This window comes from Malania oleifera, chromosome 12 (genome assembly GCF_029873635.1).
Source record: "Malania oleifera isolate guangnan ecotype guangnan chromosome 12, ASM2987363v1, whole genome shotgun sequence".
In the NCBI taxonomy this organism is placed as follows: domain Eukaryota; kingdom Viridiplantae; phylum Streptophyta; class Magnoliopsida; order Santalales; family Ximeniaceae; genus Malania; species Malania oleifera.
Window position 1 is genome coordinate 8174414 of NC_080428.1, and position 72089 is coordinate 8246502.

The 72089-nt window shown below is 33.6% G+C and overlaps 1 protein-coding gene across 1 annotated transcript; it reads right to left on the minus strand.

The window, feature by feature from the left end:
• Positions 1 to 19080: 19080 nt before the first annotated feature.
• LOC131143823 (nuclear polyadenylated RNA-binding protein 3-like) lies at positions 19081 to 56623 on the minus strand. Its single transcript, XM_058092192.1, has 4 exons — positions 56476 to 56623; positions 51988 to 52160; positions 19292 to 19545; positions 19081 to 19213 (listed from the first exon to the last, which is right to left on the minus strand). Exons 1-4 carry the CDS (start codon positions 56621 to 56623, stop codon positions 19081 to 19083), a joined length of 708 nt encoding a protein of 235 aa, XP_057948175.1.
• Between the last annotated feature and the right edge of the window lie 15466 nt (positions 56624 to 72089).

The following is a 72089-nucleotide window of genomic DNA, read 5'->3' on the forward strand; positions in this document are numbered from 1 at the left end:
AGATACTTATTTGATATCAATATTTGAATTTTGGAAGCTTGGTTGAATTTCTATTTTATTTCATATTGTGATATCAAGCTCACCTCATTGATTGGATTGATATTGAAAAGTTAGAATTTGAATATTGAAGTTTTGATCATCATCATTATTAATCAATAAATACTAAATCTTGGATTGAGTGTTGGTTATGACAAATCAATTGTACTTGTGAAGTTGTTGTGTTGTAGAGTGTGATTGCAAATTAACTCAAATTGAAAAAAAAGGTTAATGCTCAACTAAAATAATTTGTAAAACAAGAATTTATAAAGAAATTAAAAAAAAAAAAAAAAACCCAATTCACCCCCCTCTTGGGAGTACACCTTACTTCTCAATTAGTATCAGAGAGCGGTTATAGCAAATCTTAAATTAGAAGCTATATAAAGATCTTTATGGCACACCTAGGTGTATCTCCCTTTGTTGAGAGTTAATCCTCAACTAGACCTTCCATCTTTTGTGGTATTAATTATACCTTTTTGAAACAAAGAATGAGAATTTACTTACAAACTATGGATTGGAAAGCATGGAAAGTTGTCACACAAGGTAAAGAAATACCTAAAGAAGAAAAAGAGATGACTGACAATGATCTTAAAATGTTACAAGTAAATTCAAGTGCTATGAATGCTTTATATTGTGCTCTTGATGTAAATGAATTCAATAGGGTCATGACATGTAAATCAACCAAGGAAATATGGGATAAACTAGAAGTAACCTATGAAGGAACGATTGATGTTAGAGATAGTAGAATCGACATGCTCACAAGCAAGTTTGATGCCTTTAGGATGAACCCAGATGAGACTATCACTAGTATGTATGCTAGGTTTACCCATATAATAAACTTTCTCAATGCTTTAAGGAAAAATGACTCAACTTATGAAATGATTCGGAAAATCCTTATAGGACTTCCTCTGATATGGGAACCTAAGGCCACAACAATCACGGAAGGAATAAATCTGAAAAATACTTCCCTTGATGTGTTGATCGGATCTCTTCTCACATATGAGATGGCTATGAATGAAAGAAATTCTGAAAATAACAAACACAAGAAATCAATATCCCTTAAAGTTGCAAAAGAAAACTCTAGTAAAGAAGAAGATGAAAACGAATTAGATGATGATGAAATAGTATTACTCACTAGGAGACTTGGAAAGTTCTTTAAGAGAAATAAGAAATTTTCTAGAAAATTCAGAGGCTCAAAATCTGAAAAAGGAAAAACAAGAAAAAAGGAAACTAATAATGAACCTCCTACATGTTACAATTGTAAAAAGATTGGACATTTTAAATCTGATTGTCCATAGTTCAAGAAAGACAAAAAGAAGAAGAAGAAGAAGAAGAACAACGCAATGAAAGCTACTACATGGGATAACACAAGCTCAAGTGAATCGGAGAGTGAATCAAGTGAAGAAGAAGTGGCAAACATCTACTTCATGGCAAAAGATGATGAGGTAAACTCCTATTCTAACTCATCTGAAGAGTCTAGTGATGAATCGTGTAGTGACTAATGTGAAAGTATGCCTTCATATAGAGAAATTCAGGTTAAATTATTTGTATTACATAATAGGTTCATAAAAGTATCTAAAAGAAACATAGCTTTGAAAGAACAAAATGAAACACTCAAAAATCAACTAGAAACTTCAAAATTAGCTGAAAAAGAAAAGGAATCACACATTGACGAACTCATGAAGAACATAAACAAGATGTCTCAAGACTTGGAAAAACTTCAAGTAAATGGTGAAAGTAAGAAAGAGTTAGAAATAAAAACCTTAAAAATAAAATTGAGGATAAGGAGAAAATCATCTACAACTTTACAAAAGGAAAGGAGAATTTTGAAAAGTTGATTGGAACCCAAAGAATGTCATTAAAAAAAGAAGGAATTGGATATAATGGAATTGAGAACAAAAAGAAAAAGAATCTCTCTATGAGATACTTTGTAAAGGAATCAAAGTATTATGCAAGCACATCTTCCACAAATATCTATGAACACACTACGTGCTTCTTGTGTAAGGAAAAGGGACACATAAAATTTGAATGTCCATTTTAAAAGAAAAAATAAAGTCAAGAAAGTATGGAAAGTCAAAGAAAATAAATCTGAAATAAAAGACCTAGAAAGGTTTGGGTATCTAATAGTAACACATTAAACCCTTATTGTAGGTTTGCTTTAGGACCATCCCATCAAAAGACAAGTGGCACATTGACAACGGGGGTCCAAGAAACATGACCAGAGACAAATCTAAATTCACCACATTAATGCAAAAAGATAGTGGATGCGTCACCTTCGGCGACAATGCTAAAGGTAAAATTATTGGGATCGGAAAAATAGGTAGCGAACCTTCCTTATCCATTGATAATGTTTTGCTAGTAAATGGGTTGAAACATAATCTATTAAGCATAAGTCAATTAAGTGATAAATGATTTAACATAGTAATTAAACAAGACAAATGCGTAGTTGAACATAGAGAAAAGCATGATATCTTATTCACTACAAATAGGGTTGACAATGTATATTACATAAATTTTGAAAAACTAAAATCTCAAGAAGTTACATGCTTAACAACTATGGATGAAGCCAGCTGGTTGTAGCATAGAAGATTAGGACATGCTAGTATGGACTTATTGTCCAAATTAGCTAAAAAGAACTTAGTCAAAGGACTACCCAGCACTAGGATTGTAAAATACAAAATTTGTGATGCTTGTCAACTTGGAAAGCAAACTAAGACTAGCTTTAAAAAGAAGAAACATATCTCTACTAGCAGGCCCTTAGAACTTATCCACTTAGATTTATTCGGCCCTACTAAGACATACTCAAGGAGGAAAGCAATATGCTTTCATCATTATTGATGACTACTCCCAGTTTACCCGGGTACTCTTCTTAGCCTCCAAAGATGAAGCTTGTAAGATGTTAATAAACTTGTGCAAGATACTTAAAAATGAAAAATGATGTGATGTTTTAAATATTAGGAGAAATCAAGGAAGAGAATTCAACAATAAAGAAGTTGATAAATTCTACAATAAACATGGAATAAAACAAAACTTTTCAACACCTCGAACTCCAAAAAAAAAATGGCGTTGTTAAAGAAACAATAGATCTCTTCAAGAAATGGATAGGACCATGCTGAATGAGCATAAGATACCTAAGTATTTTTAGGCTGAAGCAATTAACACCGCATGTTATGAGATGAATAGAGTTTCCATAAGATCAAGCCTAAATAAGACCTTCTATGAACTATGGAAAGGAAGAAGACCTAACATATCTTACTTTCATGTATTCCGATGCAAATGCTTTGTACTAAATGATAAAGATGACTTATGAAAATTAGATGCAAAATCAGACAAAGGAATCTTCCTTGGGTATGCATTAAATAGTAAAGAATTCAGAATATACAATAAAAGAACACTCACAATTATAGAATCAATTCATGTAGCCTTTGATGAAACAAATCCATTTACAAAATCAATTAATATTGAGGAAGCTGAAGTAATACAAAAATTAGAAGATTTAGAAATTACTGAAGTAAAAGAAGAGAAAAATAAATCAACTCCAAATGATGATCCTACAGAAAAGTCTAAACTACCTAAAGAATGAAAATTGGTAAGAAATCATCCAAAAGACCAAATCATTGGTGAACCTTCACGAGGAGTATCTACTAGATCCTCATTGAAAAATTTTTGTAGCTACTATGCATTTCTATCTCAAGAAGAACCCAAGAACATAGATGAAGCATTAAGTGATGACTCTCTAATAATGGCAATGCAAGAAGAATTAAATCAATTTGAAAGAAAAAAAGTATGGAAATTAGTTCCTAGGCTAGATGATCTATAATTGGAAAAAAGAAAAAAGGTATTTAGGAATAAAAAGGATGAAAATGGTATAGTAGTAAGAAATAAGGCTAGACTTGTAGCTCAAGGATATAATCAAGAAGAAGGAATAGACTAAGACGAGACCTTTGCTCCCACAGCACGAATGGAATCCATCAGAATGCTATTAGCCTATGCTTCTCACAAAGACTTTAGACTTTATCAAATGGATGTGAAAAGTGCATTCTTAAATGGATTTATTAATGAAGAAGTGTATGTAGCACAACCTCCAGGATTTGAGGACTTCCATTACCTTGATCACGCGTTTAGATTAACAAAAACATTGTATGGATTGAAACAAGCGCCTAGAGCTTGGTATGAACGCTTAAGTAAATTCTTGATAGGAAATGGTTTTTCTAGAGGAAAAATGGATAGTACATTGTTTATTCAGTCTAAAGACGAAGACATGTTCATTATACAAATATATGTGGATGATAACATCTTTGGTGCCACAAATGAAGATCTATGAAAAGATTTTACAAAATGTATGCAGGATGAGTTTGAGATGAGTATGATGGGAGAATTAACATACTTTCTGGGACTACAAATTAAGCAAGCCGAAAATGGAACCTTTATAAATTAGTCAAAATACATAAGAGACTTACTTAAGAAATTTGATATGAAAGATAGCAAACCTTTAGGGACCCCTATGAGTACTTTGATAAATCTCAATAAAGATGAAAAAGGAAAACATGTAGATATGAAGTATTACCGAGGTATGATAGGAAGTTCACTGTATTTGACTGCAAGTAGACTAGATATTATGTTTAGCGTATGTATGTGCACTCTTTTTCAAGCATCACCTAAGGAATCTCATCAAATAGCAGTCAAAAGAATATTAAGATATTTATTAGGAATTATTGACTTAGGCCTATGGTATCCAAAGAATACTGACTTTGAGATGATCAGCTATTCAGATGTGGATTATGCAGGATGCAAAATTGATCGGAAAAGCACAAGTGGTACTTGTCACTTTTTAGGAAGATCTCTTGTGTTTTGGTTCTCCAAGAAAAAAAATTCCATAGTATTATCTACTGCAGAAGCTGAGTATGTTGCAGCAGACAACTGTTGTGCACAAACTCTTTACATGAAACAACAGTTAAAGGATTACAATTTGGAGTATTCGGTTGTACTTATAAAATGCGATAACACAAGTGCCACAAATATTTCCAAAAATCCAATATTTCATTCAAGAACTAAGAATATTGATATTAGACATCATTTTTTGAGAGATCATGTACAAAAAGAGGATATAATTCTTAAATTTGTAAATACAAGTGATCAATGGGTAGACATCTTTACTAAACAACTTTCAGAGGATCGATTTATCTATATTAGATGTGAACTAGGATTATTACATATTAGAGAAGTAGTTTGAAAAAGAAAATAGGAATTCTAAAGGTCAGGCGACTGACCCTGCTTCTCCACTCCTCTAAACTCCCCCTCCTCTAAATCCAAAAAGCTTTCAAAGATCAATTTGTGTTATTCTGTGTCTACAGTGACTTTGCTTTGTTTACTTTTCTCTTTTTGATTGATGTCAAAAGGGAGAGAAAGATTCGAGTCAAAAAATTAAGTATAACATATTGGTATCCATGAGCATGATAATGATATGATATTGCTATGATATTGATCTTTGAGCATAAAAGCAACTTTGATCTTAATTAACCTGATAAACATTGTTAAGATTGTGCTTATTATAAGGGAGAGCCTTCCTATGGCTTACTCCATTTTGCTTTTTGTTTGTCATCATAAAAAAAGGGGGAGATTGTTGGCCTAATAAGGTTTAAAACCTTATTTTGATGATAACAAACCAAATGAACTTAACATGTTTTGCAAAGATCAGTTTCAAGGCTTAAAAGATTTGTTGAAGAGATCAAGCTCAAAAGTTCTTATATAAGATCAAGCTCCTAAAAGATCAAGCTCAAGTGTCATTAAAAATTCTCACATGAAGAATATGATGAAGCAAAAGACAATTGAAGAAAGAAAGCTCAAAAGAGAGACAAAGAATGGAGGTCAATACATGAAGACTTAGTGTTTAGATAGTTCAATATATTAAAAGTCTCATGTAAGTACTTCAAATTTTCAATATAAACGTTTGAAGCTCTTAGGAATGATTATTGACTTAGAGACCCATTTTTAAAATACATGGAAAATATTTTTATAAGGTCAAAAGTTATTTCAAAAAGGTTAAAATTATTTTTGAAATGAAAAGCACCAAAAAAGTTTTTTTTTTTTTTTAATTCCCTTATTTTTTTTACATATGCATTGATGAGAAATTTAATCTATCAAAAACTCCTTATCCTAAAAGGTGTCCAACATGAAAGTTGTGGGATTTTCTATTATCTTTCTGTTGATATAAAAAACGTTCAAATTGGAGTTGTATAGTGAAAGTTATACCCAAAATACTTTTGAGTAGTTGAAGCTAACATCACCTCTTTTTGAAAGGCGAGTGACTTTCCAAATTTAAGATAAAGTAGCATGGGAATGTTTCCAAAAATGATTTTTTGGGCTCCAAACTTTATAAAAACTTGCGAAATACTCCAAGCAACTTGGGCAATAGGAAAATATGCTTTTTAACTCTATAAATACATACTAAACCTAAGGATTTTACACACCAACAATTAAGAAAATCATCTATTGTTCAAATTCTTCCACATTCAAAAAGAGAACTTGCTGAGCATACTTTACTAAAAGCTATTGCAGCAAATTTTCTGATTTAAAGCTTGAGGTTCTTGTGCATAAACTGAAAATTTTCAGATCTAAAGAACCTTGGTGATAAAATTCTTGAGCTTCATCTGTTTATTTTGATTATATTGCTGAAGTAATATAGTTTTCAATTGTACTAATTAGCTCTTGTTGAGAGCATTACTTGTACACAAGGCTCTTGTTCTTTTTGTTATTTTTTGATGGTTAATGAATTTTGAATCGTTGGATTACCGTGCGTGCGGTATCGCTTGGAGAGGAGAGCTTCATCCTGCTTGAAGGAGTGTGTAACAAGTTTGCTCTGCCCGATCAAGGGAGTGCTATAGTGAAATCATTGGGTGAATTGCCTAAGGCAAGAATTTATGCGGGTATAACCGAACCTCGTTAAATCTTGGTGTCTTGCTCTTCCCTATTCTCTTTAATTTTTCTGCATATATAAACTACGTGGATGCTTATTTAAATTGTTGGAAATTAATTTATATTTTGGAATTGCAGAAACCGTAAGGGAGTACATTGATTGATCAATATTATAGTACGAAAACCACAAGGGAGTACGTTGATTGATTAATATCAAAGCTCATTAATATATTGGTTGGTTACATACTTAAATTCAAGATACTTATTTGACATCAATATTTGAATTTTGGAAGCTTGGTTGTTTTTCTATTTTATTTCATATTGTGACATCAAGCTCACCTCATTGATTGGATTGATATTGAAAAGCTAGAATTTGAATATTAAAGTTTTGATGATAGTCATTATTCATCAATAAATACTAAATCTTGGATTTAGTATAGGTTATTACAAATCAATTGTACTTGTGAAGTTGTTGTGTTGTTGAGTATGATTGTAAATTAACTAAAATTGAAAATGGGGTTAGTACTTAACTAAAAGAATTTGTAAAATGAGAATTTACAAAGAAATTAAAAAAAAAAAAAAAAAAACCCCAATTTACCCTCCTCTTGGGAGTACACCTTACTTCTCAAGGAAAAAGTGGCTAAGGTATAAGATATAAACATTTTAAATGAACCTTAGCAAGAGAAGTTGATCCTGATAACTGTTTTGAAAGATAAGTCAATATTGTTTATAAAACAATATGACAAGTTTGTACACAAACCCGTATGACTAGCATTAAGACATCAGTTACTTAGGCAGCATGTATGTCCAAAAGTTTGTCATTCAATACAACATGAAATAACCTAGTCCACTACTAGCATCCATACACAAGTTCTGCAACTGTCATGAAGATGGCATTGCATACAAGCATGCAAGTATCTTAAATGATTATCTATCATGCAAATCATAAGGTTTTGCAACAACCTTGTTGATGGTGTTCCATGCAATCCAGTATCTATAATCATAATAATCAATAATAGTTCACAATACCAGATATTACACATCCATTAATTAAAATTAATTAATAAATATGTAATGGATAGCAATTTCATTTCTCACAAGTCGTAAAACATAGAAAAAAAAATACGATTATGAGAAAGATTAATTTTCAGAGTTGTAGTTATTCTAAGTTAAGTTGTTCCCCCTCAGTTTATGCACTTCATCATATCTCTATGCAACTTCCCGAGTCTGTATCAAGCCTAATTCACGTCTAATCTATATGAATCTGTCCTCCTGAAGAGGTTTCATGAATATATCGGCCCATTGCATGCTCATTAGTGCACACGAATTCAAGTGCCACATCCCTCATTTGCACATGGTCATGAATAAAATGATGTCTTATTTCAATATGATTAGTTCATGAGTGTGATATGAGTTTCTTTGAGATATTAAATGCACTAATGTTTTCAAATTTTATAGGAACTGTATCGTAGTGCAATCCATAGTTTATGAGTTCGTTTCATATAAAGCGTTTGAGCACAACAACTCCAAGCCGCTATGTATTCAACCTCAGCTGTGGATAGTGCAACTGAGTTCTATTTCTTGGAGAACCAAGAAACCAGAGATTGTCCTAAATAATGACAAGTGCCCCTCGTGCTTTTTTGATCTACTTTACTACTGTCAAAGTCACCATCTGAATAACTTACAATCTCAAATGAGGTATACTTAGGATACCATAATCCAAATTCAATGGTTCCAATAAGGTATCTAAGTATCCTCTTGACTGCTAATAAATAAGACTCTTTAGGCGCAACCTGAATTCTAGTACACATAAAAATACTAAACATAGTATCAGGTTCGCTCGCAGTTAGGTATAACATGCTACCAGTCATACCACAGTAGAGCTTAACATCTACCGGTATGCCTTGTTCATCTTTATCTAATTTCGTGAAAGTGCTCATAGGTGTTGCTAAAATTTTACCATCTTCCATATTAAATTTATCGAGCTCTAACATATTTTGATTGGCATAAAAATGTTCCATGTTTGGCCTATTTAATCTAAATTCCTAGAAAGAAGTTAAGTTCACTAATCATGCTCATTTCAAATTCATTTTGCATGCATGTGGCAAAATCATTACACAACTCATCATTTGTAGCTCAAAAAATGATGTCATCTACATATATCTGTACTAGGAGCATGTGATCATTTTTAGCCTTTATAAAGAGTATTGTGTCTATCTTCCCTCTAGTAAACCCATTATCTAATAGAAAACCACTAAGCTTCTCATACCAAGCTCTAGGAGGTTGCTTCAATCCATACAAGGTTTTAGTCAATCGATAAACATGATTAGGGACTTTTTGGTTTTTGAATCCTAGAGGTTGTTCTATGTATACCTTCTCATTGATGTAGCCATTTAGAAATGTGTTTTTAACATCCATTTGATATAATTTGAAGCTCTTAAAAGCAGCATATACTAATAACATACGAGTGGCTTCCATCCTGGCCACATGAGCATATGTTTCCTCAATCTATACATTTTTCCTGGTTATACCTTTGGGCTGCTAGTTTGGATTTGTTTCTAATTAATATTCCATTTACATCATTCTTGTTCCTATAGGCTCATTTAGTTCCAATAATAGTGAAAGTCAATGTGTAGCCCCAAAAGGGGGGGAGGGGTGAATTGGGTTATTAAAATTTTCTTCAAATTCTTTTTATGAATTCTCAACCTCTTGTTAATTTAGCAATCACACAACCACAACTTAATTAAATAATCAATCCATAAACCAATATTCAATCAATCAAGTAACCAATCAACAACTAAACTAATCAACCACAAAATACCCAATCAAGATATGATATGCAGCTCTTTGGCAATTTTCAGCTTTTGCAAGAACTCAAGGTATTTGTTTGTAGCCTTGTGTATATGAATGAAATTTTCTTGCTCTCTCTCAACTAAGATTTCAGCAAATGATCAAACAACGTACTCCCTTTTGGATTTCTGTAAAAGTTTAATTAAATGTGCTTTCTTAAGTTCAGGGTCTTCTTAATCTCGGTTTTGATTTTTAGCAACCTGTACTTTGCATACACACCACACAATATATATATGCCGAAAGTAAAGAGAAGGGTAAGAGTGAGACTGAGATTTTTTGTGAGGTTCAGCTTATCCCCAACCTATGACCTCGCCTTAGGCCAATACCACCTAAGGTTTCCGCAATAGCACTCCTTTCTAGGTGGAGCAAACCGTTACAATCCCTTCTTTAGGGTGGAGCCCCCCTCTATAAGCGATACCCCATGTTTGTTCAGTCCTTAAATAGGCTAGAGCAACGCCTCTCTAAGCGATATCCCATGCTCGGTACAATGATCCAACAACCTGGACCGTTAAAGAAACTGCAAGACAAGAACAAATTCTTTGTGTACAAGAGATGCTCTCATATAGAGCTGGTTAGTACAATTGAAATTACTAATATACTTCAAAGTAAATATCAATATGGAAAGATGAAGTTCAAGAAGATATCACCAAGGTTCTTTCTTAGTTGCAGAACTTAGTTAAGAACACAAAAACTGTGGCCTTTAAATAAGCAAAACCTCAGTAGTGAAATTTAGAAATTGATTGCACAAGAGAGCTTTGAGAAACTTGGGAGATTTGAGAGCAAGAAAGCTTGATTGCTGTATTTTCTTTGTGTATTTAATCCTTAGCCTTGGGGGGTTATTTATAGATGAGAAAGCAAGTCTATTTTGTGTTCCCCAAGTGACTTGGAGTGTTTCCCAAGTTTATAGAAAGTTTGGAGCACAAGAAATACAAATTTGAATTTTAAAACATTTAAAAGTTATAGCCATTAATAGTGTTCAGTAGACTAAAGTATCAGGTTCAGTCTTCTGAAATTCTTTAAAACACTGAAAAACTAACTGGAAATAGGGTTAGTCGACTAGGCAGACATGGTTCAGTTTTCTGAGCTTCAGGTTTAGTCTACTAAAGTTCGGGTTCAGTCTATTGAGGATACACTGCCTTTTCAAAAATTCATCAAAAAATTCTTCAACGGACTGAACTTAATCTTTAGTCTTCTAAGGAAATTCTTCAGTCATCTGAGATTAAACTTCAGTCGTTTGACATCTTCAAACCCCCTTCAGTATTTTGGTCATAACATTTTCTATACAACTCCAAATTAGACGTTCTTTGTATCAAAAGAAAGCTAAGAGAAAATCTCACAACTGTCATGTTGAACACTATTTAATATAAGGAGTGTTTCATAAAGAAAAATGTACATCAATGTGGATATTATGAAAAAATAACAGAATTTAGAAAATCCCGTTTTAGTGCTTTTCATTCCAAAAATAATTTTAACCTTTTTGAAATAACTTTTAACATCATAAAAATATTTTACAAGTATTTTAAAAGGTATCTAGGTCCAATAAATTTACCTAAGAGTTTCATGCATCCTTATTGAAATTATTTGAAGTACTTACATAAAGATTTCTTAAGACTTTAACATTCTAAGCACTTAAGTCTTCATGCTTGTCTTTCTTTGACTCCATCTTGTCTTCTAGTTTCATGATCTTCAAGCTTTATTAGATCATCTTTGAATCCATTCCTTAATATTCTTTAAGCTTCATTTGATCATCTTTCTTTGGAGTATAAGCTTTCAATGGTCTTTGTAAGCACTTGACCTTGTATTCACTTACTTGAGTCTTGAAATATCATCACTTAACCAAATATGTTAAGTTCCTCTAATTTGTTATCATCAAAACAAGATTTTAAGCCTTGTAAGGCCAACAAATAGTATGATCATCTGGTCTAGGAACCAAGGTCCATACTTTGTTCCGCTTAAATTGATTAAACTTTTCTTGCATGGACATCACCCATAACTCATCCTCAATTGCCTCATTCACATTCCTCGGCTCTTCTTGAGACAAGAATACAAAGTGGCTACACAAGTTTCGAAGGGATTATAGGGTAGCTACATCTCATGATGGTTCACCTATGATTTGATCTTTGGGGTGGTTCTTCACAAATTTCCACTCTCTAGGTAGTTCATGTACCTCACTCTCTACCTGATTATCCTCAGCAGGTGATTCTTTTATTTCTATGCTCCTATCTTCATTATTTTCAATGGATAAATTTTCAAATCCCTTTCTAATTTCAATATCATCCTCATCGGACTTTTTAGAGAATGGATTGGACTCACCAAACACTACATGGATAGAATCTATAACAGTAAATGTTCTCTTATTATACACCCTATAGGCTTTACTATATAATGCATAAATTAGAAAGATTCCCTTATCTGACTTTGAATCAAATTTTCATAAGTTCTCATCATCTCTTAGAACAAAACATTTACAGCCAAAAACGTGGAAGTAGGAAATATTAAGTCTATGGCCATTCCATAATCTATAAGGGGTTTTGTTGAGAGTGGGTCTGATCAAAACTCTGTTCATTACATAGCAAGCAGTGCTTACTACTTCGGTCTAGAAGTATTTGGGTAATTTATATTCATTAAGCATTGTTCTACCCATTTCCTATAAAGACCTATTCTTTTTTTTAACTACACCGTTCTGTTGTGGAGTCCTTGGTGCAGAGAAGTTATGGGAAATACCATGATAATCACAAAATTATTCCATATCCCTATTTTTAAATTCTCCTCCTCTATCACTCTAGATATGTGAGACTTGATACCCTTTATCATTTTGGATTTTTCTACATAACCTAGCGAGATTTTCACATGCTTCATTTTTATGTGCTAGGAATAATACCCATATGAATCTAGAATAGTCATCAACAATTACAAAAGCATATGATTTTCCCCCTAGACTTTGAATCTGGCTAAGACCAAATAAATATAAGCACAACATCTGAAGTGGCCTAGTGGTGGAAATGACTTTCTTCTTATTAAAACTGGATTTAGTTTGTTTATCTAGTTGACATGCATCACATATCTTATCTTTCACAAATTAAGTATTAGGTAAACCATTAACTAATTCATTTTTAACTAGTTTTGACAATAAATCCATGCTAGCATGCCCTAATCTTCTATGCCAAAGCCAGCTAGCCTCATTTATAGCAGAGAAACATTTCACATGTTGGGAGGCTAAGTTACAAAAGCTAGTAGTATAGACGTTTTCATTTCTTTTAGTAGAAAATAGTATTTTTGTTCTCGGATATGTTCTCTATAGTGCAATTATCATGTTCAAAGGACACCCTATAACCTCTATCACTTAATTGACTTATGCTCAATAGATTATGCTTCAACCCATAAACAAGTAAAACATTATCAATAACTAGATAAGGTTCCTTACCAACCTTACCTACCCTGATGATCTTGCCTTTTGCATTGTCCTCAAAGGTCACAAATACTCCATCCTTTGGTGTGATGGATGCGAACTTAGCCTTATCGCCTCTTATGTGCCTTAAGCAGCCGCTATCCATGTACCACTTATCTTTAGAGGAGGACGACCTCAAGAACACCTGCAAAAAGCATTCAAGTGACTACTACTGGTACCCAAAATCTTTTAGGTCCATAGGGATTAGTGCCTGATTCTCCTTTGACTCTCTAGACTTTCTTAATTTTCACATATCTATTTTTAAATGGACAATAAAATTGTATATAACCTTTTCTTTTACATTTGAAGCACGTTGTATGCCTATAGGAATCTTTAGATGGGATATGCAGTTTTGATTCTCGTACAAAATATCCCATATAAATATTTTTTTGCCTCCTATTTTCTTTCCATTAAATCCAAGGTCTTCTTTGTCAAGAGAATTCTTTGGGCCCCAAGGAGTCTTTCAGTTATTTTGGCCTTCTGTGAATTTAAAAATGATTTCGGAGTTATCCTCCAATTTTCTCTCAAGACTAGCAATTTTCAAATCTTTTTCTTTTATTAAAGGGGAACAAGATTTCTTTTCTTTTTCAAAAACATTTGACAAATCTTTACATTTGATTTTCAAATCATCTTTTCTCTTAGGTCATTTTATCAAGCAATTTATGAACACGAATATATTCAAGCTGTAGTTCTTTATTTGTAGGCACGCTATCAACATTAGAATCATCACTAGAATAATAAGACGATAGAGAGAAAGATGAATATACCTCATGATCACCGTGTGCCATCAAACATAAGTTTGTGATTTCAGTGTTGCTGGTCTCGGTGTCTGAACTGTTGGTACTATGTCTATCCCAAGACGCGCCTGCTTTCATTGCCCTTTTCTCTTTTTTTTTTAATCCTTTTTTAGTAGTGGGCATTCTGGTCTAATATGGCCAACTTTGTTACAGTTAAAGAAAATGGGAGGATCTGATTTTTCCTTTTTCTTGCTTGACTCTCCCTTTTCAGATTTTGAGCTCCAAAATTTTGTAGATGATTTTCCGTTCTTCTTAAAGAACCTGTTGAATTTCTTATTTAGCAGTGTCATGTCCTCATCAAACTCTTGATCACTGTCTTCATTGGAGCTGCTGGTAGATACTTTCAGAGCAGTCACTTTATTTGCTCTGTTATGCTTACTCAACCTCTTATTTACTGCCATTTCATATGTGATAAGTGATCCAATAAGCTCATCCAGTGACAATGCCTTTAGGTTTCTCCCCTCAGCTAAGGCAGCGACTTTTGCCTCCCAGATTAGCAGTAGACCCCTATGTATTTTCCTAATCATTTCATATGTTGGGTAAATCTTACCGAGTACGTGCAAATAGTTGGTGATATGGGTGAACAAAGTGTACATGCTTTGTATGGATTTACTAGAATTCATCTTAAATGCCTCATATTCACTAGTTAACATGTTAATGCGACTATCCTTAACATCTCTAGTTCTTTCATATGTAACCTCTAGTTTATCTCATATTTCCTTAACAGTTGTGCATGCCATAACCCTATTAAATTCATTAACATCCAATGCACAATATAAGGCATTCATGGCAGTGGCATTTACCTGAATCATTTTCATGTCATCATTAGTGAGTTCATCTTCAGTCTTACGTAATTTCACTTCTGCATTTTTGTTGGAATAGGTGTATTCCCAAGAGGGGGGTGAATTGGGTATTTAAAAATTTATCCTTCCTAGGTTAAGTTTAAATTGCAGCCAGTAATACACAACATAGGGTCTTTCTAAAACAGTCTCAATTCCCCAAGCAATTAACTGAGCAAATATTCAAAGCACACATAGCAGACTCAATAATTCACAATCATACACAATGATAAAACATAATTTTCAAGTGTAGGAATTAAATTGTAGAAATTAAAATCAGGCACAAGAAATGTTATCAGGGTTTGGCCAAACTTACCTACGTCCCCACCTCAAGCTAACGAGTAAAAGGATTCCACTAACTTTGCTCATTTATGGGTGGAGCATCACCGATTACAATACCCTTTCCTTACTAGGCAAGGGAATACTCTAGGTCAGATTTACAAGGCTGGCTCCAACCTTTACAACCACACCTTATAAAGGTGTATCTGGTTTTCCTAACCGGGTCTAAACCATCTAGTGCTTTCTTAACTAGGTCTAAGCAATCCAGTGCTTTCTGAACTGGTTCTAAGCAATTTGGTGCATGTTATAGGCCAGCGCAATCCTTTTCCAATCACACATTGGGAATACAAAAATATTCAACATTTTTGTATACAAATAAATTTGCTTCTTACACTAAGCAGATTTGTATCACAATACTCACAAATGATAAAGATTTATGCTCAATAGAGTTTGTGAAATTCACCTCTCAAAGATATGTTAATTAAATCATGTGTGAGACGATAATATAAATGATCTTTGACTTTGGTATGAAATATTCACTATGTGTATTTCAAAGATCTAAAATCCAAAGAAAATAACATCTCCAAAATTATTTTTCAATAACAAAGAATAAGAGATGATGATGATTAGCCTTGCACAAATAAATATTTTCATGTATGCACAAGAATATCTTCAACAAATATTTGCAAGGTTAAGTTTAGTAGATGTTGAAAATAGCTCACAACAATGAAGATCAAACACTCTTCAAGTTGCAATTGGTTTGCAAATGAAGAGTACGAAAAATAATGTTGTAACGCCTTGAACTCAAAACTGGGGTTCAAAGTGTTATTTAAAATAAATCTCTGATACCATATAACAAAACAATGGAAGATCTCCATAACAATTATCAGAGCACTAAAAATTAACCTTTATTACAATAAAAATCCCAACACAACAATAAGATTTTGAGGTTATCCAAAACATAAATAAAATACTAACAATTCTAACCAAGGACCTTCAATCCCACCCATGCTTCCACCGCGCTACTCTGATTCCTGTCATACTCCATATGGTATCTGAAAATTGTTAGATATAAATAGGGTGAGACACCTCTTAGTAAGGATATAATAAATTATTATCACTGTGTGGCCAAGGAGTTTTAGTGTATCATATATATATATAACATTTAATACTGTAACATTCATGTTTACATATAAAACAACTAAACATTTACATAAACCAATAATTCTATCTCCTCATTCCCTGGATCATGTTTATGTATAAGCAATTCTATCTTTCGGTGACCACATCTGGTGCATACCCAGGCACTCGTTGTGAGGCGTTATACCTCACCGTCCCCCACCAGCAAGCCCTCGGCTAAGTCTCGAGGATCAGGGTCCCATAATCAAGATCGCATCCCTTTTTGCCTTGATATCACCAAAAATATCCCTCACATATACAATTGCACAATACCATCGTACCATATTCATAAAGGTCTACCCACATTACTATCAACAATCTTAAAAGTCCAAGTGTAGTCTCAAGAGGTGGGAGGTGAATTGAGTTATTAAAATTTTCTTTTAATTCTTTTTAAGAATTCTTTAACCTTTAGCAACACTCAAAAAAAAACTTAGTTTGTTTAATTAATCCACAATCATCCTTAATATCAACACAAGTAAACAATAACCAAACAATCCAATCAAACACAATATACTCAATCAAGATATAAGATGTAGCACTTTTCATCTTTAGCAAAAACTCAAGGTAGGGTTCATTTATAGCCCTATGAATATGTGTTTGTTTTAAGCCCTATAATGAATGAAATTTTCTTGTCCTCTCTCAACTAAGATTTCCACAAATGATTAAACAACGTACTCTCTTTTGGATTTCCGCAAAAGTTTAATCAAACGTACTTTCTTAAGTTCAAAGTCTTCTTAATCTCGGTTTTTGATTTTCAGAAACCTTCACTTTGCATACACACCACACAATATAAATATGTTGAAAGAAAATAGAAGAGTAATAGTGAGACCGATATTTTTACGAGGTTCGGCTTATCCCCAGCCTATGTCCTTACCTTAGGCCAATACCACCTAAGGTTTCCACTATAGCACTCTCTTCCGGGCGGAGCAAACCTTTACAAATCCCTCCTTAAGGGTAGAGCCCCCTCTCCAAGTGATACCCCGCTCTTGGTCCAATGATCCAAACAATCCTTGAATCGTCAACAACTACAAGAAAGATAATATAAAATCTGGTGTACGATGACACTCTCAAAAGAACATATTAGTACAATTGAAAGCACTATATACTTCAATATAAAATATCAAAGGAAATAGAATTGAAGCTCAAGAGTGATTTCACCAAATTTTTTCTCAAGATGAGAATCAACGATTTAGAAGTTTAGAACTTAGAGAAAGATGATTTAGTACTTTAGAATTCTTCAGCAATTAAAATTTGCAAGAATGAGCAAGAGATATCTTTGAGAGAGCAAGAGAGCTTTCAGCTTTTGAGCAAATTTTTAATTACTTGGTATGATTTGATTCGATAAAACATGTATTTATAGGCTCGTAAAGGTATTTTCGTGTTTCCCAATATTACTTGGAGTATTTCCCAAGTTTTTATGAAATTTGGGGCATAAGAAACTTAAGTTTGAAAATTAAAACATTTAAAAATTATAGTCGTTAACAATGTTCAGTTGTCTAAAGCATCGAGTTTAGTCTTCTGAAGTTCTTTAAAATACTAAAAATAGAATTGAAAACAGGGTCAATTGACTGAGGTGACACAGTTCAGTCGTCTAAGGCTATACTACCTCTTCAGGAATTCATCAGGAAATTCTTTAGTAGACTGAACGTAATCTTCAGTCGTATGAGAAAATTCTTTAGTCTTCTGAGATTAAACTTCAGTCATCTGGGCAGTTAAAAATTTAGTTTTTTAGTTTAGTTTTCAAAAATTCTTTGCTTTCTTACTTTGATTACTCATAAAACTTTTTTCGGGGTTTTTACAGTAAAGTTTCTAAGACCACAATAACCCCTAAAGAGCTTCAAAATATTTCCATGTGATATTTCAATATGAAGTACTTACATCATTTGTCTTAAAGCCTTAAACATTCTAATCTTCAACTCTTCCATGGTTTTTTTGCTTTGAATCCCCTTTTAACTTGAGCTTGAATCAGCCTTACATACTTTACTCATTTTGGTGTTGCTTGAGCTTCCTTTAGATCACTTTAAATATGAATGTGACTTTTTAGTCCTTAGTGATCTTGAACTTTTATTGCTATTCTTTCTTTTGAAGTTTGTCTTTAAGCATTCCTGAAACATCATCACTTTAACAACACATGTTAAATCAGCCTTCAATTGTTATCATCAAAATGAGATTTGAAAGCAAGTTAGGCCAACGATCCCCCCCTTTTTAATGATGACAAATAAGGAGCAAAAATGAAAGATCCTTTGAAAAGGCTTCCCCTTACAATAAGCATGTCTTTTAACAATTTTGAAAAATGATGATATCAAATATGAATAAGTTCAAAAAAATAAAAATAACATTTGGGCATATGAACACACACAATCAAGTATATTTCATTATAGCATATGTCATCATGTAGTATGCTTTAACTTCTTTAACATATTTGCTCATTGTGCTTTAACATTCATAATTGCTCAAACTTCATACTCATATCACAATCCATATTTGCTCAAAATTCATAATTATATTTCCTCAAGATCTATACTCATATTTGCTCAAAATCTATACTTATATTTGCTTAGAATCTTCTCTCCCCCTTTGACATCATTCAAAAATAATTGAGGGGCATAAGGCAAAAAGTCATTATAAGAGCATAGTCAAGTTATACAAGCATAGGAAATTCAAGCAAATAAAAGCAAGACAACATAAAAACCAAACGTTTACATACAGAGTACTTAATACAGTAAAAGACTAAAATTCAGTTATTAGCATCATCATCATTATCCTTTTCAGCATCTTCATCACCTTCCTCTTCTTCACTTTCCTCAGTATCTTCATCATCACTTCGAGGGGGCGAACTAGTGTACATAGGATCATCACCTCGGGATGAGCTAGCATGATATTTCTTGATATGAGTGAGGCGCTGTTTAACTGAGGAAAAATTCTCCTAGAGGGTTTGAAGGCTAGACCTCATATCCCTATTGAAGGTGGAGAATTCACGATAAAAGGGCATGGGCCAAAAGGGAATTTCTGCAGAAGGTCCTTGGTCTTGAGTTGGAGGAGGAGGAGGAGGTACACCTACTGGTGCTCGTTGAGGTCTTCCTCCTTTTAGGTACCAACCCTGATCACTCTTGTCATACCCCATTTGCTTAAGGGTTGTGGAGTTGAAGAGGTCATAACGAGTATGTTTTATGAACAACTCGGAAGGTTTAGTAACATCAAGCTGAGCAAAAATGAGGTTTAAAGCACCTACATATGAAAGAGTAACTCTAGATGCTTCTAACTTTTCCCACATCCACTTCAAAATAAGACTAGACAGATCAAGTTTCTTTCCTTTAAGTAAACACCAAAAAATAAAGCACTCAACATAGGAAAGATGATCGAAAGAGCCGGTCTTGGGTAAAATGCTATGTGAAATGATTTTGTGGAGGATTTGGGCCTAGAGATTCAATTGTTTGTACAACGGTGTGAAGTCTTGCTCTAAAATCCAGGATTGAGCAAAAGCAGGACATTCAAATTCTCCTAGAGTGATATGTAGAATGGGAGCTAAAATTTGAGGAGTTAAAACAATTTTATTGCCTCTAACCTCTGTAGTTAAAACACCATCTCCATGAATCATGCTAGCATAAAAATTGTTGAAAAGATTTGGGAACATGCCTTTGGCTTGGTAAACCACAAAGTTCTTCTAACCTATATTCCTAAACATGGGTAGTATTTCATGAAATTATGTATCAAAGAAGGTGGCGTCGATCACCTTACCAAGAATAGGATCCGTAGAACGGAGAGTAGAATAATGTCGTCTTAGTGCGAGGCATATTGAAGGTCTGAGAGCAAAATCCATAGGTAAGGAAGTATAATCGTGTTGGGAGGCTTGGATTCAAGAGATATTTGGTGAGGATTGAAGGACACAAAGAGTTGGTACCTCAGATGAGAGATGGAGCAGTGTTCAGAAGTATGAAGTTAGGCTTTTTGCGTGTTAAATATATAGATCTTGTGACTTCAATATACTGAAGATTAAGCTCAGTGGTCTAAAGATTTATAGAATAGGAATCTAAACAGGCAGTAACACCTCAGTCAACTGAGGTGTGATGGCTCAATCGACTGAGCCTTTAGGTTACAGTGCTTAGTCGTCTGAGCTTCCAAGCTCAGTTGTCTAAAGTATATAAGTTTGTACAAATTCTTTTTATGCTTATCCTAAAACTTTTCAAAATTACTTCCCTACTATGTTACAATCCAAGTTCTCTTCTAATGGATATGAATCTTTCTTCGGAGAGAGGTTTTGTAAAGATGTTCGCCCATTGGTGATTTGTGTTTATAAATTCAAGTAGGATGTCTTCTTTTTTAACATGATCTTTTAGAAAATGATGTCTTATGTCAATGTGTTTAGTTCTTGAGTGTGATATAGGATTTTTAGATATATTTATTACACTTGTGTTATCATAGTTGATTAGAATAGTTGTATATTCTAGATTAAAGTCTTTTAATTGTTGTGTCAAGTACAAAGTTTGCACACAACAACTCTCAGCTGCTACATATTCAACTTTTGTGGTTGATAAGGCTACGAAGTTTTGTTTCTTTGAAAACCAAGATACTAATGATCGTCCTAGGAAGTGACATGTACCCCTTGTGATTTTTTTATCAATTTTACATCCTGCATAATCAGCATCCGAGTAACTAATCATTTCGAATCCGTTGTCCTTTGGATACCAAAGTCCTAGATCAATTGTTCCTAACAAGTATCTTAGGATTCTTTTCATAGCTACTTGATGAGATTCTTTAGGTGTTGATTGAAATTGTGCACACATGCACACACTAAACATAATATCGGGCCTACTAGATGTTAAGTACAATAAGCTTCCTATTATACCTCGATAATATTTCATATCAACTGGTTTTCCCTTTTCATATTTATTAAGGCTTATTGAAGTACTCATGGGAGTTCTTATGGGTTTACTTCCTTCCATATCAAACTTTTTAAGCATATCTCTTATGTATTTTGATTGATTAATGAATGTTCCATTTTTAGCTTGCTTAATTTGTAAACCTAGGAAGTAATTTAATTCTTCCATCATACTCATCTCGAACTCATTTTGCATACACTTTGCAAATTCCTTACATAATTCATCATTCATAGCACCAAATATGATATCATCAACATAGATTTGAATTATAAGCATGTCTTCATTTTTGGTTTTAATGAATAAAGTGGTATCTACCTTTCCTCTCGAGAAGCTATTATCTAGTAAGAATCTACTTAATATTTCATACCAAGCTCTAGGAGCTTGTTTTAATCCGTATAATGCTTTAGTTAATCTAAACACATGATCTGGATGCTTTATGTCCTCAAATCCAGGAGGTGGTTCTATATATACTTTTTCATTACTATAACCACTTAGAAATGCACTCTTTACATCCTTTTGATATAATTTAAATTCTTTATAAGATGCATAAGCTAAGAGCATTCTTATTGCTTCCATTCTAGCTACGGGAGCAAATGTTTCATCATAGTCTATCCCTTCTTCTTGGTTATATCCTTTAACTACAAGTCTAACTTCATTTGTAACTACTATTCCACTTTCTTCCTTTTTGTTATAATTGAATGATTTCCCAGTTTGGGGACTAATATCCATACTTTGCTTCTTTCAAATTGATTCAACTCTTCTTGCATGGAAATTATCCATGAATCATCACTTAAGGCTTCTTCTATATTCTTTGGTTCTTATTGAGATAAGAAGGATAGTAATTGAATAAATTCTTCAATAATGATCTAGTAGTTACTCCTCTAGAAGGTTCTCCTATGATTTGATTTTGGGCGTGATTTCTTACATATTTCCATTCCCTTGGTAATTCAGGATTTTCTATAGGATTATCTTTTGGAATTTCTTCATTGTTCTCTTCTTTTTCTTCTTTGATTTCTAGACCTTATTCTTTTTGTGAAATATCATCTTTTTCTTCATTCTTGATTTCTTTTGCAAAGTGATTTGATTCATAAAAGGTTAGATGAATTGATTCAATAGTTGTTAGTGTTCTTTTGCTATAGATTCTAAAAGCCTTACTATTTGCAACATATCCTACGAAGATACCTTCATCTGACTTAGCATCAAATTTCCCTAAGTCATCTTTGTCATTAAGTACAAAATACTGACATCTAAAAACATGAAAGTAAGCTATGTTAGGCCTTCTTCTTTTCCATAATTCGTAAGGAGTTTTATTTAGGCTTGATCTAATGGAAACTCTATTTATTACGTAATAAGCAGTATTAACAGTTTCAGCCCAAAAATACTTAGGTAGTTTATTTTTATTTAACATTGTTCTAACCATTTCTTGAAAGGTTCTATTCTTTCTTTCAATGACTCCATTTTGTTGTGGAGTTCTAGGGGCTAAGAAATTATGACTAATTCCAAGATCATTACAAAACATTTCAACATCTTTATTTTTTAACTCTCTTCCTTGATCACTTTTTATATTTGAGACATTGTATTCTTTCTTATTTTGGAGTTTCTTGCATAGATTTATCAACATATTGCAAGCCTCTTCCTTGGATGCTTAAAACAATACCCAAGTAAACCTAGAATAGTCATCAACTATTATGTTGACCCTATGGGCCATACCGTGTTTTGATTATGACAAATACTTTGGTATTTAATGGTTACCAAGTTTGTGTGCAGGTTCTCATTGACAAGTTCATATAATGGCATACGGCAACCTGAAGAGAAGTGAAGACCCCAATACATTTATTAATTGTTGTAATGTTATTGGGTCTGTAATAGTAATTAGGATATGGTTTGTAATTATCTTTGCATGTCATGCATGTAGGTATTTGTAAGCTCTCAAAAAGACCGTAGCTTGACCATAGGGACCAAATGACTTTAGGGCACCCTTCGTTTGACCAACGCCAAGTTTTTGGGCTTACTTGAAAAGACCTTAGGTACCTACACTTAGTGCATATTTTCCCCAAAATCACTTACATTATCAAGGGAAATAATTAAAGTAAAATTAGACAAAATAGGGTAAGTGTGTGAGAGGTCGCGCGACCGAACCTCAGGAGTTCAAAACTCCTCAGGTGCCCGAACTACTGGAAAGTCAACAGTTTGACCAGGCTTCGGGCGATCGAACCCAAAATGACCTTATCTCCCTCGGGTGCCCGAACCTTTAGAAGGTTACTTTTCACCAACTTGGGCTGCCGAACCTTCGTGTTCAAATTAGACTTCGGGCAACTGAATTGGTTAGTTCGGTTAACCAAACTTAGCACCGGGCACCTGAACCTATGAACAAATGTTTCTGACTTTTGTTCGGGCTACCGAACCTTCACTCGAGCTACCGAACTATTTTTAAAAGTTTCTTTAAATGAGTCTGTTCGGGTGACCGAACCATAGTTCAGCCACCCGAACCTCGCCGGGTTAAAATTATTTTAACCAAGGTAAATACGAGTTAATAAGGGTTAAATGTGCTTAAGCATTTTGGAACTTTTCTAATAATACCGAATAGGTCCCAAACAGTTATATTTTTTACCTTGTCTATAAATATGGGTTCATTTGTAAGGATTAGCATGAGATTAGCCAAAAACAATTAGCAAAAAATCCTCTCTATTTGAAAATCCCACTTTGCTCAAATACTTTCAAATACTCATTCCTTTGATAAATCTTGGTATTGTAAGAGCTTAGTGAGTGTGCTTGTGATTGCTAGTATTGCTAATACTCCCAGTGTGCTTGTGTGATTGAGATAATGTTTTTGGGGAGTTTATCTTAGGTTTATCCCACAGATTTTCATACTATAAATCTTGTGTTGGGATAACCTAGTAGGCTTAGGATATTTGCATTGTTATCGCAAGTGTCCAATAGCTTTGTTTTTGGTTGTGCAAAAATATTTTCAAGCAAGCAAAATATTTTCAAACTAGTAGTGTGCCTATTTCATTGAAGAAAATCTCCTTAAACTAGTTTGAATATATGATTGATATCTCTGGAATACTGATGTGCTATTGATTTGTGCTTTGCTTAAATTCCAAAGTATTACTTGTTTAGAACACTCTTGAATATTATTGTGATCATATCTTGTTGAGTGTTATTTGCACGTATATACACATCACTGAGCTTACATCTACCTACATAGTTGATGTGTATGTGATTGATTAAGCATACTACCCGTACTTGGATACATATCTACTTTACATGAAAGCACAATCACTATACCAACTTGATTGAGAAAAATACTATTGTATTTCCAAGCATGGGTCTAAAGAGGGAGACTAGCCCTGTGAAATAGTCTCAGATTGGCTTAGACCCGATTAAGAAAGTTAGGTGCGTCATCCTGTTAAGGCGTGTTGGTTGAGGTCAGCCCCTTGAATTGACTTTGTTGTATTAGGTACCGCTCCACCCGTTAAGTGAGCCATTAGTGGAATCCTTGGGCTTACGAGCTAGAGGTGGGGACGTAGGTATAGTTGGCCGAACCCCGATAACATATCGTGTGTCTATTTATATTTCTGAACTTTATATTTACCACATGTGTATGTTATTGTTTGAATGATGTGCATGATTTAAATTATGTATATTACACTTATCTGCGCATTTGGGTTGATAGACCTAGGTTGTGAATGCACTGTTGCTCAACTAGTTTAACCTAGGAGAAAAAGTTTTTAATTTCCAATTCACCCCCGTATTGGGAATACACCAAAGCTAACATATTACGAAGGCATATTGCTTACCTCCTAAGCTTTGAATTCTAGTAGGACCAAACAAATCCAAATGTATAAGTTCTAAGGGTTTACTTGTCAATATATGTTTCTTCTTTTTAAAGCTTGTCTTGTTTTGTTTTCCGAGTTGGCAACCATCACAAATTTTATCCTTAATGAACTTTGTATTAGGTAAACCTTTGACTAAATTCTTCTTAGATAGTTTTGATAGAAGATCCATGCTTGCATGTCTTAGTCTTCTATGCCATAGCCAACTAGCTTCACTTATGGCAGCCAAGCATGTTACATTTTGAGAAATTAGACTTTCAAGGTTTATACAATACACATTGTTAATTTTGTATGCTGTGAATAGAATTTCATAATTTCTAGCATTTTGAACTATACACTTATTGTTAGAATTGGTGTATTCCTAAGAGGGGAGGGGGGGTGAATTAGAATTTTAAACTTTTTCTCCTAGGTTAAGTAAGATATCAGTATTATTTCGCAACTTAGGGTCTTTCTAAGCAATCCAAAATGTGCAGATAAGATTAATATGCAGAAAGAAAATCATGCACGACATTCATAATATTACATACACGTGTAGTAAATAAGTTTGCGAAAAAATAAAATGCACACACGATATGTTATCGCAGTTCGGCCAATACTGCCTATGTCCCCGCCTTGGCTCACAAGCACAAGAATTATTACTATTGCTCACTTAACGAGTGGAGTGGAACCAGATACAACCAGGTCAATTAGCAGGGCTGACCTCAACCTAAACACACCTTAATAGGATGGGGCACCTAGCATTCCTGTAATGACTTGAAAAATAATGGTTTTTAAATAATAAAGAGGGAGGGAAATGGAAAAAGAAATAGAAGGAGGAAGCAGGCTACTTGAATGAACGCTTCGCGTTCGTCGACGACATTGAACTTTGGATATAATAACCTAAAATTCTTACATAGGGCCTCATCTACGAACATAGGGAATTCGTCAACGAGCGCATAAGGGGATCTTGTCAACAAAGCCACGCCTCGTCGACGAGAAGATACTGAGAGGGCTTTTAGGATAGTCTGAAATTCATCGATGAGGGAGGAAGTTCGTCGACGAAATTATTAAAGGACTCGTTGATGAGGTGACGTGTCTCGTCGATGAATCCAGCTCTATAAATAGTGAAAACCTGGATTTTTGGTGAAATTTTGGTGCAAGAAACCTCCATTTTCTCTCTTTACGCCCCTTTCCCCTTCTCTCTTCGATTTCGGCTCTGGTTCTCGCTAGATTGAAGATCTAAGGCAACTACGATGCTTTTGGCGAAGTTTTCAGTAAGTCTATGGGAGTTGATCGTGGGGGAAGTCAGTTTTAAAATCAACCCAAATTCAGGGTAAGGCATTTTATTCATATTATGTCTTTCTCATAGTTATAAAAAATGTTTTAGGTAAGAAAATACTGATGTTTTGTTCTGGGGAGTGTGGTTTTCCGGTTGTTGAACTAGGAACCCTGCGGGTATAGGGTCAGAATTTCATAAGGGCTTTTCAGAGTTAAGGTAAGAGAAATATGCTATACTAGGAGTTTTAAGAATGTTAACAAAGATTTGATAGACACATATATATACCAGTTTATTATAAAGTTTTTACAGAATAAGAGTTTTAATGTTTGTGTGGCCTGAGTAGATATTTACTTGATGTAGAATTTATATAGTGTTTCAACATATCATGTTATATGGTATATATATATATACAGATATTCACAGATATTTTAACAGACAGATTTATATAGATTTTATTCAGTTCCGTATATTATAGTATTTTCAGAATGCTATGTTTTCCTAAATGTCATAATGCACAATTTATATAGACAGATTATTATACAGACAGTTTATAAAGACAGATTATATAGTTATAGCATCAAGATGCTACAGTTACTCAGATGTTACAGTATTTACAGTATGGTATTATAGCGTTATAGTTATTTTGGAAACATGATGAAAATAGTAAAGATATATATATATATATATATATATATATAAATGTACTTATATAGTATTAGATCCTTGTGGAAATATTACAGACAAAAACAGTTTACAGAATACGGTACCATTGCTATATATAGATAGAGTGCAACCACATATCTCAGATAGTGTGTGGGTATTATCTAACTGTTCTTGGAGAGGATGCAACTCCCTAGTACGCTGGGTAGAGGGGGCCGGTTAGATGAGGTAGCAGCCAGTCTCGTGCTTAGGAGTGGATGCAGTTTGGCTGGGCTGAGGTAGTGTAAAGTATGATGACTTACCTGGGGGGCTGACCAGGTTAAGTCCCACCTACGAGCCGCACAACACTGTCATGAGGGGTTAAATCATAACATACAGAGTCCCAAGGAAAGAGCACAGTTATTTATATGTATACAGTTTTACAGCTTTTGTTGTATATAGTATGATATAGCAATATAAATGATTTAAAATTTAGATGATATAAATGTTTTAAACTACTATACATGTGTTTTACAGATTGCCAGATCATGCAGTTTTATATATATTAATGTTATAGTTTTATGACTCGGTTGCCACACACTAGTAATAGCATGTTTTCACTTACTAAGCGTCAACTCACCCCATTACTTTAACATTTTTCAGGTGAGCTAGCTAGGTGAGCAGATCAGGCTCGCAAATAGAGATCACTTGGTCACCCTAGTTATAAAGTAAGTTTTTGTGTAGGGTTTTGTATTTTTGGGGTGGTTGACACTGGAGAGAGAGATGTATTATGTAGTTATGGTTGCAAATACTGAATTATGCTATTGTGTATATATATGTATATGTGGTTATGTGATTTATGTTTTTCGTTGCTTAGGGGTACCCATTATATTTAGATATTGGAGTAATCTGTTATTATAAAAATAAAATGGTGAGAACTTTGAGGACGTTACATTTCCTAACCGGATCAAAGCCAATCCGGGACTATTTATCAGGGCTAGTCTCCCTCTTTAGGCCCTTGCTTGGAATACAATAATGAAATAAAAATTTTTGTATACAACCAAATATGCTTTGTAAACTAAGTAGATGTGTACGAATATGCTCAACCAAATCATGCACTCATATATGATAGGATTTCAAGCTAAAGTGAGATTTTGTTAACCAATGTGGTAACTCTCAAACAGGATGTAAATCAATGTGTGTATGTGAGAGTGAGGCTTTTGATGTCAAGCCAACATGCTTGTAATGTGATTAATCATAAGCTTTCTATAACCCTAACAGATATTTCAAACAATATTTTTCAAACATCAAGCATAGTAGATAATAGGGTTTTCAATCTTGCTAAAAATGTTTTCATCAAAGCACAAATCAAGCTTATGAAAACTTGTAATGAGGATGCAAGATCTTAAACCACACAAGGGTTTTTCCTAATCAAATATTTATGAATGAAATATTATGGGAAAAACCTTAGCTAACTCTCCAAAAAATCAACACATAATCAAATATAAAACAAGGGAGAGTTTAGCTTATACAAAGAGTATGAAGAACACTACCTTCTCTCAAGATTAATGACTAGATGAGTATAGGAGGTAGATTTTTGAAATAGGATTGAAGAGATATGTAGATATAGAGATTTTGGACAAAGATATTTTCAAAGAATTTTTACTAATCTCAAATCCTAATCCATGCTTTATTTTGCTAATGAAGGGTTATATATAGAATTTGGAAAGAATATAGCTATTGGGGACACGCTAGGTATTTTTGAAAAAGATTAAGTAAGTTTAATTAAAGTTAATCCAGTTTAACTTTAAGTAAAAATTCAACAACCCGAAAGGCTCGATCGACCGTACTTGAGGTTCGGTTGACCGTAGTGTCCAATTCGGTCAACCATGGAAAAATTGAACTGAAAGTATGGTCGACCATATTGAGGGTTTCAAAGGCGATTTTCCAAATTCGCATGGTTCGGTCGACCAGGTCATTTTGAGCTAGGATGTTCGGTCGACCGGGCAGTTGGAAATTCCCACGTAGGGTTCGGTCGACCAGGGCGTTGCCTATATGTTTCTGGTCAATCAACCAAGGGGTCAACTTGTTGACCCAGTGGGGGTTCAGTTGACCAAGACATTGGAGTACATTTCTGGTCGGTCGACCGAAGGGTCAAAATATTGTCCCGGTGGAGGTTCGGTCGACCGAAGGTCTTTGTGCATTAATGTTTAGTTGACCAAACATGCCAATTTGGGCATTCGGTCATTTTCTTCTTATGAGAATGTCCCTATACATATGATGATTAATTTTAAGACAATAGGGCATATTTTAATGAAGTATAAAGAGTCCTAAGGTCAATCCAGGTCGTTTAAGCATATACCCTAAAAAATCCGACGTCGGTCGACCATCCCTAAGGTTCTGTGGCCCCTTATGATCAGTCAATGGTCATCACTGAGCTTTTATCCATATCATGCATGCAATGTATTATTACAGACCAAATTAAAAATTAAATGTAATACAATGAAATTTAAATGTCTTCTTCTATCTTGCTCTTCAATTCCATGGAATGTGCCAGATTGATGTGAGTTTTAAGTTCCTGTTGGCTTCTATTTTACGGTATCTTATGTCTATGCTGAAATGAAAACCTGTTCACACACTAAATGCACACATAAGACACTGGTGGTTTTTCAGCATCAAAATAGGGATTGGACTCAAAAAGTCAACACTTATCTTTCTTAAATATTATGACCTTTGTCACTAAGTTGACTTATACTTAGAAGATTATGTTTTAGTCCATCAACTAACAAAACATCATCAATAGTAAGTGAGGGTTCTTTACCAATTTTGCCTAAGCTGATAATTTTACCTTTGGCATTGTCACCGAAGGTCACATATCCTCCATCTCTTTGAGCTAGGGTGGTGAACTTTGTTCAATCTCCCATCATATGTCTTGAACACTTGCTGTCCAAGTACAATTTTTCTTTGGATGGAATAAACCTAAAGCATACCTACAAGGAAGGATTTATGGTGTTACTTTTTAAAATCCAAACTTTCTTAATTCTTTTTAAATCATGTCTAGTTTTAGTGTTAAATTTCCACTCATTCTTAACTTTGACATATTTCTTCTTAAGTGGACAATTAAACATTATGTATCCCTTATTCCTACACAAGTAACAAGTAGTATGTTCATGTATGTTTGTAGAGGATGTACTTGCATAGTGTTTTTCTTCTTTCACAAAGTATCCCATGAATAAGTTCTTCTTTCTTTTGTTGGCAATTCCGTTGTAACCTATTCCTTCTTTGTTGTTAGTCATCCTTTGTTGTCCAACCATTTTCTCAAAATTCTTTTTTCCTTTAGTGAAGTTGTAAATGATTTTTTCTTTATCTTCAATTTTACTTTTGAGATCATTTATCCCTATATCTTTCTTGTCATCATCATTCACTTGTGATTTCACTAATTCTCAAGACATATTATGAATTTTCTTCATTAAATCATTAATGTGAGAATCCTTTTCTTTTTCGGCCAATTTATAACTTTCTAGTTGATTCTTATGATTTTCATTTTGTTCTTTTAAGGCTATGTTTCTCTTAGATGCTTTGATGAACCAATTGTGTAAGTTAAATAGTTCAGCTTGAATTTCTTTGTAAGAAGGCAAACTTTAACATGATTCATCACTTGATTTTTCCGAGGAGGAGTAGTAGGAATTTACCTTAGCGTTGGGTGCCATGAAGCACATGGTTGCCATCTCTTGTTCACTGGATTCATTCTCCGACTTGCTTGAGGTTGTATCGTCCCATGTGGCTTTCATTGTTATTTTCTTCTTCTTCTTTTCTTTCTTGAGCTATGGGCAGTCAGGCTTAATGTGTCCAACCTTTTTACAATGATAGCAAGTAGGAGGATCATTTTTATTTTTATTTTCCTTCTTACTTGTTTCACCTTTTTCAGTTTTTGTACCTCTGAATTTTCTAGTGAACTTCTTATTTCTTTTAAAGAATTTTTCAAGTCTTTTAGTGATAAATGCTAGTTCTTCATCATCTAATTCACTCGTTTCATCATCTTCTTCACTTGAGCTTTCTTTAGATGCTTTAAGAGCTATAAATTTCTTATTTTATTTTTCAATGTTCCTTTTTCTCATAGCCATTTCAAAAGTGAGAAGTGATCCTATAAGTTCATCTAGTGAGGTGGTCTTGAGATTTCTACCTTCTGTTATGGTTGTAGCTTTTAGTTCCCAAATGGGTGGAAGTCCTCTAAGGATTTTACGTATCATCTCATAAGTGGAATAAGTTTTCCCTATAGCATTTAATGAGTTTATGATATGTGTAAACATAGTGTACATGTTTGTGAACGATTCATCAGGATTCATCCTAAAGGCTTCGTATTCACTAGTCAACATATTGATTCTATTATCTCTAACATCTACGGTACCTTCGTAGGTTACTTCAAGCTTATCCCAAATTTCTTTTGCTGTTTTACAAGCCATAATTCTATTGAATTCATTGATTTCAAGTGCACAATATAGGGTGTTTATAGCACTAGAGTTAACTTGCAGCCTTTTATAATCCATCTCGGTTATCTCTTTTTCTTCCTTAGGAACCTCTTTTCCGTCTACTAGTTTGGTAGGAATTAAGTCACCATTTGTGATAACCTTCCAAGATTTTCAATCCATAGTTTGAAGATAAATCCTCAATCGTTGTGGTGTAATTAAGTCCATTGAAGACAGGTGGTCAAGTTAAGGATTGACCCTTTCCAAAGGGAACTACTCCTACATGTGCAATGTATATCTTTATATTACTACTTTTCAAGATTTGTTATAACACGGATCTGATACCAATTGAAAGTCAAGGTGTAGTCCAAAGAGGGGGGGTGAATTGGGTTATTAAAATTTTCTTTTAATTCTTTTTAAGAATTTTTTAACTTTTAACAACACTCAATAAAAATTTAGTTCGTTTAATTAATCCACAATCATACTTAATCTCAACACAATTAAACAATAACCAAACAATCCAATCAAACACAATATACTTAATCAAGATATAAGATGTAGCACTTTTCAGCTTTAGCAAAAACTCAAGGTAGAGTTCATTTGTAGCCCTATGAATATGTGTTTGTTTCAAACCCTGTAATGAATGAACTTTGCTTGTCCTCTCTCAACTAAGATTTCTGAAAATGATTAAACAATGTACTCCCTTTTGGGTTACCACAAAAGTTTAATCAAAAGTTCTTTCTTAAGTTAAGAGTTTTCTTAATCTCGGTTTTTGATTTTCAACAGCCTGCACTTTGCATACACACCATATATAGGCTAAAAGTAAAGAGAAGGGTAAGAGTGAGACTAAGATTTTTATGATGCTTATCCCTAGCCTACGTCCTTGCCTTAGGCCAATACCACCTAAGGTTTCCACTATAGCACTCTTTATAGGCGGAGCAAACCTTTACAAATCCCTCCTTAAGGGTAGAGCCCCCTCTCCAAGTGATATCCAGCGCTTGGTCCAACGATCCAAATAATTCTTAAATCGTCAATAACTACAAGAAAGATAATATACAATCTGGTGTACAATGACACTCTCAAAAGAGCAGATTAGTACAATTGAAAGCACTATACACTTCAATATTAAATATCAAAGGAAATAGAATTGAAGCTCAAGAGTGATTTCACCAAATTTCTTCTCTAGATGAGAATCAGCGATTCAGAAGTTTAGAACTCAGAGAAGGACGATTTAGTACTTTAGAATTCTTCAGCAATTAAGATTTGCAAGAGTGAGCAAGAAAGATCTTTGAGAGAGCAAGAGAGCTTTCAGCTTTCGAGCAAATTTTTAATTACTTGGTATGATTTGATTTGATAAAATATGTATTTATAGGCTTATAAAGGTATTTTTGTGTTGCCTAATATTACTTGGAGTATTTCCCAAGTTTTTATGAAATTTATGGCACAAGAAACTTAAGTTTGAAATTTAAAACATTTAAAAATTATTGTCGTTAACAATGTTCAGTTGTCTAAAGCATCAGGTTCAGCCTTCTGAAATTCTTTAAAATACTAAAAATATAACTGAAAATAGGGTCAGTTGACTGAGGTGACACAGTTCAGTCATTTGAGGTTATACTACCTTTTGAGGAATTCATTAGGAAATTCTTCACTAGACTGAACTTAATCTTCATTCATATGAGAAAATTCTTTAGTCTTCTGAGATTAAACTTCAGTTGTCTGGGCAGTTAAAAATCTGATTTTTCAGTTTAGTTTTCAAAAACTCTTTACTTTCTTACTTTGATTACTCATAAAACTTTTTTCAGGGTTTTTAAAATAATGTTTCTAAGGCCACAATAACCCCTAAAGAGCATCAAAATAATTCCATGTGATATTTCAATATGAAGTACTTACATCATTTGTCTTAAAGCCTTAAACATTTTAATCTTCAAGTCTTCTATGGTTTTTTGCTTTGAATCCCCTTTTAACCTGAGCTTGAGTCAGCTTTACATACTTTACTCATTTTGGTATTGCTTGAGCTTCCTTTGGATCATTTTAAATATGAATGTGACTTTTTAGTCCTTAGTGATCTTGAACTTTTATTACTATTCTTTCTTTTGAACTTTGTCTTTAAGCATTCCCGAAACATCATCACTTTAACAACACATATTAAATCAACCTTAAATTGTTATCATCAAAACGAGATCTGAAATAATCTCGTGCCACACATTTAAATAATAAAATCATACTTTAATAATACTCAGAAAATCATATACCTCATAATATAATCATATATTCAAATTTAAAACCAACATATGCTCAGATTAAAATCAACATAATATCCATATAATTATATTCTTTAATTTAATCAATTAAACTTTGAAATTCTTGATATAATTTATTCCTATTACCTCACCCAGAAGTGATGCTTAGGAAGCCCAAACCTAAAATCTGCTCTGATTAACTTGCTAAGGATTGAAGTCGAGACCCTGTGGTGGTGTCCGATCATCAATTTTCCTGAATAGTGGGGAGAAATTGAAGAGAGGTAATGAGTTTACCTTATCCCAGGAGTGGTGCCTATGATGCCCTAATCGTAAATTCACTCTGGTTAAAATGTTGGTGGCCGAGATAAGAACCCAGTGGTATTTTCTGTTCTTCAATCGGCCAAGAATCAAGGAAAAAAATGAGGAGAGGGAGAGAGATAAGTAGAGGAGAGAGAGAGAGAGAGAGAGAGAGAGAGAGAGAGAGAGAGAGAGAGAGAGAGAGAGAGAGAGGCGTGAGAGACTGAGAGAGAGACTCTCTAGAATTCTCAAGATTGAATTTCAATCCTTAACATATATATATATATATATATATATAGAATATTATATTATTATATTATATTAAATATATAATATTATATTATTTAATTAATTAATAATTAATTATTATTATTTTTTTGGATCACTACAAATGCTCTCTACTTTTAAAATATTTTGCAAGAAATAATCAAAGAGAGAGTGTAATATACTTTGAATGGTAAAGAATGTAAGCAATAAAAGAAAAAATATTTTTGAGAGGATTTTTGCTAATCAACTTGCTAATCTCCCTCTAATCTAGAAAAATGAAGGGGTATATATAGAATTCCTGAAATTTTAGACCGTTGGGGATACAGAGGGAGTTTTGGAAAAGTTTGATTAAATTTAACCCTTGTTTAATGTTATAAAAAATTGTGAACCTGAGAGGTTTGGTCGGTTGGTGCATAGCACTGGTCACTCGAACAGACAAAGTTAATTTGAAAAAATTTGAGGGTTTGGTTTTATGGGGAAAAGTTGGTCAGCCGAGCTAAGGATATTTTCCAAACCTTCGTAGAGTGTTTTTTAAACTGAAAGTTTGGTCGGTCGGGCTAGGTAGAAAAAGTCAATTTAAAATTTTGGTCGGCAGTGGAAGTTTAGTTCAAAATATGTTTGGTCGGCCGAGCCAAGTCAAACATTTAACTTCCTAACTGTTCATTCGACTGAGGCGTTTATAATGCCAAGAGGTCGGTCAACCGAGCACCTTGAAAAGTCAAGGTATGCCCTAACTTTGACCTTAAGCTATTTTCAACCCTATGGGAAAGGATGTGATATTTTAATTTGAAGGGTTGGTCAATCTAAGGTTTTGGTTTGAGCATTCATTCCTTATCATACATGAGATGCAATTATTATGGACCATAAAACTTAGTACTATTACAATACATCTTGAAAGAATAAACAAAAAGTTTCATGCTCTACTCCTTTGCAATTTCATGGATTGCATCGAATGGTGTGCGCGTTTAAGTGCTTCTCGGTTTCCATTTCTCATCTGTCATCCGTGCTTAGAAAAATGAACCTATTTAAACACTTAGGTCAAAGATGAGATACTGTGATTTGTCATAATCAAAACAGGGAATCAGACTCAAAAAATCAACAATTTCTCTCTTTTTGATGATGACAAACAGAGGAGCAAAATTTGGGTTCGCTTGACAAGGCTCCACCTAACAAAATGCATAAATAAAAAATGATATTCAATAATGTTCGCATACCATCATGAAGACTTTAGAACTTTTCAAGTTGTGCATTTAAGTACAGTTATCATTTTCCATTTTGAGTAACAAAAGTTCAAGGAGAATGGACTAATTTTGCTCTCATAAAACATCTCCCCCTTTTTTTCATCAGCAAAAGGGCAAAAGCAAAAAAAAACAAAATCTCCCTTTTTGCAAAAGGACCATAAATAGCAGAGCCCCAAAATATTTTTATAAATTTCATGACTAAAATGATATAATTTTTGAACCTAAGTTATGAATGCAAGCAATAGTTTTTCTGGATAAACATTTAAGCACACACACTGAATTATAACTAGAAAAAAAAAAACAATCATGTAGATCCAAAAAAAAAAAAATTAACAATCAAATGCAAGATTATATAGAAGAACTTGACAACTTTGTGGCTAAACAAGATATTTCTTATTTAAAATTTTTTAAAAAAAATCATTATACTTAAGCACATGAGCCACAATGAACTTTCCAAACAAATCTAAGCCTAAAGATAGGTGAGCACCAAACAAGATAGTTACGTTTAGATGCACCCCCTTTCGATTTGAATTCTAGTTTAGGTGCAGTGAGCTGCTTATACTAATCTAAGATGGTTTCACTAAGTATGTCATGTAGTATAAGCAATCATTTCAAAATTTTCTAGCATAACTATATTGGATTTTGATTATGCAACCAATATAATTAACCCTATATGCCCCATATGCATCAGAAAAAAAAAAATATTAAGGCATGCAATAGTGCTCATATACCTAAGAACAATCCATATCTAAATATAGAGTTGTAAGAGCCATATATGATGCTTTAGGTTTTCAAAAGAGCCTCAATATCCAAAAAGCGAACTAATGCAAGTTAGTCCTTTATGCCCTTTATGTAAGAATGGAGCTCAGCTCCCCTGAAAATTCAATGTGTATGTAAGGATGGCGTTTAATCTTCAATTAGTTTTCACTCATCCTTTCAACAATGTTTTAACATTCATTTTATCATAATCATCTTTGTACATGGTTTTATTGTGGAAAAATTTTCAAAACTTTGGCAGCTTGTCATCTGTAAATTGGACATTTTTCCATAAAACTTGTACTTGAAATTTTGTTGTTTTAAGAAAAAAGTTCAATTTTAGCATGCAACAACCTAAATCCACTACTAGCATGCAATTATCATCACTACATCAGTCATGCAGGTGGCATTCAATACAAGCATGCATTTCAATAGACAATCAACACAAAATTTTTAGTGAAGCTCAAGGTGGATCAAAATAAAGAAAAGATTACTATCCATCAAAGATATTTAGTTATTCAAAAACAATGTGGACAGTATTTTGCAATGTAGTTATCATAAGGGCATATAGGCATAAAAGATATAATATCAAAAGAGCATTTCAATTTATAGTCATGAAAGATAAATGCTACCCCTGAGTTATGCACTCAACTCATTAAATGCCCCCTTTTTTTATTTTATTTTATGACTTCTTAGCCAAGTATCTTAAGATTTTCAATAATTTAAGGTTGGCTTTGAATGCTTTGGCTTAGAGGACCAAAAAGTCATAAATAATTCTTCTTCAGGTTCATAAGCCTATATTTCCTCTTTTCTTATGAATCTCAAAGTGTGAGAGGCTCAAGTTCGAATGGCTTTGGACTTTTAGTATTCGTACATAGGTTTCCTTTGAAATATGTTTCTTCGTCTAGATTGAAACCTAGCGCAAATAATTTTAGCCATTCAATCTTAAAAAGGAAATAAAGATCTAATGGATTTGATTTAAATTTGAGAGCTAAAAAAATGAATACTCTTAAGGATTAAATTTGTATAATGTTCAGAAGAGTATTTAAGAGAATTAGGACTATATATATATGATAAGAAAGCTAAGGTGCATCACCTGACAATTTTGGCTAAGAACATTTATGAGTATATGAATTTTTTGAATAATACTCTTTGGTGATGGGAATGTAACCTTGAAATATGATCACAATTTAGAGCAAGTATATGAGCCAAGGATAGATGAATCTTTAGAATAAGCACTAGCAAAATAGGATGTTATAATTTATAGTGCTTAAGCCTGGAGTGATGACTAATATTTTGATCAAGGCTTTTATGCGCGAAGAATGTCTTTAGGGAAAAATGATATATGACTAGACGAATTCCCTAAAGCCCAGTTTCGTGCAATGGACAGTAGTTGCTTAACCTAAGGTATTATATTTAAGCATGACTTAAACATTTAGAATTATTTACCTGGCAAAGATGCCTTGTCCATTTGGAAGTGGATTTTACTCCAGCATACTATAGCCAGTGTTTTTATGTTTTAACTGGTATGTATATATTGTCTTGATTTTCAAAGGTTCTCAGTATCACAAAATAGTACAGTGAAAGTATGTACTAAGAATTTTTATATTAAGCCCGAACCACTTCCCAAGCCTACAGTTATTAGTACCCCTTATAGCTATTCCTATGTTTTAGGGAAGAATTAAAGATTTATGTAATTCCTATTGGATTCTGATCTTCCCTTGGTCCTATGGGATTAGCCTTCATGATGACCCACGCCATTTCCTTATCCAAACCTTTGGCACCTTTAAATGGACATGTGAATCGAAGGTGGCTTTTTCTTTCATCAATAAGCATGCTGTGTAATAACCTGGAAAAAAAATTATTAAAAAAATTTATTAATTAATTAAAATTATTAATCAATTAATTAGTTTAATATTATTAAATTAATGTGTTAAATAAGCAAATAAAGGAAATAGAAAAAAAATTAAATTAAATTAAAATTATTTATTAGTAATTAATTAGTTAAACATTATTAAATTGATGTATTAAATAAATAAATAAATAAAATAGTATGAAAGAAAAAACAACTAATTGAAATAATATATATATATATATATATATATATATACACACATATATGTAAAAGTTATCTTCCTGAAGCAAAGCATCAGGAAGAAGTTGTTTTTTTTTTATAGAGGCAGCCGCCCCTCCTGCACCAATTGCTTCCGTCTCCATCACTCTCCCTCTCTCAATTTTTTAATGGATTTACAGCGAATCAAGAAACGGAAGGTGTCATTCGATTCCTGGTTCCGCTACGACATTTCTACTAGAGCAGATTTGTCTTGGGAACGGCTTAGGCACTGCTCCTCGGGAAAGGTAATTTTTTCTCATTTTTCTAATTTCTCTTTAAATATTTTGTTAAATCGACGATAGGGTACCACCACGTGGTCCTAGTTGCGATTGTCATCATTTTGACATAAGTAAAGTTCCAATTGGGGTTTTCTAGGCCCCACTCCAAAGCGAGAGTGGAATTTGGGTAATTTGATAATTTGGCTATATTTAAGGGTATACTTATTTATTTAGAATTCATGGGTTTAGGAAATATTAAAATAATATTTTATTCAAGATTAATTACATGGAACTAGAATTTTTGATTCAGGGTCTAGGTGAGGGCCGCAGGTATTTTTTCGGAGTCCCTGTTGGCGTAGTTCAAGAAACTACGTAAGGGGAAATATATATTAAACTAGAATTTTTATGAATTTAATGAAAAATAAATTGTGTTATATATACGTGTATATGCCTTGATATTAGTTTAAAATGTCAGTCATCTAAATTATGTTTTTCCGAGTTTAGGACTATTTATTAGATACGTATATGCAAAAATGAACTGATGAAAGTGGAAAAATATTTTCAGAATAATGATCTAAGAAATGAAATGTATTTTCATCATATAAATGTTAAATGTGGGTTGGCCTATTTTACAGAAATTTGTATGAATTTTACTGTTAAATTATGTGACATGAGATTCTGTGCAAATATATGTTAAATGTATGAGACGTAAGCTAAGTAAGTAAAGCATTGAGAATAAAATATGAAATGGACTATGTTACTTGTGTATGTTAAATGTAATCATGTAAACATATGAGAGCTGAAAGACAGCCATGTTAGCAGATCTAGCACGTTTCTACGTAGACTAACTGATGACAGCTATAAGGAGCTATAATAATGGCAGCTAAATGGAGCTGTAGACTAACTGATGATGGCTCAAGACCAGCTGTAGTACGAAGGAGTGAAATAAAAACGTTATGCAATGAAATGACAATGAAGTGGCAATGGAATGAAATGAGAAATGTGAGCGATGAAAATGGGAAAGAGTCACGTAAAGTGAAATGAAATGAAAAGTAAAAGATGAGAACATGAACAGTTGAGAGATGCAAAATAATGGCAAAAAAAATGATGTATTATGATATTAGAAGTATTTATGTACGTAGAACATGCTATGATTTGGGCGGGGCGTACTCTTTGCCAAAGGGCTTGCTGAGAAAGGCAAGTGCGCTAGTAACCTCAAATGTGACAATAGCTACATAACGTACTAGGGCGGAGGGAACCTACTTGTATGGGCGAGTGGATTTTCCTATCCTTGAGGCTTTTGCCGGTAAGCTATTGTTGAACTGTGTGAGTACAAGATCAATCTAACACTTTAAGGCTTGCTAAGTAAGGTGAGTGCCCTGGTATGCTTTAATTATGACCCTAGGGTTGCCTGAGTATCAGAGCAGAGGAGTGCTACTTCTATGGGTGGGTAATCACCCCTATCCTTGGGTAATCTCGTGGGTAAACATTTGCATGTGATTGTTTAGATTAAGATAATGATTTAAAAATTTATGAAAATGCTTTACACATGTTATGAAAATGATATTTATATACCTCATGTTATCTACACGCTGTGTTTAATATGTATGTTTCTTTCCTTACTGAGATGTGTCACACCCGAATATGAATTCATCTTTCTCAGGATTTCTTCGAGATCGAGCTTTGAGAGCTCAAGGTTTTTATAGCATTATTGGGAATTAGAAAAAGAAAATGGTAAATTTCTATGTTAATTTTGGGGAATGTAAATATTTAAGTTTTATGTCTTTATGTTTTAAGGCTGTTGAGTAAGGAATGATTGTGAAAATACTGAATTATTTTGGGAGATATGTAGATTTATGGAAATGCAAGTGATGGATGATTTATTATAGATTATAGTCAGAATTAGTAAACTCTGGTGTTATGTTATATGGAGATTATGTTTATGTTTTCCACTACGTATATTATGAACTATGAACTATTAGGATTTTAATAGGTATAATGCACCGGACCCGGGTTTAAGGGTTCGAAGCGTTACATTATGGTATTAGAGAAATTTCTAGGCTGAAGTGTGATTAATTTTACTTCGCTTGGATATGGAAATGTTAGAATATTAGGTTAGAGATAATTTACACCAGAGTATTGGAATCAGTTAGGATAAGGATGCTATATGGATATGTTAGGTTTGGTGTTAAGAAGTAGGTTTGGTGTAGGGAAGTATAAGATTCTATCATATAGCTTGGAGGCAGAAATCCCTTAGCGGACTTCTGTGATTTTCTGATTCAGTCGATGGTTTTAGAAAACCACAGTAAATCCATCGATAGTGATGTTTCCTAACCATGAGACTGGTCCTTATATGGAGAACTTGGATGTGTATTGAATTTAAAGTACATAATATTGTTGTTGGGATTATGGTATGAGATATAGTAAATCGTAAAATTATGAAAAAGAAAGATTAGGAACGAATTTCAAGGACGAAATTTCTTGAGGGAAGAATGTAATAACCCGGAAAAAAAAATAATTAAAAAATTTATTAATTAATTAAAATTATTAATCAATTAATTAGTTTAATATTATTAAATTAATGTGTTAAATAAAAAAATAAAATAAATATTAAAAAAATTAAATTAAATTAAAATTATTTATTAGTAATTAATTAGTGAAACATTATTAAATTGATGTATCAAATAAATAAATAAATAAAATAGTATGAACGAAAAAAAAACTAATTGAAATAAGATATATATATATAATATATGTAAAAGTTATCTTCCTAAAGCAAAGCTTTAGGAAGAAGTTTTTTTCTTACAGAGGCGGCCGCCCCTCTTGCACCAGTTGCTTCCGTTTCCGTCTCTCTCCCTCTCTCAATTTCTCGACGAATTTACAGCGAATCGGAAAATGGAAGGTGTCATTCGATTCCTGGTTCCGCTGTCGACATTTCTACTGGAGCAGATTTGTTGTGGGAACGGCTTAGGCACTGCTTGTAGTGACTCGAAAAATAATAGCATTATAATAAAGAGGGAGATGAAATAGAAACAGAAATAGAAATAGGTCGTAGACTTCGTCGACGACATTGCATTTTGGGGGATAATCATAATTTCAGGAAATTACCCAAGCCTCGTCGACAAACACAGGGTTTCGTCGACGAGAAAATACCGAGACATGGTTTTGGCTACTCTGAATTTCGTCGACAAACACAGGGTCTCGTCGACGAATTTAATGAAGGACTCATCAACGAGGTGACGTGTCTCGTCGACGAATCCCTCCCTATAAAATAGCTAAAATCGGATTTTTTTTACTCATTTCTCGCGCCTCTCTCTCTCTCTCTTCTCTCTCTCACCTATGAACCCTCTCCCTTCTCTCTTTGTTTTCGGCCCCGCCAGATACCAGATTGACGATCCGAAGCCACCATGACGTTCCTGGCGGAGTTCTCTTCATGTTTGCTAGGACGGATCGTCGGTGGGATCGAGTTGGATTTCATCCCAAATTCAGGGTAAGACCTTTTAGTCCCTTTTTGGTCTTATGATACTTATAGAAAATGATGTAGGCATAGAAATCCTGATATTTGGTTCTAGCAAATATTGTTTTCAGGGTGTTGTGTAGGAGGCCCTGCAGGTGTTAGGCTAGTTTTCCATAGGGGTTTTCCAGTAGTCAGGTAAGGGAAATATGCTATGCTAGGTATTTTTAAAATGTTATACAGTTTATTTAATTACGAAAATTATGAATTAAAGTATCGTGTGGCTTGTGAATAAGAATATTGTACGAAGATATGTTTTATGATATTTTAGTGTCTTGATTTTATGATATTTCAGTACCATGATTTTATGAATCTCAGTACCATGATTACACGAATTTCAGTATTATGATTATGCAGTTTCAGTAATATGATTATGCAGTTTCAGTGTTATGATTATACAGTTTTCAGTAATACGACGTATGAATTACAGTATAGTTAAGCAGCATCATGGTTATTACGATTATTTCAGAATCATGGTGATTCAGATAGTTGTATATAGAAATATATTATATAGTATTAGACCCTGTTGGACTTGCAGCTACAGAGCACGGTACCGTTGCTACAGATACTATGTTACTTTATGAGTGCAACCACCTATTTAGATAATACGTGGTAAGGTCGTTCACCTAGGCCCTTGAAGAGGTTAGGCTTCCCATCCAGATATGGGTTGAGGTGGGCAGATCGACCTATGGAGTATAGTGATTTATTCCTGGTTGGCCAGCCAGGGTAATTCCAGCCTACGGGCTGCACAACCCTGTCATGAGGGGGTAAGTCATGACACACAGATAGCCACAGGGAACATTTTCAGTTACTATTACGTATGTACAGATTCACAGAACAGGCAATATACCTATGTATAATAGAAGTATTTTGATTAGTAACCTATGATATTGTTATGTTAAGCAACATGGGAAAGGAGGGTGTACTTTATCACTTGTGTTTTATTTATATACTCAGTTATACATGTTTATTTGGAACAGATTTTCATGATATAGTAGCTCATTTGCCACACACTAGTAATAACATATTTTGTCTTACTGAGTGTTGGCTTATCCCAGTGTTGAATTATTTTTCAGGTGATCCAGGTAGGTAAGTAGACCAGGCTCGCAGATAGAGGGGTTTCTGTAGTGCCTTGTCAGAGAATGAGTACATTTTTGGGAATGATTTTGTATATCCTAACTAGTAGAGGGTACTTTAGGGAACAGTGATATGTATATATTTTGGGAATCATGTTAGTACTATGTATTGGTATTGTGTGGTAATGGTGTTGTATTGTAAATATTTTCATATGGTTATGTCTATGTAATTTAGGCTTCTTGTTGCTTAGGTTGGTGATTGATTTACCCCCAGTATGGTATCAGAGTATGTTCAGTGTTATGGTATATTAAAAAAAAAAAAAATCAGTTTATTAAGCATGTCGTTACACTACTCTTGGGGAAAGGTAATTTTTCCCTATTTTTTCAATTTCTCTTTAAATTTGCTGTTAAATCGACGATCGGGTACCACCACGTGGTCCTAATCGCGATTGTTGTCATTTTGACATAAGTAAAGTTCAAATTGGGGTTTTCTGGGCCCCACTCCAAAGCGAGAGTGGGATTTGAAAATTTTGATAATTTGACTATATTTAAGGATGTATTTATTTATTTAGAATTTATGGGTTTAGGAAATATTAAAATAATATTTTATTCAAGATTAATTACATGGAACTAGAATTTTTTATTGAAGGTCTGGGTGAGCGCCGCAGGTATTTTTTCGAAGTCCCTACCGGCTTAGTTCAAGAAACCAGGTAAGGGGAAAAATATATATTAAACCATAATTTTTATGAATTTAATGAAAAATAAATTCTGTTATATATACGTGTATATGTCTCGATATGAGTTTAAAATTCCAATCATTTAAATTATGCTTTTCAGAGTTTAGGATTGTTTATTAGATACGTATATGTGAAAATGAACTGATGAAAGTGGAAAAATATTTTTAGAATAATTATCTAAGAAATTAAATTTATTTTCAGCATATAAATATTAAATGTGGGTTGGCCTATTTTACAGAAATTTGTATGAATTTTACTGTTAAATTGTGTGGCATGAGATTCTGTGCAAATATAGGCTAAGTAAGTAAAGCATTGAGAATAAAAAATGAAATGGATTATGTTGTTTGTGTATGTTAAATGCAACCATGTAAACGTAAGAGAGCTAAAAGATAGCCAAGTTAGCAGATCTAGCACGTTTCTATGTAGACTAATTGATGACAGCTAAAAGGAGTTGTAATAATGACAGCTAAAAGGAGCTGTAGACTAATGGATGATCACTAAAGACCAACTATAGTACGAAGGAAAGAAATGAAAACGTTATGCAATGAAATGACAATGAAGTGGCAATGGAATGAAATGAGAAATGTGAGTGATGAAAATGGGAAAGAGTCACGTAAAGTGAAATGAAATGAAAAGTAAAAGACAAGAGCGTGAATAGTTGAGAGATGCAGAATAATGGCAAATAAAATGATGCGTTATGATATTAGAAGTATTTATGTACGTAGAACATGCTATGATTTGGGTGCTGCATACTCTTTGCCTAAGGGCTTGCTGAGAAAGGCTAGTGCCCTAGTAACCTTAGATGTGGCAGTAGCTGCATAACGTACTAGGGCAGAGGGAACCTACTTGTATGAGCAGGTGTATTTCCCTATCCTTAGGGCTTTTGCCGGTAAGCTATTGTTGAACTGTGTGAGTATGAGATCAATCTAATTTTTAAGGGCTTACTAAGTAAGGTGAGTGTCCTGGTATGCTTTAGTTGTGACCCTAGGATTGCCTGAGTATCAGAGCAAAGGGGTGCTACTTGTATGGGCGAGTAATCACCCCTATCTTTGGGTAATCTCGTGGGTAAACATTTGCATGTGATTGTTTAGATTTAGATAATGATTTTAGAGTTTATGAAAATTCTTTACACATGTTATAAAAATGATATTTATATACCTTATGTTAGCCACACGCTGTGTTTAATATGTATGTTTTTTCCCTTACTAAGATGTGTCTCACCCAAATATGAATTCATCTTTTTCAGGATTTTTTCGAGATCGAGCTTTGAGAGCTCAAGGTTTTTATAGCATTATTGGGAATTAGAAAAAGAAAATGGTAAATTTCTATGTTAATTTTGGGGAATGTAAATATTTAAGTTTTATGTCTTTATGTTTTAAGGCTGTTAAGTAAGGAATGATTGTGAAAATATTGAATTGTTTTGGGAGTTATGTAGATTTATGGAAATGCAGGTGATGGATGATTTATTATGGATTATAGTCAGAATTAGTAAACTCTGTTGTTATGTTATATGGAGATTATGTTTATGTTTTCCACTGCGTATATTATGAACTATGAACTATTAGGATTTTATTAGGTATAAAGCACCGGATCCAGGTTTAAGAGTTCAGAGCGTTACATTATGGTATTAGAGAAATTTCAAGCCGGAAGTGTGATTAATTTCATTTCACTTGGTTATGGAAATGTTAGAATGTTAGGTTAGAGATGATTTATACCAGAGTATTGGAATTAGTTAGGATAAGGATGCTAGATGGATATGTTAGGTTAGGTGTTGAGAAGTAGGTTTGGTGTAGGGAAGTATAGGATTTTGTCTTATAACTTGGAGGTAGAAATCCCTTAGCGGACTTCTGTGATTTTCTAATTCAGTCGATGGTTTCAGAAAACCACCGTAAATCCATTGATAGTGATGTTTCCTAGCCGTGAGACTGTTCCTTATATGGAGAACTTGGATGTGTATTGAATTTAAAGTACGTAATATTGTTGTTGGGATTATGGTATGACATATAGTAAATCATAAAATTATGAAAAAGTAAGATTAGGAACGAATTTCGAGGATGAAATTTCTTGAGGAAAGAATGTAATAACTCGAAAAAAAATAATTAAAAAATTTATTAATTAATTAAAAGTATTAATCAATTAATTAGTTTAATATTATTAAATTAATGTGTTAAATAAAAAATAAAGGAAATATAAAAAAATTAAATTAAATTAAAAATATTTATTAGTAATTAACTAGTTAAACATTATTAAATTGATGTATTAAATAAATAAATAATTAAAATAGTATGAAATAAAAAAGAAACTAATTGAAATAAGATATATATGTAAAAGTTATCTTCCTGAAGCAAAGCTTTTGGAAGAAGTTGTTTATTTTTTTACAGAGGCATCGCCCCTCCTGTGCCAGTTGCTTCCATCTACGTCTCTCTCCCTCTCTCAATTTCTCGACGGATTTATAGCTGATCGGGAAACGGAAGGTGCCGTTGGATTCCTAGTTTCATTGCCGACATTTCTACTCGACCAGATTTTTCGTGGGAATGGTTTAGGCACTGCTCTTGGGGAAAGGTAACATTTCCCTATTTTTCTAATTTCTCTATAAATATGCTGTTAAATCAACGATCGTGTACCACCACGTGGTCCTAGTCGTGATTGTTGTCATTTTGACATAAGTAAAGTTCCAATTAGGGTTTTCTAGGCCCCACTCCAAAGCGAGAGTGGGATTTAGGAAATTTGGTAATTTGGCTATATTTAAGGGTATATTTATTTATTTGGAATTCATGGGTTTAGGAAATATTAAAATAATATTTTATTCAAGATTAATTACATGGAACTAGAATTTTTGATTCAGTGTCCGAGTGAGTGCTGCAGGTATTTTTCTGGAGTCCCTATCGGCGTAGTTCAAGAAACCAGGTTAAGGAAAAAATATATATTAAACCACAATTTTTATGAATTTGATGGAAAATAAATTATGTTATATATACGTGTATATGTCTCGATATGAGTTTAAAATGCGAACCATTTAAATTATGTTTTTCTGAGTTTAGGACTGTTTATCAGATACGTATATGTGAAAATGAACTCATGAAAGTGGAAAAATATTTTTAGAATAATTATCTAAGAAATGAAATGTATTTTCCATCATATAAATGTTAAATGTGGGTTGGCCTATTTTACAGAAATTTGTATGAATTTTACTGTTAAATTGTATAGCATGAGATTCTGTGCAAATATATGCTAAATGTAAGAGACGTAGGCTAAGTAAGTAAAGCATTGAGAATAAAATATGAAATGGACTATGTTGTTTGTGTATGTTAAATGCAACCATGTAAACGTAAGACAGTTGAAAGATAGTCATGTTAGCAGATCTAGCACGTTTCTACGTAGACTAACTGATGACAGCTAAAAGGAGCTGTAATAATGACAGCTAAAAGGAGCTATAGATTAACTGATGAATGCTAAAGACTAGCTATAGTACGAAGGAATGAAATGAAAACGTTATGCAATGAAATGACAATGAAGTGGCAATGGAATGAAATGAGAAATGTGAGCGATGAAAATGGGAAAGAGTCATGTAGAGTGAAATGAAATGAAAAGTAAAAGATGAGAACATGAACAATTGAAAGATGTAGAATAATGGCAAACAAGATGATATATTATGATATTAGAAGTATTTATGTACGTAGAACATGCTATGATTTGGGCAAGGCATACTCTTTGCCTGAGGGCTTGTTGAGAAAGGCGAGTGAGCTAGTAACTTCAGATGTGGTAGTAGTTGCATAACATACTAGGACAGAGGGAACCAACTTGTATGGGCGGGTGGATTTCCCTATCCTTAGGGCTTTTGCCAATAAGCTATTGATGAACTGTGTGAGTCACTTGGGGGCTTACTAAGTAAGGTGAGTGCCCTGGTATACTTTAGTTGTGATCCTAGGGTTGCCTAAGTATCAGAGTAGAGGGGTGCTACTTGTATGGGCGGGTAATCACCCCTATCCTTGGGTAATCTCGTGGGTAAACATTCGCATGTGATTGTTTAGATTTAGATAATGATTTCAGAGTTTATGAAAATGTTTTACACATGTTATAAAAATTATATTTAAATACCTCATGTTAACCACACGTTGTGTTTAATATGTATGTTTCTTCTCTTATTGAGATGTGTCTCACCCGAATATGAATTCATCTTTTTCAAGATTTCTTCAAGATCGAGCTTTGAGAGCTCAAGGTTTTTATAACATTATTGGGAATTAGAAAAATAAAATGGTAAATTTCTATGTTAATTTTGGGGAATGTAAATATTAAAATTTTATGTCTTTATGTTTTAAGGCTGTTGAGTAAGGAATGATTGTGAAAATATTGAATTGTTTTGGGAGTTATGTAGATTTATGGAAATGCAGGTGATGGATGATTTATTATGGAATATAGTTTTAATTAGTAAACTCTAGTATTATGTTATATGGAGATTATGTTTATGTTTTTCGCTGTGTATATTATGAACTTTGAACTATCAGGATTTTATTAGGTATAACGCACCAAATCCGGGTTTTAAGGGTTTGGGGCGTTACATTATGGCATCAGAGAAATTTTCAGTCGGAAGTGTGATTAATTTCACATCGCCTGGATATGGAAATGTTAGAATATTAGGTTAGAGATGATTCCAGAGTATAGGAATCAGTTAGGATAAGGATGCTAGATAGATATGTTAGGTTAGGTGTTGAAAAGTAGGTTCGGTGTAGGGAAGAATAGAATTTTGTCTTATAACTTGGAGGTAGAAATCCCTTAGCGAACTTCTGTGATTTTTTGATTCAGTCAACGATTTCAGAAAACCACGGTAAAACCATCGATGGTGATGTTTCTTAGCCGTAGGACTAGTCCTTATATGGGGAACTTGGATGTGTATTGAATTTAAAGTACATAATTGTGCTGTTGGAATTATGGTATGAGGTATAGTAAATCGTAAAATTATGAAAATGAAAGATTAGGACCGAATTTCGAGGATGAAATTTCTTTAGGAGGGGAATAATGTAATAACCTGTAAAAAAATAAATTTCAAAAAATTATTAATTAATTAAAATTATTAATCAATTAATTTGTTTAAAATTATTAAATTAATGTGTAAAATAAACAAATAAAGGAAATAAAAAATTAAATTAAATTAAAATTATTTATTAGTAATTAATTAGTTAAACATTATTAAATTGATGTATTAAATAAATAGATAAATAAAATAGTACAAAAGAAAAAAAAACTAATTTAAATAAGATATATATATATATATATGTGTGTGTGTGTGTGTGTGTGTGTGTGTGTGTGTAAAAGTTATCTTCCTAAAGCAAAGCTTTAGGAAGAAGTTTTTTTTTTTTTTTTATAGAGGCAACCGCCCCTCCTGTGCCATTTGCTTCCGTCTCCGTCTCTCTCCCTCTCTCTATTTCTCGATGGATTTATAGCGAATCGGGAAACGAAAGGTGTCGTTGCTTTCCTAATTCTGCTGCCAACATTTTTACTGGAGCAGATTTGTTGTGGGAACGGCTTAGGCACTGCTGCTGGGGAAAGGTAATTTTTTCCCATTTTTCCAATTTCTCTTTAAATATGCTATTAAATCAACGATCGGGTACCACCACGTGGTCCTAGTCGTGATTGTCGTCATTTTGACATAAGTAAAGTTTCAATTAGGGTTTTCTAGGCCTCACTCTAAAGCGAGAGTGGGATTTGGAAAATTTGGTAATTTGGTTATATTTAAGGGTATATTTATTTATTTAGAATTTATGAGTTTATGAAATATTAAAATAATATTTTATTCAAGATTAATTTCATGGAAGTAGAATTTTTTATTCAGGGTCAGGGTGAGCGCCGCAAGTATTTTTCTGGAGTCCCTATCGGTGTAGTTCAAGAAACCAGGTAAGGGAAAAAATATATATTAAACCAGAATTTTTATGAATTTAATGAAAAATAAATTGTGTTATATATACATGTATATGTCTCGATATGAGTTTAAAATGCCAACCATTTAAATTATATTTTTCTAAGTTTAGGACTGTTTATTAGATACGTATATGCGAAAATGAACTGATGAAAGTGGAAAAATATTTTTAGAATAATTATCTAAGAAGTGAAATGTATTTTCTACATATAAATGTTAAATGTGGGTTGGCCTATTTTACAGAAATTTGTATGAATTTTACTGTTAAATTGTATGACATGAGATTCTGTGCAAATATATGTTAAATGTATGAGACGTAGTTAAGTAAAGCATTGAGAATAAAATATGAAATGGACTATGTTACTTGTATATGTTAAATGCAACCATGTAAAGGTAAGACAGTTGAAAGATAGCCATGTTAGCAGATCAAGCACGTTTCTACGTAAGCTAACTGATGACAACTAAAAGAAACTGTAATAATGACAGTTAAAAGAAGTTGTAGACTAACTAATGATGGCTAAAGACCAGCTGTAGTACGAAGGAATGAAATGAAAATGTTATGTAATGAAATGACAATGAAGTGGCAATGGGATGAAATGAGAAATGTGAGCGATGAAAATGGGAAAGAGTCACGTAAAGTAAAATGAAATGAAAAGTAAAAGATGAGAACATGAACAGTTGAGAGATGCAGAATAATGGCAAACGAAATGATGTATTATGATATTAGAAGTATTTATGTACATAGAACATGCTATGATTTGGGTGGGGCGTACACTTTGCCTGAGGGTTTACTGAGAAAGGTGAGTGTGCTAGTAATGTCAGATATGGCAGTAGTTGCATAACGTACTAGGGCAAAGGGAACCTACTTGTATGGGCGGGTGGATTTCCCTATCTTGAGGGCTTTTATCGGTAAGATATTATTAAACTGTGTGAGTACGAGATCAATCTAACACTTGAGGGCTTACTGAGTAAGGTGAGTGCCCTGGTATGCTTTAATTGTGACCCTAGGGTTGCCTGAGTATCAAAGCAGAGGGGTGCTACTTGTATAAGCGGGTAATCACCCCTATCTTTGGGTAATCTCGTGGGTAAACATTTGCATGTGATTGTTTAGATTTAGATAATGATTTCAAAGTTTATGAAAATGCTTTACACATGTTATAAAAATGATATTTATATACCTCATGTTAGCCACACGCTGTGTTTAATATGTATATTTCTTCCTTTACTGAGATGTGTCTCACCCGAATATGAGGTCATCTTTTTTAGGATTTCTTCGAGATCGAGTTTTGAGAGATCGAGGTTTTTATAGCATTATTGGGAATTAGAAAAAGAAAATGGTAAATTTCTTTGTTAATTTTGGGGAATGTAAATATTTAAGTTTTATGTTTTTATGTTTTAATGCTGTTGAGTAAGGAATGATTGTGAAAATACTGAATTGTTTTGGGAGTTATGTAGATTTATGGAAATGCAGGTGATGGATGATTTATTGTGAATTATAGTTAGAATTAGTAAACTCTAGTATTATGTTATATGGAGATTATGTTTATATTTTCCACTACGCATATTTTGAACTATGAACCATCAAGATTTTATTAGGTGTATATAACGCACCGGACCTAGGTTTAAGGGTTCAGGGCGTTACATGTTGTGTATATATATGTGAATTATTATGCTTATTCACTCTATTTCTACTAGATGAGGCATGAAGACTACTTCGGGATTTATCAGACGACCTTTTTTTGAAGAATTTATTTCTTTTAACTCTTAAGGGGTTCTTTCACATGTTCTTCTCACTTTTAGCCTTCATTGAAGCAGATGATTTTTATAATCTTTTCAATCTTTTTCTTTTCTAGAATGGCATAATAATCTTTTAGATTTCCTAATTGTGCTACCAAATTTTTACTTTTGTTTTTCAAAAATATTTTCTGCTTAGACATCCTAACTAGAAACTTATGTATTTTAAATGAATCTTTTTTCTAGTTCTCTATTCATTGGCATGCTTTCATCATAAAACTCATCACATAATTCATTATAAGTTTTATCGTAGTAAATATCAGATGAATCAATGCATGCATCACAACTATCACTAGATTTAGCAAAAATTCACAAGAGGCATTAGATGATTCAGCACATAATGTAGAGTAGTATTCAACGCACGAATCATCAAGAAATATAGATAGAGGATCATATACCTCTTCATCTGCTAAATTTGTTAGCTCATGAATGGCCACTACCTGATCATTTGAGCTTGGAGCTTTTCGAGTGGCAGTCTTTTTCTCTTGGGTATTTCCATATTTCCTGTCCAGCTCATCCCGTATATCTCTTGCACTTTTACATTCCATAATCTCAATAAAAATGTTATAATCTAAAGCGCAATATAAAAAATCCATGGAAATTGAATTCGCACCCGTTAATTTAATATAATTTTCATTTAAAGACATACGAATTCCATTAACAATCACCTGTCAGGCCCTCCAATCCATTGATTTTATAAATACGCTCATCCTTATTTTCCAGGCAGTGTAATTAACACCACAAAATTTTGGAGGCCTAGTAAATGATTGTCCCTCACCGAATGGGGATACACCAAAATGAGTCATGGCGATCTTTTGAAAAATCATTTAAGTCTAGTGCAATGAGACTCTGATACCAATTGTTGGAATTACTGTATTCCCAAGAGGAGAGGGTGAATTGGGTATTTAAATCGCAGTCAGTAATATACAACCTAGGGTCTTTCTAAAACAGTCTCAATTCCCCAAGCAATTAACTAAGCAAATATTCAAAGCATATATAGATGACTCAGTAATTCACAATCATACACAATGATAAAACATTAACATTCAAGTACAGGAGTTAAATTGTAGAAATTAAAATCAGGCACAAGAAATGTTATCAGGGTTTGGCCAAACTTGCCTACGTCCTCGCCTCAAGCTAATAAGCAAGAGGATTCAACAACTTTGCTCACTTACGGGTAGAACATCACCAATTACAATACCCTTTCCTTACCGGGCAAGGGAATACCCCAGGTCAGATTCACAGGGCTGACCCCAACCTTTACAACCACACCTTAGAAAGGTGTACCTAGTTTTTCTAAATGGGTCTAAACAATCTAGTGCACATTACAGGCCAGTGCAATTCTTTTCCGATCACACGTCGGGAATACAACAATATTCAAGAATTTTTTGTACAAATAAATTTGTTTCTTACACTAAGCTGATATAAACCACAATATGATCAACGCACTCACAAATGATAAAGATTTATGCTCAATAGAGTTTGTGAAATTCACCTCTCAAAGATATGTTAATCAAATAATGTGTGAGAAAATAATATAAATGATATTTGACTTAGGTATAAAATATTCACTATGCATATTTCAATGATCAAAAATCCAATGAAAATAACATCTCCAAAAGTATTTTTCAATAATAAAGAATAAAAGAAGATGATGATTGGCCTTACACAAATAAATATTTTCTAGTATGCACAAGAATATCCCTAAAAAATATTTGCAAGATTAGGTTTAGGAGATGTTGAATATAGCTCACAACAATGAAGATTAAACACTTTTCAAGTTGCAATTGGTTTGCAAATGAAGAGTATGAAAAATAATGCTCTCCACTTTTAAAATTTTTTTCAAGAAATAATCAAAGAGAGAGTATAATATACTTTGAATATTAAAGAATGTAAGCAATAAAAGCACAAATACTTTTGAGAGGATTTTTGCTAATCAACTTGCTAATCTCCCTTTAATCTGGACAAATGAAGGGGTATATATAGAATTCCCGAAATTTTAGACCGTTGGGGATACAGAGGGAATTATGGAAAATTTTAATTAAAATTAACCCCTGTTTAATGTGGCAAAAAATTGTGAACCCGAGAGGTTCGGTCAACTGGTGCATAGCACTAGTTGCCCAAATAGACATAGCTAATTTGAAAAAATTTGAGGGTTCAGTTTGCTTTGGGAAAAGTAGGTCGGCTGAGCCAAGGTGATTTTCTGAACCTTCGTAGGTTCAGTCGCTTGAGGTATTTTTTTAAACTAAAGTTCGGTCAACCGGGTCAGGTAGAGAAAGTCAATTTAAAAGTTCAATCAACCATAGAAGTTTAGTTCAAAATATGTTCGATCGGCCGAGCCAAGTCTAACATTTGACTTCCTAACTATTTGGTCGACTGAGGCATTTATAATTCCAAGAGGTCGGTCGACCGAGCACCTTGAAAAGTAAAGGTATTCCCTAACTTTGACCTTGAGCTATTTTCAACCCTATGGGAAAGGATGTGATATTTTAATTTGAAGGTTTATGGGTCCTATGGTCAATCTATGGTTTTGGTTTGAGCATTCATTCCTTATCATGCATGAGATGCAATTATTAAAGACCATAAAACTTAGTACTATTACAATACATCTTGAAAGAATAAGCCAAAATCTTTGAAATTGGAATAGCTTCCCAAGAGGGGGGTGAATTAGTTTTAAAAAATTTTATTCCCCTTAGTCTTAGTTCTTTTGAGTTATAAGAGTAATCAAAACATAAACACAATCACAATTAAAACAATAAGATCAATCACTGAACCTTTATAACAATAGCTCTATATGAATATGAGAATTTGTTTAACTTGTTCTTCCTATTGTTTAGCTTTTAAATAAACTTTCAGACTAATAAGTCAAGGATGATCAACCAACATAGTCCCTTTCGGTTTTCACAATCAATGCTGATCAATCCAAAACAAATTACTGTCTGGTATATTTAACAACCAAACATTCATAATTTAATTTTAAAGCAACCACACAGATTATATTTTTGCTAAAAAATAAAGACTAGATTAGAGAAAGAAGAACACAGGATTTTTATGAGGTTCGGCTTTAACACAACCTACATCCTCGCCCTTGGAAAAACTACCAAGGGAATCACTATTATCATTCCTTTACCAAGCGAAACAATACCAGTTACAAACACACCTTGGGTAAGGCTAGAGCCTACCTTCTCCAAACAATATCCCCTTGTTTGGTCCAACGATTCAGCACTCGAACCGTCAATTAACTTGTTACAAAGATATAAAACAAGGCCTACAAGAACTTGCTCCTCAAAGAGCTGATTAGTACAAATTGAAACACTATGTACTTTAATAAATTCAGAACATGAATCTCATAATGAAGCTTTTAGAAACTTATCGCCGTATGTATCTTTCAATGAATGAAAGAATCAACAACTTGATGCACAAACTTAGTGAGAAACTCAGCAAAGTTGTTAGAGAATTTCGTTAGTGATGAGAGCAATAGCACACTTTCAGAACTTCAATAGGCTTTAAGAGAGTATGAGAGTTGAATTGATTTCTTGGTGTATAAAACAATGATCCTTGAGGGTATTTATAGAGGTAAAAAGATTTCTTGCATGTTCCCTAAGCTCGCTTAGAGTAGTTTCCAAGATTTTAATTTATTTAAGCTTCAAATAATTTGAATTTCGAAAAATATATCTGCTGAAAATTTGAAAACTGCCACGAGCTAGATGGCTGTGAAGTCCTGACAGTTGTCTGTCCTTAGATTGGTAGTTGTCTATCACCAGAATAATTTAGTTTTAAAAAAACTTAGTAGGGTGGTAGTCGTCTGTCACCAGAACAACTTGGTTTTAAAAAAAAACTCAGAAGGGTGACAGGTGTATGGCTCAACACACACAGGCGTCTTAATTTGCACTAGCAGTCGTCTGTCAAAACCTTGACAGTAGTCTGTCAGGCTTCTGACTTCAGTTAAAATACTCTTAATTTGCCAATCGTCTGTCTATATACAAACAGTCGTCTATCAACTAGAATTTCCTTATTTCAACATGTTTTTTAGTTCTCTCTTCTTTGCTCAATTAATCTTGGAATATGAACTTGTTTAACTTTGAAAAACTTATTCCAAGTTTTATACTAAGGTCTCTAAGTCTCTTTGCCTAATGAGCTTCAAAATGAAATTTTCATATTTGAATACAGTTTGAAGTACTTACAAAAACTTTGTCCTAAGCTGATTTGACATTTGCTTTGAGTCTTTTCAATGCTTGTTCTTCATTCTTTCAAACTTCTATGAGCTTTCATTGTGGATCTTTGGTATGCATATGTGACTTTCCTTGTTCCCTGATCCTTGTAGGCTTTTCATATCAGGTTATATGTAATTTGAGCAAATCATCTTTGCCTGTAATCATATCACTTAAAAATTCATTAAATAACTTTACTTTGTTAGCATCAAAACCAAGAGTTTGTAAGCCTAACTAGGCCAACAATCTCCCCCTTTTTGATGATGACAAAGAACGAGCAAAGATATAAAATTAAACTTAATGCTCCCCCTGTCAATAAGCATAGGTTTAAGACACATTAAGACATAAGTTCAGAAGATTTGAAAGTTCCAGGATTAAGGCTATATATTTCATAAAACTCTTCATAGAGGTCATACATCAGACTGAAAATACAAACACATGATCAAATTTCAGAACTGGAAATACCTAGAAATACATAAGAAAAGACATGCAAGAGCAAATACATAAGTTCATAGACTTTTCTCACACACACATACTCACCCTTTTGACATCAACAAAAAGGCATACAAGTAGAAACAAAGTATGTGTAGCATACAAAAACAACATCAAAAGTCTATGTCGTAGAATCAGTGTCACTATCTGCAGCAATTCCTTTGCCTTTGGATTGCTATGAGCCTTCTTCTTCTTCTTTTTCTTCAGTGTGTTCTTCATCATCTCCTACATCTTCCCCCTTTTCCTCAGCTTCTCCTTCATCTTCTCCATCTTCACTTGTAGCTTCTTCTTCATCATCATTTTCATTGCTCTCTTGATTTTTGTGTGACATGGTGTTCTATTTTGGCAATGCGATTATCCAACAAAGTGTATTTGTCATCAATGTTTGAGATCTTATCCTGAAGAGAAGCAAAATTGTCCCGCATTTCATAACTTAAGCTAGTGTAATTCTGATAAAATGGAACAAACCAAGGTAGCATATCAGCTTCTTCAGGAGCTAGATTCCTCTCTTCTTGTGCAGGTCTTGCCGGTCTATTGCCCCTAAACATCCATCCCTCAGTATACTTTTTGTAACCTATTCTTTTTAATGTAGTAGTGGAGAAGACATGATAATGAGTTCGCTTCACTATTTTTGAAGATGGAGAGAGGACTTGAAAATGAGCAAAAATCAAGGAAAGAATGCCGCCATACGGAAGCCCAATTCTAGGGGATTCGAGCTTCATAACCATCCATTTTAGTATGATGCTAGCTAAGTCTAACTTCTTCCCTTTTAATAAGCACCACATTATGAAACAATTGAAGAATGACACATGATAAAAGGATGCAGACCTCGAAATTATATATACGCAATGATCTTGTGCAGGATTTGTGCTTGGAGATTGAGCTATATATATAGTGGAGGATGTCCAAAATAAACGGGTGCATCGTTCATCACAAAAGGCAAAAATTCTTGTGGTGAAAAATCTTGCTCCATAGTCCACTATTTTTCAACTGGAGAACACTCAAAATTTCCATGCTTGATGCGAAGGATTTTTTGTAAAGAGTGTGGGATAAGAGATATCTTCTGGCCATAAATTTTAGTAGCAATTCCAACTTCTTTCTTTACCAAGTTTGAATAAAAAATCTTAATCTGATATGGGTAATACCCCTTACCTTGGTGAAGAATGAACTTATCCCATCCTATATTTTTGAACATTTCAAGAATTTCAGGAAAGTTTTCTTCAAAGAAAGTGAGATATAATACCTTACAAAACATAGGATCGATTTCCGAGATGTGATTTTGATACAATGCTTTCACATGTGATGAAACCAGCCATTTTTCTGTGTCGTCATTGCTTGTAGGCTTTGAAGAAGACGATGATGCTTTGTCCTTTTTCCGCACTGTTTTGGTACGAACCATTTTGATGAAGCTAAAATTTAGGAAACCCTAGGTGTGAATGGATTAGGGTTATGAAGGAAGGTTGTTGGGAGGAGTTTAGGAGAGAAGGGACTTTGAAGGGAATGAAGAGGAGTTGATTTAGAGAAGGAGAGATGAATGGACAGATGTTTGGGGGGGTTTTAAAATAGTGTTTTTATGTGAAATGAACACGACTCGCCGTGAGACAATCGTTTATCACTAAGTTGACAGTTGTCTGTCCACTGTATTTTTACACAGACAGTAGCCTGCCAGTCGCTTGCCAGATATCTGGCAGTCGTGTTCCTTGAATAACTGTTCTTCTTTTCTTTTAGTTAACTTCTCTTATATGTAACATGCCTAATTCCCGTCGGATAAATACAAATTGATCCTCGGCTAATGGTTTAGTAAATATATCAGCTAATTGATCCTGAGTATTAACAAATTCGAGTACTATTTCTTTCTTGTCTACATTATCTCTTAAGAAATGATGAATTATATCAATATGTTTAGTTCATGAATGTGATACTGGATTCTTTGAAATATTTATCGCGCTTGTGTTATCTTACTTTATGGGGATTGTTTGCTCCAAATATAATATCATCAACATAAATTTGTACTATAAGCATATCATTATCTTTGGTTTTTATAAATAAAGTGCTATCTATCATTCCTCTTGAAAAATTATTTTGGAGTAGGAATTTGATTAGTCTATCGTACCAAGCCCTAGGAGCTTGTTTCAATCCATATAAGGCTTTAGTTAGCTTGAATACGTGACTTGGGTTTTTAGAGTCTTCAAAACCTGGGGGTTGTTTAACGTAAACTTCTTCATTTCTATAACCATTCTGGAAGGCACTTTTTACATTTATTTGGCATAATTTAAAGTCTTTATTAGCTGCATAGGCAAGAAGCATCCTTATTGCTTCCATCCTTGCTACAGGAGCAAAGGTTTCTTCATAATCGATGTCTTCTTCTTGATTATAACCTTGTGCTACTAGCCTAACTTTATTTCTTTCAACTACCCTAGTTTCATCCTTTTTATTTCTAAACACCCATTTAGTTCCTATGATTGACTTACCTTTGGGTTTAGGCATAACTTCTCATACTTGACTTCTTTCAAATTGATTTAGTTCCTCCTACATAGCTATAATCCAAGAATCATCTTTTAAGGCTTCTTCTATATTCTTGGGTTCATCTTGAGACAAGAAAGCATAATGGTTACAAATATTTTTTAACGAGGCTCTAGTGGTTATTCCTTTTGATGGTTCACCAAGCATTTGGTCTTTTGGGTGACATTTAGCATATCTCCATTCTTTAGGTAGTTCTATATTTTCTATAACGTTTTCATTTGATGCTTCATTATTATTTTCTTCTTTTATTTCAGGTTCTTCTACTTTTTGTGAAATATCTTCTTTTTCATCAATCTTAATTTTGTTGTCATGATCATTTGATTCATCAAATGTTATGTGTATTGACTCAATAATTGTAAGAGTTTTTTTAATTGTAAACCCTATAAGCTTTGCTATTTACTAAGTAACCTAAGAAAGTTCCTTCATCAGATTTTGCATCGAACTTTCCTAGATCATTTTTAGTATTAAGGATAAAGCATTTGCATCCAAATACATGAAAGTAGGAAACATTGGGTTTTCTTCCTTTCCATAATTCATATGGTGTTTTGTCTATACTAGATCTTATGGATACTCTATTTATAATGTAACAAGCTGTGTTCATAACTTTTGCCCAAAAGTACTTAGGTAGACTATTTTCGTTTAACATAGTTCTTGCCATTTCTTGTAAGGTTCTATTTTTTCTTTCTACAACTCCATTTTGTTGTGGAGTCCTAGGTGCTGAAAAATTATGGTTTATTCTATGTTCATTACAAATTTTTTCAACATTTTTGTTTTTAAACTCCCTACCTTGATCACTTCTAGAGTTTGTTACATTATAACCCTTTTCATTTTGTAATTTCTTACATAATGTGATTAGCATGTCACAAGCTTCATCTTTGTTTGCTAAGAATAATACCCAAGTTAATCTTGAATAATTATCTACTATTACAAAAGCATACTGTTTATCTCCTAGGCTTAAGGTTCTAGTTGGACCAAATAAGTCTAGGTGCAGTAGTTCTAGGGGTCTTTTAGTATATATGTATTTTTTTCTTTTTGAAACTTGTTTTAACTTGCTTTCCCTATTGGCATGCATCACACATCTTGTCTTTTATGAATTTAGTACTTGGTAATCCTTTTACAAGATTTTTCTTAGATAATTTGGATAAAAGGTCCATGCTAGCATGTCCTAATTTCCTATGAGCTATAAACAAGGTTTATGCAATAAACATTATTTATCCTATGAGCTATAAACAAGGTTTCATTGTTCTTAGGATTTTGGATAACACATTTTTCCTTCTTAAAAGTTATTTCGAACCCTTTGTCACTTATTTGGCTTATGCTTAAAAGATTGTGTTTTAATCCATCTACTAATAACACATTATCAATGGTAGGAGAAGGTTCTTTATCTATTTTCCCGATGCCAATAATTTTACCTTTAGCATTGTTGCCGAAGGTGACATATCCCCTATCCTTTTGTTTCAATGTAGTGAACTTAGTCCTATCACCGGTCATGTGCCTTGAACATCCGCTGTCCAAGTTTCATTTATCCTTTGATAGTGTAGTCCTAAAGCATACCTACAATGAGGGATTCATTGTGTTAGTCTTTGGAACCCCAATTCTTTTAACATTCTTTGTGTTGTTTTCAGTTCCATTATTGACTTTCCATTTTCGTTGAATTTTAAATACTTTCTTTTTAGAGGGCAGTTGAACATTACATGACCTTTAGTCTTGCACATGTAGCAAGTGGTGTGTTCATGTTTATTGTTTGAAGAAGTACTAGCATAGTGCTTGGCTTCTTTGACAAAGTATCCCATGTATAGTTTTTTATTCCTTTTGTTTGTTTTTCCATTATAACCTATCTTTTCTTTATTTCCATGTAATCTTTGATGTCTAATCATTTTTTCAAAATTTTCTTTTCCTTTGGTGAAGTTATATATAATTTTCTCCTTATCTTCTACTGATTTCTTAAGTTCATTTATCTCTAAATTCTTTTTATTCAAATCATCTACTTGAGTTTTGCCTAACTCTTGAGTTATTTCATTTACTTCATCTTCTAACTTTTTAATACAGGAGTCCTTTTCCTTTTCAATAGTTTTGAAGGATTCAAGTTGCTTCATTAATTATTTATTTTGATCTTTTAGAGTTATATTTCTCTTAGAAATTTTTATGAATCTCTTATGTAAAGAAAACAACTCAGCTTGGAATATAGGAAGGCATGCTGTCACATGACTCATCACACGACTCATTGTAAGATTCTGTAGAGGAATAGTAGGAGTTTACCTCTTCGTCATTAGCTATGAAGCATATGTTTGTCATCTCTTGTCCGCTTGATTCATATTCCATCTCGCTGGAGCTTGAATCATCCCACATAGCTTTCATAGCTTCCTTCTTTTTCTTCTTGTCTTTCTTGAGCAACAGGCAGTCCGGCTTGATATGCCCTGGTTTCTTGTAGTGATAGCATATAAGAGGTTCATTCTTACCTTTATTTTCTTTTCTACTTATCTCTCATTTTTCAGATTTCTTTTTGTTAAATTTTCTCGGAAACCTCTTATTTTTCCTATAGAACTTGCCTAGTCTCTTAGTGATGAATGCTAATTCATCTTGATCTAAGTTGCTTGATTCACTTTCCTCTTCACTTGATATGTTACTAGAGGCTTTTAATGCAATGGATCTTTTATGTTTGGGTTCAGGATTTCTTTCCTTTAGAGTCATCCCATAAGTGAGCAATGAACTAATGAGTTCATCTAGAGAGGTGTTCTTAAGGCTTCTACCTTCTATGATAGTTGTAGCCTTTGGTTCCCATATGGAGGGAAGGCCTCTTAGAATTTTTCTAATCATTTCATAGGTAGTATAAGTTTTTCCTAAGGCACTTAATGAATTGATTATGTGGGTAAATCTGGTATACATGCTTGATATTGTTTCATCCGAATTCATCTTGAATGCTTCATATTCGCTTGTCAACATATCTATCCTATTGTCCCTAACATCTATAGTTCCTTCATATGTCACTTCTTATTTGTCCCATATTTCTTTAGCCGTCTTGCAGGCCATGACCCTATTAAATTCGTTAGCATCTAAGGTACAGTATAAAGCATTTATAGCACTTGAATTGATTTGAAGCATTTTATAATCTGAATCAGTCATATCCTTTTTCTCTTTTGGAATCTGTTTTCCATCGATTATTTTAGTGGGAATAAGGTCTCCATCCATAACTACTTCCCATGCTTTCCAATTCATGTGTTGGAGATAGATTTGCATTCTCTTTTTCCAAAATGTATAATTATGTCCACAAAAGATTGGTGGATGGGTTGAGGATTGGCCTTCACCAAAAGGGTGCTACTCCTATATTTGTCATTTGATCTTTTTATAGTTTCTTTTTAAGAATTACTATAACTAGGCTCTGATGGAAATTGAAATTAGAATAGCTTCCCAAGAGGAGGGTGAATTAGTTTTAAAAAATTTTATTTCCCTTAGTCTTAGTTCTTTTGAGTTACAACAGTAATCAAAACATAAACACATTCACAATTAAAACAATAAGATCAAACACTCAACCTTTATAACAATAGCCTTGTATGAATATGAGAATTTATTTAACTTGTTATAAGCCCTGTATCACAATTATTCTTCTTCCTATTGTTTAGCTTTTAAATAAACTTTCAAATTAATAAGTCAAGGATGATTAACCAACATAGTCCCTTTCGGTTTCCACAATCAATGCTAATCAATCCAAAACAAATTACCTTCCGGTTTATTTAACAACCAAACATTTAGATTTTAATTTTAAAGCAACCACTCAAATTATATCTTTTATTGAAAAATAAAGAGTAGATTAGAGAAAGAAGAACATGGGATTTTTATGAGGTTCGGCTTCAACACAGCCTACGTCCTTGCCCTTGGCAAAACCACCAAAGGATTCACTATTACCATTCCTTTACCAAGTGGAACAATACCAGTTACAAACACTCCTTAGGTAAGGCTAGAGTCTGCCTTCTTCAAACAATATCCCCTTGTTTGGTCCAACGATTCAACACTCGAACCGTCAATTAACCTGTTACAAAGAAATAAAACAAGGCATACAAGAACTTGCTCCTCAAAAAGCTTATTAGTACAAATTGAAACACTATGTACTTCAGTAAATTCAAAACATGAATTTCAGAATGAAGCTTTTAGAAACTTATCACCGTATGTATCTTTCAATGGATGAAAGAATCAACAACTTGTTGCACAAACTTAGTGAGAAACTCAGCAAAGTTGTTAGAGAATTTCGTTAGTGATGAGAGCAATAGCACACTTTCAGAACTTCAATAGGTTTTGAGAGAGTATGAGAGTTGAATTGATTTCTTGGTGTCTAAAAAGACTTCTTGCTTGTTCCCCAAGTTCACTTAGAGTAGTTTCCAAGATTTAAATTTATTTAAGCTTCAAATAATTTGAATTTCAAAAAATAAATCCATTGGAAATTTGAAAACTGCCATGAGTCAGACGACTATGAAGTCCTAGCAGTTGTCTATCCATATATTATAACTATAAAATTCATAGGTAGAGAGCTGGCAGTCGTCTGTCCCCAAATTGGCAGTTGTCTGTCACCAGAATAATTTAGTTTTAAAACAACTTAGTAGGGTGGCAATCGTCTGTCCTTAACTTGGCAGTCGTTTGTCACCAGAACAACTTGGTTTTAAAAACAAACTCAGAAGGGTGACAGGTGTCTAGCTGAACACACATAGGCATCTCAATTTTCATCGGTAGTCGTCTGTCAAAACCTTGATAGTCGTCTGCCAGGCTTCTGACTTTAGTTAAAATACTCTTAATTTTCCAGTCGTCTATCTATAGATAGACAATCGTCTGTCAACTGGATTTTCCTTATTTCAACATGTTTTTGAGTTTTCTGTTCTTTGCTCAAATAATCTTGGAATATGAACTTGTTTAACTTTGAAAAACTTATTCAAAGTTTTATACTAAGGTATCTAAGTCTCTTTGCCTAATAAGCTTCAAAATGAAATTTTCATATTTGAATACACTTAGAAGTACTTACAAAAACTTTGTCCTAAGTTGATTTGACATTTGCTTCGAGTCCTTTCAATGTTTGTTCTTCAATCTTTCAAACTTCTATGAGCTTTCATTGTGGATCTTTGGTATGCATATGTGACTTTCTTTGTTCCTTGATCCTTGTAGGCTTTTCATGTCAGGGTATATGTAATTTGAGCAAATAATCTTTGCTTGTAATCATATCACTTGAAAATTCATTAAATAACTTTACTTTGTTAGCATCAAAACCGAGAGTTTGTAAGCCTAACTAGGCCAACAATCTTCATGCTATGCTCCTTTGCAATTTCATGGATTGTGTCAAATGGTGTGCACGTTTAAGTGTTTCTTAACTTCCATTTCTCATCTGTCATCCATGCTTATAAAAATGAACTTGTTCATACACTTAGCACATAGATGAGATATTGTGGTTTGTCATAATCAAAATAGGGATCGGACTCAAAAAGTCAACAATTTTTCATTAGGACGAAATCTCCCTTGAAGACACCCTCCACACGCTCTAATCAAGATTTTGAAGAAAAATGTGCATCCTTTATTTCCAGAAGGTGTAATTCACACCAACGAAAATAGAAGGATGTGTGGACGATTGTCCCTAACCGAAAGGGGCTATACCAACATGAGCCATTGCGATCTTTTACAAAAATGGTTAAGTCTAATGCAGTGAGTCTCTGATACCAAATGTGATTTTGGGTGTAATCCCAAAAGGGGAGGTGAAGTGGATAGTTTAAAAATTACTAGATCAAATTACAATAGTAATCAGTATTTCACAACCTAGGGTTTATCAAATCCAATATTAATCTAGCAGATATAAGAATGATTTATACCAGTATCACAGTTCCAGTATTTCCCAATCAAACACAGATTAATATTTAAAATGCACAAGCAATCATATCAACGGATAAAGATAAGCTGGCAAATACGAAAAAATAAAGAGTTTAGGGAAAGAGTGGCACTTGGTTTTTATTGAGGTTTGACAATTTTGCCTACGTCCCCACCTTAAGCCTACCCACTAGAGGATTCACTAAATGCTCACTTAAATCGGGTCGAGCGATGCCATTTACACTACTCCTTAAGAGGCAGAGTCTCCTCAGCTTACTTATGGGTGAAGCCAAACCTACACCTTACAGGACGGTGCTTCTTAGCTCACCTAACTGCGCTAGAGCCAAATCGGTACACCTTACAAGACGGTGTATTCCTCTTCCGACCACATGTCGGGAATACAAAGATTATAAAGTTTTGTGTACAAGTATAGTGCTTCTACATTAAGCAAATGTGTACAAAGTGAAGCTTAATACACTCTTTTATGATGGAAGATTAAGCTCAATAGAGATTATAAGATATCTCTCAAAAACATATTTATGAAATGTTGTGAGAGATTATGATAAATATGATTTTATTTCAAACATATAATATTTGCTAAGTGTTTAACAAAGATCTTTAAATTTCAAGTACTACCTCCAAAAATATTTTTCAGTAATAAAATGTAGGAGATAATGATGATTAGCTTTACAAAAACTGTTTTTCAATAAGCACAAAAACTAGCTTCTGAATCTTGCAAATGAGTCTGCAAAGATTTCCAAGTTGTAAAGAGTTTTCCCAACAATATTTATCAATCAAATAGTATGGGAAGAACTCAAGCTCACTCTCTAAAAATTGATATTCAAATATGAAAGAATGAGAGAGAGTATAAGCTTAGAAATGAGATGTATAATGCTCACAATGATGAGTATTCAATCTATCTTCAAGTTGCAATAACTTTGCAAATGAAGTAGATGAACTTAATAATGATAAAAACATGTGTATGAGAGAAAGATATTGAGTGTATGCTTTGAGTATGTGAGAATATATGAAATGAGAGCACAAAAATTTTAGAGATAATTTCTAGTTAATCAAAAAGTACTAATCAATCTTTGGAAAGGGCTATATATAGAATTCCTGAAAATTATGTTCGTTAGTAACACGGTGGGAATTTTAGAAAAGTTTAATGATGAAAATAATTATGTTTAGCACTGAAAATATTGGGCAAGCCAAGAGGGTCGGTCGACTAACAACTTCATCGTTTGGCTGACCACAAGAAAAAAATTGGTCTTCTCAAGAGGGTTGGTCGAATGAGCAACTCCCTGATCAGCTTACTAGACTGTATTTTTCAAAATTCCTACAAGACTTGGTCGGCTAGGCAAAAGGTCGGTGGGCTAAGTAAAAGGTGATTTCCAAACCTTCGTAGGTTCGGTCGACTAAGTAAATAGCCGGTCATTTGAGAAAAAAGGTGATTTCTGAGTTTTAGTAGGTTCAGTTGGCTAAGGAATGTTAGAAGAAAAAATTGGCTAGTTAGCCGAGCTTAAGAAAAAATACAATTTTGCCCTGAAGTCATAGTCGGTTGACTGAGCTAGTTTAAAATAGTAACGGTCGGTCGACCGAGGTCTTTGAACACCTAAGTTTTTCCCTTAAAAATGACTTTAGCATTTTCAACCCTATGTGTATGAGTATGCCTATTTAGTTAGGGGATTTTTCATGAAAGGTTTAGGGACCTAAGGTCAGTCTATGGTCTTGGTTGAGCTATCAATCCCATTATGCATTCAATGCATTATTACAAACCAATACTTAAATGCAATTACAAGACAACATAAACGTTTCTTCAATCTTTTTGCTCTCCTGATAGCCATCATGTAGTGTTATCTTTGAGATCCTTATAGCTTTGATCGTATCTCAACTTTACATGCCTTTAAGAGAATTGTCCTCTCAAAGACTAGATGCACAAGGGAAATACTTTGGATTGTCATAATCAAATGGACAGGACTCATAAAGTCAACAAGCAACTTTATCAGGACCATCTTTGGTCTATAGAACCCGTCTTTGGTAAGGTTCTAGATATTGCATTCATTAGAGATGAATTTCCCACTATTTTGCCGATGTTCCATGTGTTAGGTTGGGAACGGTTTATATCTTATCAGGAAAAAGGAATGTATCCTACTTTGGTTAAGCTCTTTTATGCAAATATGATAAAAGGAGAAACAGTGACCTCCACTCAGGTCATTGATAAATCTTTTGCGATTACTCCACAAACCTTAGTTGCAATACTAAGAATTAGAGAGGGGAGAATTTGAGTGTCCACTCCTTGGAAAATCATAGATTATGGCTCAAGACTTTACCCTTGAGGAATTTTTACCTTTGATTATGACTGAAGCACCTGTATACTTTGGCCATCCTCCCATATATCGTCAGTTAAATTTACAAGCCCAAATCTTACAGAAACTCATCACTTATAATATTTTGCCTAGGGTAAGGTCACATGACCATGTTTCCTTCCTTGATTGTTTCATGATGTGGTGTCTGTTAAAAGGGAAAAAGCTTGATTTACCTATCCTAATGTTAAAGTGGATGATTTTGAGAGAAGAAGCTCATAGGGTAATTGTTCCATATAGAGGAATTTTAACTATTGTTTTTAATCATCTAGGCATTTCTACTCCATCCTCTATTTTCGTAGAAAGAACCCACTATGATATATTTTCTTTCACTACCATTAAAAAAATGGGTTACGTCAAGTATGAAGGTCATGGATGGCTGTCAAAAGGTGGTAGGGCATGTAGAGAACCATCGCCAGCTCCAACACATCATCAAGGTCAAGAACCCCAGCAAATTGCTCCTCTAGTAGATGATGTGCCCTTTTGGTTTATTTCTTATCAGCAACAACTCATTGACTTTTGTGGCGAAGTGCGTATCGGTTTCAACTCGCTTCAGACGAGTGACACTTCTCTTTACTAGTGGCTTGGATGGATTGAACAATATATGGCAGATTCTTCTTCGTCATGAGGCAAGGCTCCTATGGAGACAAGCTTGAGTAATGATGAAGTTGAAGATGATGAGGAAGAACTTGAATCTGAAGAAGATGATGATGCCTAGTTATTTTCCTTAAGCGAACAAAAATGGAATGTAATATTTGGATTTGACATTGCTCTTTCATTTTTACTTTTATTTTTTTGCTTTTTATGTTCTACTGTTTCTTTTGACTATAATATTTCACATGCTAAGTTTGGCTTATATTGAATATCTATTGCATGTTAAATGATGCATATTAGTGGATGATTGTTTGCGGAAGTGCATGTTGAATTATGGACCATTGTCTTAAACAATAATGCATGCTACTAGTTAATCCTTTTTGTTGATGTCAAAAGGGGGAGAAGTTTAGAAAAATAAAGCATATTGAACATGATGATATTAGCTTCACATGATGATAAATACAAGCTTGACATTGTATACATTTATAATTGTATACTTTATACATTTTCACATTATACATGGGTTGACTACTCTAAATATTGATGAAGTATAGTTTATGAATGAACTTATGAATACTTTATGGAATATATCTAGAGAAAGAGTTCATTCAAGGAGAGTTATACTTGATAAACCATGATATATGCTTAAAATGTTGAAAGTTTGATATCAATTCTAATATGCATTATGATTATTCTACATAACTTGTTAAGGATACGCTTATTGTAAGGGGGAGCCTTACTAACGCTTATTGTAAGGGGGAGCCTTACTAACGCTTACTCACTTTTACTCCTTATTTATCATCATCAAAATGGGGAAGATTGTTGGCCTAACAAGGCTTAATATCATTTTGATGATTAGTATTATTTAGTTTAGTTTTTTTTTTTTTTGTCTGGTTTTGGTTTATGTTTGTGGTTTGTTTTTGGGATGGGGGTTTTTTTTTTTTTTTTTTCCTTAATCATTACTAATAGTATATTATTAGTGACAATTCTAGTAACCGTCACTAAAAGCATAACATTAGTCACAGTTTATTGAGCGTCACTAATAGTGTCTTATTAGTGATGGTAATTAAATCCATCACTAATACTTGTGCTTTAGTGATGAATTTGATTCGACCATATGTATGATTTATAGTGACTGTCGTAGTCTATTAGTGACGGTTCTTTTCCATCACTAATACTCTCCTATTAGTGATAGTTTGAATATTTTCTCACTAATAAGCATTAGTATCCACAGATATGGTGATAAAACTGGAACCATCACTAATACTGACAAAACCGTGACTAATACTATTAGTGAAGATTTTTTTATTATTAGTAATAATCTTTTTTCTTGTAGTGCTAGCGAGAGGATTATTTTTGTTAGAGAGGGATCTCCACCTTAAGTGGAGAGAGGCGTGCTTCACCTGGTAATGAAGTGGAAAGGAAATACTCATAGTGCGTTGCTTGAGGCAAGGATGTAGGTCGCTGGCTGAACCTTGTAAAAAATCTAGTATTGAGCTCTTCTTCCCTTAATCTTTTTACATTCTTGCAAGTATATAAACTATGTGTATGCTTACTTAATTGTTGAGAACTTGTTGGATATTAGAAATTTGCTAGAATATTGATTGTAATTGTATTTGAATCAAGGACCTATATTGATTGTGATTGTTGGATTGAATGTTCAAATAAGTATTAAATGCTGAATATTTGAATACATAGCTGAGGTAATACAAGTGTGATTGATTATCCTATTGAGACAAAAATTGCAAGATACTAAAAATTGACTTATTGAAATCTTGACATTATCATTGATCATTGTTGAAAAACCGAGTATGGATATTGCTCGACTATTAAAACATTTAAATTTGATTTTATATTGTAATCTTATATTTACATTTATATATACCTAGGACTCTCTGTTGATTGGTATGGTATGGTCATTGATTAGAATATTTGTGATTGTGTGATTGTAGCAAATTAATTTGATAAGGGTAATACATAACTAAAGTTTTTGTAAAGAAGTTTTTAAAACCCAATTCACCCCCCTCTTGGGAATACACCTTCAATCTCACGAATCCTCATTAAAAGAAGAAAATGATTCTTTTAAAATGAAAAATGAGGAACTTGTTTTACATTCTCAAAAAGAGCAAGTAAAAATAGAAAACTTGGAGGAAAAATTATCAAAATACAAAGGAAAATAACCTTGTCTTTGTTCCTCCTTGAAAGATGAAAATGCCTCACTTAACAAGGAAAATGATGAGCTTATTTCAAAAGCTCAAAAAGACCATGAAATTTTTCTAGGAGATGTGGGAAATTTGAAAAATCAAATTGAAAATATTTCAAAGGAAAATACTCTCTTGAAAAAGAAAAATGAAAATCATGGTAAAATCATAATTGGAAAAATGAAGTTTTGAGAGTTAAGAGAAATAATATTTTCAAAAAGAATTTTAAATCCTCTTATAAATCACATGATTATGTCTCAACAAGTAAAAATAATGCAAATGAGTCAAAACCCCCCACACACAAACATAATTAGTTTATATTATGAAAGAAAGGGTCACATAAGATATTTTTGCCCGTTTAGACGAGTTAGAGGCAATGAAAGGAAGCTTGTATGGGTAGTTAAGAAAAACCCAATAAGTCCAATCGAATCATTCCCCTGACTTGCTGAGGAAGATCATCTTGGCAACTATATGATCGAGAAATACCAGATTCACCCTGTTTGGTAAAGAAATGTGCACTTTTATTTGCCTCCCTGTAAACATGTTCCACTTTGATCTGTATGCCTCTTAATGCTAGCATAAGTTCTTCCCACATTTCTCATAAGTTCCAAACCGAGCACTTCCCAAAATTTATCCACTGAACCAACAAAGCAGAGTCACATGCAATCTCCACTTGATCAAATCTAAGATCTTTGCACAGATTAATCCATAAAATAATCGCCTTCAATTCAACCATGTTATTTGTTCCATAACCCAATAATGAGGAAAAAGCTGCTCTAAATAAACCTTTTTCATCTCTTATCACGCCTCCATCACCACAATTCCATGGGTTACCTCTACAGCTCCCATCCACATTCAACTTAACCCAACCTATCCCAGGTTTACACCATTTGACTACATGAGGAAGACGAACCCCCACATTTTTTACTAGAATATCCAAAGCATGAAGGACTGCAACATCTATGCAAGAAGCAGGTGCACATTTATTTAACTTGTTTGAAATGGATCTCATCCAATATTTAATATCAATCCACACAGTTCTCACCGAATCATGAATTGATTCCATCCTGGCTCTACATCGACAAGTCTGGAGTCTCCAGATGATGAGACTAGGTAGAAGACCTACCAAAATGCCTAACTGTGAGGCCCGTCTTGCACAACTAAACCAGACATTCACTCTGCCTTTCCAAGTACTCGTTGCCATACAACTAAAACCCAACGCCACTGCTGCTTTTTTCCATACCTCCTGAGCAAAGGATCCGGTGCAAAATACATGGTCTAGAGATTCAATCTTGGCATTTGAACAACAATTACATCGAGAGGCCATCTGGACACCTACTTCTTTAATACGAGTATCAACCGGAAGACAAGTGAACCAAGACTTCCACATACAAATTAACACCCTTTTTGGCAACATAGGATGCCAGATCCATTTTGCAACTGAAAATTCCTCTTTATGCTCCTTTATAACTTCCCAAGAACTTGCCGTGGTGAATTTCCCATTTATTGAAGGTTCCCAAATTACTGTATCTGGACCCTCCTTGCAAGAAATAGCAGAGTTCATTACTTCCTCAGCCTGATCTTCACCCAACAGATCCACTAATAAATCAACATTCCACCCATCTCTATCCCAACAATCTCGAGTTTGAAGCTTATGGTTACTGATTTCCTAAACCTTAGAACAAAGGAGGCCAGAGGCTAACCAATGATCAAACCAGAAAGAAGCCGACCCTTATTTAATTCAAACACGGACATGCTTTAAAACTTTAGAAATCACACGAACAATCGATCTCCAAAATCTGGTTCCTTTCTCTAGTTTCATTTCTCTCAAGTGGTGTTTCTTATACAAATACTTGGCTTTAAAGAATTAAGTCCACAGATTATCCATAGTTAACAATTTCCACACAAACTTCATATGCAATGATTTATTTACCTCCTCCAAATCCCTAACACCCAAACCACCCTCACAAACAGGCTTACATATATTAAACCAGGAACACCAATTCCTTTTCCTTTTGTCATTTACTCCACTCCAAAAAAATTTCGATAACATAGAATTTATCTTTTTGAAGACAGTAATAGGAATGTCCAATACCGCCAATTGATGACCCTCCATTGATGATAATACATGCTTAATTAAAATTAGGCGGCCCCCTTGAGATAAAAGCTTAAATTTCCAACCCGCTATCTTTTTCCTCAATTTATCAACTAGGGGCTTTAAAATACGGGCCGTAAGACGACCCGATACCAAAGGAACACCCAAATATGTAGCAGGAAA

What these genes read in the sequence shown, in the direction of transcription:
- LOC131143823 (XM_058092192.1), bottom strand. Translation starts at nt 56,623, where the DNA reads ATGTCACACAAAAATCAAGAGAGCAATGAAAATGATGATGAAGAAGAA. An exon ending in AGAAAAAGAAGAAGAAGAAG is followed by an intron (nt 52,161 to 56,475) that starts GCTCATAGCAAT and finishes ATTGCGCTTTAG; the next exon opens with ATTATAACATTTTTATTGAG. An exon ending in ACCTTCAATAGGGATATGAG is followed by an intron (nt 19,214 to 19,291) that starts GTCTAGCCTTCA and finishes ATATCATGCTAG; the next exon opens with CTCATCCCGAGGTGATGATC.